The following is a 66,962-nucleotide window of genomic DNA, read 5'->3' on the forward strand; positions in this document are numbered from 1 at the left end:
TGTCTGGAATGTGTGTTTGGAATGTGTATTTGGATTGTGTGTTTGGAATGTGTGTCTGGAATGTGTGTGTCTGGAATGTGTGTTTGGAATGTGTGTGTCTGGAATGTGTGTCTGGAATGTGTGTCTCGAATGTGTGTGTCTGGAATGTGTGTGTCTGGATTGTGTATCTGGAATGTGTGTTTGGAATGTGTGTGTCTGAAATGTGTGTCTGGAATATGTGTGTCTGGAATGTGTGTGTCTGGAATGTGTGTCTGGAATGTGTGTCTGGAATATGTGTCTGGAATGTGTGTCCGGGATGTGTGTCTGCAATGTGTGCCTGCAATGTGTGTCTGGAATGTGTGTTTGGAATGTGTGCCTGGAATGTGTGTCTGGAATGTGTGTCTGGAATTTGTGTTTTGAATGTGTGTTTGGAATGTGTGTCTGGAATGTGTGTGTCTGGAATGTGTGTTTGGAATGTGTGTGTCTGGAATATGTGTGTCTGGATTGTGTATCTGGAATGTGTGTTTGGAATGTGTGTGTCTGGAATGTGTGTCTGGAATGTGTGTTTGGAATGTGTGTCTGCAATGTGTGTCTGGAATGTGTGTTTGGAATGTGTGCCTGGAACGTGTGTCTGGAATGTGTGTCTGGAATGTGCATCTGGGATGTGTGTTTGGAATGTGTGTCTGGAATCTGTGCATCTGGAATGTGTGTTTGGAATGTGTGTGTCTGGAATGTGTGTCTGGAATGTGTGTGTCTGGAATGTGTGTCTGGAATGTGTGTGTCTGGAATGTGTGTTTGGAACGTGTATTTGGATTGTGTGTCTGGATTGTGTGTGTCTAGAATGTGTGTCTGGAATGTGTGTGTCTGGAATGTGTGTCTCGAAAGTGTGTTTGGAATGTGTGTGTCTGGAATGTGTGTGTCTGGAATGTGTGTCTGGAATGTGTGTTTGTAATGTGTATTTGGATTGTGTGTCTGGAATGTGTGTCTGGAATGTGTGTCTGGAATGTGTGTCTGGAATCTGTGCATCTGGAATGTGTGTTTGGAATGTGTGTGTCTGGAATGTGTGTCTGGAATGTGTGTGTCTGGAATCTGTTTCTGGAATGTGTGTTTGGAATGTGTGTTTGGAATGTGTGTTTCTGGAATGTGGGTCTGGAATGTGTGTGTCTGGAATGTGTGTGTCTGCAATGTGTGTTTGGAACGTGTATTTGGATTGTGTGTCTGGAATGTGTTTCTGGAATGTGTGTCTGGAATGTGTGTCTGGAATGTTTGTTTGGAATGTGTGTTGGAATGTGTGTCTGGAATGTGTGTGTCTGGAATGTTTGTTTGGAATGTGTGTGTCTGGAATGTGTGTCTGGAAAATGTGTTTGGAATGTGTGTGTCTGGAATGTGTGTCTGGAATGTCTGTGTCTGGAATGTGTGTCTGGAATGTGTGTTTGGAATGTGTATTTGGATTGTGTGTTTGGAATGTGTGTCTGGAATGTGTGTGTCTGGAATGTGTGTTTGGAATGTGTGTGTCTGGAATGTGTGTCTGGAATGTGTGTCTCGAATGTGTGTGTCTGGAATGTGTGTGTCTGGATTGTGTATCTGGAATGTGTGTTTGGAATGTGTGTGTCTGAAATGTGTGTCTGGAATATGTGTGTCTGGAATGTGTGTGTCTGGAATGTGTGTCTGGAATGTGTGTCTGGAATATGTGTCTGGAATGTGTGTCCGGGATGTGTGTCTGCAATGTGTGCCTGCAATGTGTGTCTGGAATGTGTGTTTGGAATGTGTGCCTGGAATGTGTGTCTGGAATGTGTGTCTGGAATTTGTGTTTTGAATGTGTGTTTGGAATGTGTGTCTGGAATGTGTGTGTCTGGAATGTGTGTTTGGAATGTGTGTGTCTGGAATATGTGTGTCTGGATTGTGTATCTGGAATGTGTGTTTGGAATGTGTGTGTCTGGAATGTGTGTCTGGAATGTGTGTTTGGAATGTGTGTCTGCAATGTGTGTCTGGAATGTGTGTTTGGAATGTGTGCCTGGAACGTGTGTCTGGAATGTGTGTCTGGAATGTGCATCTGGGATGTGTGTTTGGAATGTGTGTCTGGAATCTGTGCATCTGGAATGTGTGTTTGGAATGTGTGTGTCTGGAATGTGTGTCTGGAATGTGTGTGTCTGGAATGTGTGTCTGGAATGTGTGTGTCTGGAATGTGTGTTTGGAACGTGTATTTGGATTGTGTGTCTGGATTGTGTGTGTCTAGAATGTGTGTCTGGAATGTGTGTGTCTGGAATGTGTGTCTCGAAAGTGTGTTTGGAATGTGTGTGTCTGGAATGTGTGTGTCTGGAATGTGTGTCTGGAATGTGTGTTTGTAATGTGTATTTGGATTGTGTGTCTGGAATGTGTGTCTGGAATGTGTGTCTGGAATGTGTGTCTGGAATCTGTGCATCTGGAATGTGTGTTTGGAATGTGTGTGTCTGGAATGTGTGTCTGGAATGTGTGTGTCTGGAATCTGTTTCTGGAATGTGTGTTTGGAATGTGTGTTTGGAATGTGTGTTTCTGGAATGTGGGTCTGGAATGTGTGTGTCTGGAATGTGTGTGTCTGCAATGTGTGTTTGGAACGTGTATTTGGATTGTGTGTCTGGAATGTGTGTCTGGAATGTGTGTGTCTGGAATGTGTGTCTGTAATCTGTGTTTGGAATCTGTGTTTGGAATGTGTGTCTGGAAAGTGTGTCTGGAATGTGTGTGTCTGGAATGTGTGTCTCTGGAATGAGTGTTTGGAATCTGTGTCTGGAATGTGTGTTTGGAATGTGTGCCTGGAATGTGTGTCTGGAATGTGTGTCTGGAATGTTTGTTTGGAATGTGTGTTTGGAATATGTGTCTGGAATGTGTGTGTCTGGAATGTGTGTTTGGAATGTGTGTGTCTGGAATGTGTGTCTGGAATGTGTGTTTGGAATGTGTATTTGGATTGTGTGTGTCTGGAATATGTGTCTAGAATGTGTGTGTTTGGAATGTGTGTGTCTGGAATGTGTGTCTGGAATATGTGTCTGGAATGTGTGTTTGGAATGTGTGCCTGGAATGTGTGTTTAGAATGTGTGTGTGTCTAGAATGTGTGTGTCTGGAATGTGTGTCTGGAATGTGTGTTTGGAATATGTGTCTGGAATGTGTGTCTGGAATGTGTGTTTGGAATGTGTATTTGGAATGTGTGTGTCTGGAATGTGCGATTGGAATGTGTGTGTCTCTGGAATGTGTGTGTCTGGAATGTGTGTGTCTGGAATGTGTGTTTGGAATGTGTGTGTCTGGAATGTGTGTTTGGAATGTGTGTTTGGAATGTGTGTCTGGATTTTGTGTCTGGAATGTGTGTTTGGAATGTGTGTGTGTCTTGAATGTGTGTGTCTGGAATGTGTGTGTCTGGAATATGTGTTTGGAATGTGTGTGTCTGGAATGTGTGTCTGGAATATGTATGTCTGGAATGTGTGTGTCTGGAATGTGTGTGTCTGGAATGTGCGATTGAAATGTATGTCTGGAACGAGTGTCTGGAACGTGTGTCTTGAATGTGTGTATCTGGAATGTGTGTTTGGAATATGTGTTTGGAATGTGTGTGTCTGGAATGTGTGTGTCTGGAATTTGTGTCTGGAACGAGTGTCTGGAACGTGTGTCTGGAACGTGTGTGTCTGGAACGTGTGTGTCTGGAATGTGTGCCTGGAATGTGTGAGTCTGGAACGTGTGAGTCTGGAACATGTGAGTCTGGAACGTGTGTCTGGAATGTGTGTGTCTGGAATGTGCGTCTGGAATGTGTGTCTGGAATGTGTGTCTGGACAATGTGTGTCTGGAATGTGTGTGATTGGAATGTGTGTGTCTGGAATGTGTGTGTCTGGAATGTGCGTCTGGAATGTGTGTCTGGAATGTGTGTCTGGACAGTGTGTGTCTGGAATGTGTGTGATTGGAATGTGTGTGTCTGGAATGTGTGTGATTGGAATTTGTGTGTCTGGAATGTGTGTCTGGAATGTGTGTGTCTGTAATATGTGTGTCTGGAATGTTTGTGATTGTAATGTGTGTGTCTGGAATGTGTGTGTTTGGAATGTGTGTGTCTGGACAGTGTGTGTCTGGAATGTGTGTCTGTAATGTGATGTGTCTGGAATGTGTGTCTGGACAGTGTGGCCTAGAAATTCAGTTGCCTTAGCGCTGCTTTTGAGGCGCTAGAGGGACTAGCGCCAGAGTTATGGCCAGTTTAAAAATTCCCTGGGGCCCTAAATCGGCGTTGCACCGGTAGCGCTGCGCCGGCACCGATGACGTCATCGGTGTGCGCAGCGTCCCGGTTGCCATGCCGATGGACCCTAGCGCCGAAATTCAGTTGCGGCCGCCTCGCCCGTGGCAGCCGCAACTAAGACTCTGGCAACAGAGTGTTGCATGAGTTTGCGCCGGCGCATTAAAGGCCCCGCGGCGGCCGGCCGCTTTCCCGCCGGCCGCCTGCCCGCAGCTCCCTCCCCGGACTTCTCCCCCCCACCCCCCGGAACAGATGCAAGCCCGGCACTTGTCCGAGGTGCCGGGCTCATTTTTAGACAGATTTGCGCGGACCGCGGCCGGGTGCAGGCAGCTCCTCCTTAACGGAAGGAGGAGGCCTGCACTTCCCGAGCCTGCCGCACCGCATCGGGTGCCGCAGCGCCGGAATTGCGGTGCGAAACGGCAGTTAGCGCCGATTTACCGCCGCAAAGACCCTTCAGTAGCGCCGGCAGCCGTTTGGGCGCGGCCCTGCTGAATTTTTGGCGCGCGCAGGGGGACTTAGCGCCGGCACTAACTTCCGGCGCTAAAGCCCTGGCTAAGCCAAAACCCAATTTCTAGGCCTGTGTGTCTGGAATGTGTGTAATTGGAATGTGTGTGTCTGGAATGTGTGTGTGGAATGTGTGTGTCTGGAATGTGTGTCTGGAATGTGTGTCTGGACAGTGTGTGTCTGGAATGTGTGTGTCTGGAATGTGTGTGATTGGAATGTGTGTGTCTGGAATGTGTGTCTGGACAGTGTGTGTCTGGACAGTGTGTGTCTGGAATGTGTGTGTCTGGAATGTGTGTCTGGAAGGTGTGTCTGGAATGTGTGTGTCTGGAATGTGTGTCTGGACAGTGTGTGTCTGGAATGTGTGTGTCTGGAATGTGTGTGTCTGGAATGTGTGTCTGGAATGTGTGTGTCTGGAATGTGTGTCTGGACAGTGTGTGTCTGGATTGTGTGTGTCTGGAATGTGTGTGTTTGGAATGTGTGTCTGGAATGTGTGTCTGGAATGTGTGTCTGGACAGTGTGTGTCTGGATTGTGTGTTTGGAATGTGTGTCTGGAATGTGTGTCTGGACAGTGTGTGTCTGGATTGTGTGTGTCTGGAATGTGTGTGATTGGAATGTGCGTGTCTGGAATGTGTGTGTCTGGAATGTGTGTTTGGAATGTGTGTCTGGACCGTGTGTGTCTGGAATGTGTGTGTCTGGAATGTGTGTCTGGAATCTGTGTGTCTGGAATGTGTGTCTGGAATGTGTGTCTGGAATGTGTGTGTCTGGAATGTGTGTCTGGAATGTGTGTCTGGAATGTGTGTGTCTGGAATGTGTGTCTGGAATGTGTGTGTCTGGAATGTGTGTCTGGAATGTGTATGTTGCGATCGATCTGTCCGGTTACAGAATAGCTGGAAGTCAGAACAGAATGAGACTATTTAACTCTTCTCCCCAAGCTTTCTATTCTAATCCCTTCTTCTGCTCCCTCCCTTTAATGCGGAAGCTAAAAAAAAATAGATTGACTATTTATTAAGAGTAACGCACTCTGACATCATACTAATTGACACAATCCCAGAAATATCAATTCCAAACCCTTACCCGTAACTTGAAGTCCTTTTTTTTATATTTTAAAGAAAATGTGTTTGGAACAAAGCGTAGATTAGTAGTGAAGGAGTTAAGAAAAATTGTCTACACCTGTTTCAAATTTTCTCACATAGGCCAGTGCCCGTGGTGGGGGGAGGGGAGGGCAGGGGGAGGGGAGGGAGCGGGTGGGAGGAGAGTGCGTTATATCATGGAATGCAAACAGAGTGAAAACTGGAATCCCATCAGTCTGTGGAGATTGTATGAATAATACAGCAATTTTTTTTTTAAATAGCTGGCACGTTTGAGTGTCATGTGTGTTGGCTGTTCTACGATTAACCTTTCTTTCTTAAATCCTGCGTAATGCCGGATAATATCATGGTCCTCAAAACAAGTCAGAATAAAAGCAACAAACTGCTTCTCTCCTTATACGAGAGAGAGAGCGAGAGACAGACAGACAGAAATGCAATAAAAATGCACCAGTTTTAAGGTCAAGGCTGGGCCCTCAGGGTCTTTCCTCGCTCACAGACAATCCCCCAGTCAGCAGGCCACAGTCTTCTAATAAAAAGCATGACCTCTGAGGCAACAGAGAGCACATACTTCAACCACGCATCGCTAACTCTCTCCGAAGGGGAAATAAATCCATTTCTCTTGCATTGTTAAAACATAAACACAGATAAATTATCTCTCTCTCTCTCTCTCTCTCTCTATCTATCTATGTATCTATCTATCTATCTGCTTGTCTCTATCTCTCTATTTATCTCTCTATCTCTATCTATCTCTATCTATATCTCTATATATATATCGCTATCTATCTATCTATCTATCCAACTATCTATCTATCTATCTATTTATCTCCAGCTATCTCTCTCTATCTATCTATCTATCTATCTATCTATCTATCTATCTATCTATCTATCTATCTATCTCCAGCTATCTCTCTCTATCTATCTATCTATCTATCTATCTATCTATCTGTCTATCTATCTATCTATCTCCAGCTATCTCTCTCTCTCTATCTATCTATCTATCTATCTATCTATCTATCTATCTATCTATCTATCTGTCTATCTATCTATCTCCAGCTATCTCTATTTATCTATCTACCTATCTATCTATCTACCTATTTATCTATCTATCTCCAGCTATCTCTATCTATCTATCTATCTATCTATCTATCTCCAGCTATCTCTCTCTCTCTCTGTCTATCTCTGTCTATCTCTCGCTCTATCTATCACAATGGTTGGGTTGCACCCAGCACAGAGTCTGCACTGCGGAATTTGAAACATTACTTCCTGATCTGAGCAGCTTCCTTGGAGCAGCACTGCTGCAGATTTCCTCACACGGCGGGCGAGTCTGCCAGACACGGTGTCCTTTGTTTATCTTTTCCCAACAGCTTCTCAATATTGATACTTCAATGTAAAACATTCCCGCCCCCTCGGCAGAAGGAGATACCTTGGGCCGGTGAAATGATTTAAGATCTGATATTATTTCTTCTCAATCATATGGGATTATTTATAATTAATTCTGTACAATCATAAAGCACGTCATGGGGAATAGGTCATGTTTTCTTTGCTGTGTGTATTTATAAATATAAAATGAGTTACAATTTTCCATTTTTCGGTATGCCGGGGGAGGGGTGGGGGGGGTGGGGGGAGAATAACAAAACATCAATCATTTTGTGAAAAGACTTACAGGAAAGATTGTCTGAGGGTTGTGTCCTTTGCACACTCCCTCGTTAGACGGGGGTGCAAGTTGGAGAATCAGGGCTATATGGGGGAAAAATTCAGTATCGCTCCGTTTGGGGCGCCATTATCGGCCGTGCGCAAAGTTTAGCGCCTGGCGCTAATTATCGCCTCTGACAGCAAACTTGGCTTTTATCACCCCTGGAGGTGATTGGAGCGCTAAATCAGGCGCTTCACACCTGTCTTAAGGCGCAAAGGCCGAGCAGCAAGGCGCTACCTCAGAGCGCTGGCGAAGCAAGGCAGGGAAAATCAAAATGAACCTGCAAAGTGCTGCTCAGTACCCAAAACCCCTTCACACAGCGTTGAATCTCTCCAGAAGTCTCTCTCTCTCTCTCTCAGAATGCATGGTGCAAAAATGTCACCGACAAAAAAAGGCAGGAAGCGGCCACCTTTAAATAGCGCTCCCCCAGTCCCTTTCTGACTGCAAAACGCTCCCCTCAACCTGTCGTTGCTAGTGGCAGGCGGTAAGGCAGGGGGCGCCGCTCAATATCCGGTCTGGGGCGCACTCGACTGATGTCACAATCTGCCGGCGCAGGAGATCGTGGCGGTAGTGCTTAGCGCCGCCGCAAAATGTCTAGTTAATTTTGCGAGCGGCGCAAACATCGCTGCGCCCGGGTGCTAGTTGATTTGCGCCCCATTAGCGCCCTCTTAAGGCGCTAACGGGAGGCACAAACAACTGAATTTGTCCCCCTATGTGTTTAAAGCCTTGTCTCCAACTCACACGCAGATCTAGCGAGCCTTCAGTACCGGAGGGGAACCTCGCTGAATTTGGGCGCGCACATTTTTATTTTGTTGCATCTGTTCTCTCCTGGTGAAGATCCCGGCCTTTTCCTCACTGCCTCAGCGCAGAGACAACACCTTTACAAGAGTCAGGGGAGGTGATTACACTTACACAGTGTCGCTGTTAAATTTCCTGTTGGCCTACGGGATTGAATTGGTGACCTGGATCAGGGTCGGGTACAGTAGCGCAGTGGTTATGCTGGCGGTCTAGTAATCCAGAGGCCTGCACTAATAATCCCAATCCAGTACGTGGATTCAAATCCCATCACGGTCAGCTTGCGAAGTTGAATTTGTGGTTTAAAAAGTTCTAGCAATAAATAAAAAGCAGGCATCAGTAAAAGTGACCATGAAGCTGTTGGATTATTGTTCAAAGCACAACTGGTTCACTAACGTCCTTCAGAGAAGGAAATCTGCCGTCCTTACCCGGTCTGGCCTATGACTCCAGTCATGCACCAACATGGCTGACTCTTAACTGCCCTCTGAAATGGCCGAGCATTAAATGATACCTGGGATGGCAGGAATGACGTATGAGGAGAGATTGGGTCGATTGGGCTTATATTCGCTAGAGTTTAGAAGAATGAGAGGGGATCTCATTGAAACTTATAAAATTATAACAGGACTAGAGAGACTAGATACAGGAAGGATGTTCCCGATGGCCGGGGAGTCCAGAACCAGGGGTCACAGTCTAAGGATAAGGGGTAAGCCATTTAAGACAGAGATGAGGAGGAATTTCTTCACCCAGAGAGTGGTGAACCTGTGGAATTCTCTACCACAGAAGACAGTGGAGGACAATTCATTAAATATATTCAAGAAGGAGTTGGATATATTTCTTAAGGCTAAAGGGATCAAGGGATATGGGAAGAAAGCAGGGACAGGGTACTGAATTTGGATGATCAGCCATGATCTCATTGAATGGCGGAGCAGGCTCGAGGGGCTGAATGGCCTACTCCTGCTCCTATCTTCTATGTTTCTATGATGCCCACATCCTTAGAATTAATTTAAGAAAAATACTGATGATCGAACAATCGGAACCGATTCATTACTTGCAGTAGTGAATTCCTTTTTTGAGTGGGAAGGGCGGTGGGGAGAAGGGGGGGGTGGTGGAGTCGGAACAGGTCAGGAGATCTTCAGTCGCTGACCTTCCATTCACAGTTAACGCTGAAAGCAAACCGTTTGGCACTGGAACAATTCATTAATTAATGCGGCATCTCACCAGCCAGTGAAGCTCCACAGCTTTATTGATCTGTGTCTCTTATCGATTCACAAGAGAGTCAGTCAAGGTGATGGACAGTCTGAACCAGGCGTGCAAACTGCATCCGTGCCTTTGTTACCTCTACACTCGACTATTCCTATCCTTTCCTGGCCGGCCTCCCACCTTGCACCCTCCGTAAACTTGAGCTCATCCAGAACTCGGCTGCCCCGTGTCTGAACTCGCACCGACTCCCGTTCACCCATCACCCCCTGTGCTCACTGGCCCTGTGTCCTGACTCGCACCGAGTCCCGTTCACCCATCACCCCCTGTGCTCACTGCCCCGTGTCCTGACTCGCACCGACCCCCGTTCACCCATCACCCCCTGTGCTCACTGGCCCTGTGTCCTGACTCGCACCGACCCCCGTTCACCCATCACCCCCTGTGCTCACTGCCCCGTGTCCTGTCTCGCACCGAGTCCCGCTCACCCATCACCCCTGTGCTCGCTGCCCCGTGTCCTAACTCGCACCGAGTCCCCTTCACCCATCACCCCTGTGCTCGCTGCCCCATGTCCTAACTCGCACCGAGTCCCGTTCACCCATCACCCCTGTGCTCGCTGGCCTACATCGGTCCCCTGTCGAGCAACACCTCGATTTTAAAATTCTCATCCTTCTTTTGAAATCCCTCCGTGGCCTCGCCCCCTCCCTATCTCTAATCTCCTCCAGCCCCACAACCCCCCGAGATCTCTGCGCTCCTCCAATTCTGGCCTCTTGCACTCCCCTGATTTTAATCGCTCCACCATTGGCGGCCGTGCCTTCAGCTGCCTAGGGCCCTAAGCTCTGGAATTTCCTCCCTAAACCTCTCCACCTCTCTACCCCTCTTCCCCTCCTTTAAGACGCTCCTTAAAACCTTTCTCTTAGACCAAGCTTTTGGTCACCTGTCCTAATATCTCCTTATGTGGCTCAGTGTCAAATTTTGTCTGATAATCGTTCCTGGGAAGCGCCTTGGGATGTTTTACTACGTTAAAGGCACTATATAAATGCAAGTTGATGTTCTTTTACACTGATTTCACTGAACACCACTTGCCAACAAGCTCAGGTAGAAACAGATTCTGCCCGAGCAAGACCTCGATCCAATTGTCGAATCGCAGTGCAGCCCGACAATCGAGCAAACTGAACCGCCTTTCCATTCCTGCTCAGTCTGTCAATATTCAAACAAAACTGTAATACAGGGTCCTTTTAAACTCATAATTTGTTCATTGGATCGTTTTTAAAAATACACATCTATATAATTATATATTTCATTGCGGCCCATCGTGAGTTTGCGGTCCTGTAGAGATCTTTCTTTGTTTAAAACCTTTAGGAAAAGTTTCATCGATTAACAGACCGGCAAAAAAAAGATCAATATTCACTAAGATCCTGGAGATTAAATATTGATTGGTTTTTTTCCACAATGAGAATGAACCCCCACATTCTGTAGATGAACATGTCTGAGGTTGCTAATGATTCCATTTAGTCGTTAGCTGTGATTAGATTCAGGACGTTACCTCAGGTGCTGCCACCGCTCATTCCACCTGCATTTAATTTACTTCAGAGCAAGTTTCCTTCTGAGAGCGGTTCAGACAGGGGTCGTCGGGTTAATCATCAGCTGCCATCTTCTAGGAATGATTGAAACCGCAACAGAGTGCCTTTGGTTTGCCTGTTGTTTTTTGATTGCCCTCCAATTTTGATCCACCCCCCACCCCTCCTCTCGTCTCCTGCCTAAAGCTGGCACTTGCTGAGGGTATAGGTCAAAGGACACCAGCTCCTCTTTGATACCTCAGTCAAGTGGCCATTCTTTATAGAGCTTCACAGCTCTGCCAGAGGCCATTCGTGTCTGTGCCAGCTCTTTGCTCGAGCAACCCAGGCAATGACTATCTCCAACAAGCGAGAGTCTAACCACCGCCCCTTGACATTCAACAGCATTACCATTGCCGAATCCCCCACCGTCAACATCCTGGGGGATCACCATTGACCAGAAACTTAACTGGACCAGTTACCTAAATACTGTGGCTACAAGAGCAGGTCAGAGGCTGGGTATTCTGCGGCGAGTGTCTCACCTCCCAACTCCCCAAAGCCTTTCCACCATCTACAAGGCACAAGTAAGGAGTGTGATGGAATACTCTCCACTTGCCTGGATGAGTGCAGCTCCAGCAACACTCAAGAAACTCAACACCATCCAGGACAAAGCAGCCCGCTTGATTGGCACCCCATCCACCACCTTAAACATTCACTCCCTCCACCACCGGTGTACCGTGGCTGTAGTGTGTACCCTCTACAAGATGCACTGCAGCAACTCGCCAAGGCTCCTTCGGCAGCACCTTCCAAACCCGCGATCTCTTCCACCTAGAAGGACAAGGGCAGCAGGCACATGGGAACACCACCACCTCCAAGCTCCCCTCCAAGTCACACACCATCCTGACTTAGAAATATATCGGCCGATCCTTCATCGTCGTTGGGTCAAAATCCAGGAACTCCCTACCTAACAGCAGTGTGGGAGCACCTTCACCACACGGACTGCAGCGGTTCAAGAAGGCGGCTCACCACCACCTTCTCAAGGGCAACTAGGGATGGGCAATAAATGCTGGCCTTGCCAGCGACGCCCACAACCCAGGAACGAATAAAAAAAACAGAATTAATCCCACTGTCCTGCTCTCTCCCTGTAGCTCTGTAACTTCCCCTGCTTCAATCATTTATTCATTTTCCCATTAATCGATGCAATGGTCTCTGCCTCAACCACTCCCCGTATCAAGAAATTTCTCCTTAACCCTTCTCCTCACTCTCTTAGTGAGAAGTTTAAACTGGTGATCCCTCCTCACTGACTTTCCAACCAGAGGAAATAGTCTTTCCCTAATCATTCTACCAAAAAAATCCTCATCGTTTTAAACATCTGTAGAACGAAGGGCCGTAAATACAAGAATTAAATGTGAGAGGTTTTTAACAGAGGGCAGGAGAAACCTCCTCACACAGAGAGTCGTGAGGCTGTGGGATTCACTCCCAGGGTTAGTGGTTGGGGCAGAATGTAGGTCAACAGTCAAGATTAGATTGGAGACGGAGATGAAGAGAAAAGGGGAGAAAGAGATGTGGGAACAGGGCGGGTAAATGTGGTTTGCTCCTGTGGAGGGTCAATGCTGACAGCGTCTGGTTGGGACTAGGTGGATTAGGCTGGAGAGCTCTTTTTCAGCCGGCACAGACACAATGGGCCGAATGGCCTCATTCTGTGCAGTAACTATGATTCTATGAATGGCCTGTTTCCACATAGTTCTACGTATTTCTCATAAAGGTGTCAGCTGTGGCTCAGTGGGTAGCACTCTCTCGCACTCTGAGTCAGAAGCTTTTGGTTCAAGTCCCAGTCAAGGGACTCAACCACAAAGTGACGGGTGAACGGGACTTGGTGCGAGTGAGGACACGGGGCAGCAGAGTTTTGGATGAGCTCAAGTTTACGGAGGACGGAAGATGAGAGAGTTGGAATAGTTGAGTCAGGATAAGGGTTTCAGCAGCAGGCCAATGACTCACCTCGACACCGCAGTGAATCACAGGATGCAGTGAGAGCCGCAACACGCATTTCTGTGGCATTTGTTGGTAGACTTCCATCCATGACAGATCTTTTGCTGATAACAAATAAAATTAAAACCAGATCAAAGTGATTTCGGGCATTCTTTGGCAGTGATTATATAATGAGTTGGCACATCACAGTGAGGGGAACAATGTTTCCAAGCTGAGTTTCGCAAATGTGGAAATATTTCTCTCCTTTATTGCCTTGAGGCAACCGAGACCGGAGCCTTTGTATAATTTTCTTCCCCTCGTCGCCCAAGACTACAGATGTTATAATACCTGAGCAGCAAATGGCGAGAATCTAATTTCGGGCACAGCCGGCCGAGCCCGCCCTGCTGCCGTCCTTTGCTAATGCTGTGCCTCCCAACAATGTCACTTGAGGGGAGCACAAAGCTTGGTTGCGATGCTGCCTGCAGTCGACGAGCCCACCAGTACTCACCAGCTGAAAGAAGAATTGCCACCTGAGGTAATATTCAAGGCAGCGGTCGATAGCTTTTTGGACACTAAGGGAATCGAGGGAGTGCAGCGAAGATTCACCAGGCTGATACCTGGGATGGCAGGAATGGCGTATGAGGAGAGATTGGGTTGATTGGGCTTGTACTCGCTGGAGTTTAGAAGAATGAGAGGGGATCTCATTGAAACTTATAAAATTCTAACAGGACTAGACAGACTAGACGCAGGAAGGATGTTCCCGATGGCGGGGGAGTCCAGAACCAGGGGTCACAGTCTAAGGATAAGGGGTAAGCCATTTAGGACAGAGATGAGAAGAAATTTCTTCACCCAGAGAGTGGTGAACCTGTGGAATTCTCTACCACAAAAGGCAGTTGAGGCCAATTTATTAAATATATTCAAGAAGGAGTTAGATATATTTCTTAAGGCTAAAGGGATCAAGGGATATGGGGAGAAAGCAGGGCCAGAGTACTGAATTTGGATGATCAGCCATGACCTTATTGAATGGCGGAACAGGCTCGAGGGGCCGAATGGCCGACTCCTGCTCCTGATTCTTATGTTCTTATGTACCGGAGGACCAACAGAATCATAGGTCAAGGGAAGAGGGGAGAAAACTCGAAAGGGGATTCTTTTTCATTAAATGTGGTTCCTGACATGGGTGAGTTCATGGGTGCTGAGAAGAGAGGGGAAATATTTCAAATAGGGAGCTGAAGGTAGGGCTCATGCATATATATATATTTCAATGTAGATAAGTGTGAGGTGGTGCATTTTGGTAGGAACAATAAGGAGGCCACATACTTCTTGGAAGAGTCTAAATGGGGTAGAGGAGCAAAGGGATCTAGATACACAAATCACTAAAAGTAGCGACGCTGTTTCATAAGGCCATTAAAAAAACAAGCACTGGGGTTAATTTCGAGAGGGATAGAATTGAAAAGCAAAGAAGTTATGTTAAACTTGTAGAGAACCTTGGTTAGACCACACTTGGAGTACTGGGCACAGTTCTGGACTCCGTGTTATAAAAAGGATAGAGAGGTACTGGAGAAGGTGCAAAACAAGATTTACAAGGATGATTCCAGAACTGAGAGGTTATAACGATAGCATCAGGAAAGACTGAACAGGCTGGGGCTCTTTTGGCTAAGGGGTGACCTGATGGAGGTCTTTCCAATTATGAAGGGGTTCGATAGGGTCGACGGAGCGAAGATGTTTCAATGTTGTGGGGGAGACCAGAACTAGGGGCCATTAATATAAGATAGTCACTGATAAATCCAATAGGGAACTCAGGAGAAACTTCTTTACCCAGAGAGTGGTTAGAATGGGGAACTCGCTACCACAGGGAGTGGTTGAGGTGAATAGCACAGATGCATTTTAAGGGGAAGCTGGATAAGCACATGAGGGCGAAAGGAATCGAAGGATATGCTGATAGGGTGAGATGAAGAGGGGTGGGAGGAGGCTCATGTGGAGCATAAACACCGGCACGGACCAGTTGGGCCGAATGGCCTGTTTCTGTGCTGTAAATGCGATGTAATTCTACGAAATCCAGGACTGGTACAATACCTGATCCAGTGGGAAACTATTTGAGAATTGGAGTGTGAGAGTCCCTGGAAACAGCAGGCATGCTCTCACTGGCAACGAGAGCTGGCTGGACTGACTGTCGACTTCATAATTCAAAGCTAGGGCTTTATTCACCAAAACTGACAGCTTTTAAAAGATTTGCTTCAAATCAAGAACAAGTCCAGACGTATAATGCCTCAGGCCTTGGGCCTGGGATGCTGTTAAGAAAAAACATTCCTCCTGTTGTTAGGTTCCTGTAAATATATGGATTTTACTTAAAAACTGAAATGTCAGCATTTTTTGCATGTCATTATGTTGACTTATATATTTCCTAATTCCTTCATCTATATATAAAAGTTTAGAGATGCATTTGTCACACTTCCCGTATCGTAATAGGGGCTGCAATCTAAGGGGAACCGGTCCCTCTGGGATTGATTAACGTTGGTCCCACGTGTCACTAGGTCTTCAGGGAATATAGGAACAGGAGGAGGCCATTGAGCCCCTCGAGCCTGTTCTGCCATTCAATGAGATCGTGGCTGATCTGTGACCTAACTCCATATACCCGCCTTTGCCCCATATCCCTTAATATCTTTGGTTAACAAAAAGTTATCAATCTCTGATTTAAAACTAACAATTGATGCAGAAGAGAATTCCAAATTTCTACCACCCTTTCTGTGTAGAAGTGTTTCCTAATTTCACTCCTGAAAGGTCTGGCTCTAATTTTTAGACTCTGCCCCCTAGTCCTAGAATCTCCAACCAGCAGGAATAGTTTCTCTCTATCTACTCCTATCAGTTCCTCTTAATAGCTTGAAAATTTCGAGCAGGTCACCCCTTAACTTTCTAAATTCCAGGTAATACATCCCTAGTTTGTGTAATCGCTCCTCGTAACTTAACCCCTTGGAGTCCAGGGAGCTATCGTTCCACTCTCTGCAGGTGTGGAATTCGCAAGGCCCAACAGGGACAAGCTGGGCAGGAATCACAGGGTAGCCCAGGAATGCCCCCACTCACTGCCCCCCCACCCCGACTCATCCTTAAAGAATGCAATGGGGATGGGTTTCAAGAGCCCCACCAGGGTTGCATCGCATTTCCAAACCCTCCCCAGTCCCCGGAATTTCAGACCCTGGCTGTCAGCAGGTGTTTCGACCTGGGTGTCCTTTCCTGGGTGTCAAGTCAGAAGGCTATTTGACCAAGGAAGGCATCACGGCTGAGCTGAGGAGTGGGAGCCCACACAACGTTCCCTGGACTCCCGAGGCGAGGGTGCTACCCACTGAGCCACAGCTGACACCAAAAAAAAGTGAAGGTTGTGAGAACTGAGGGCTTGTGATCTGAACAAAGTTGAAGGAGAGAGAGGTAGCGAGGCGGAGAGGTTTAGGGACGAAATTCCAGAGCTTGGGGCCCAGGCAGCTGAAGGCACGGCCGCCAATGGTGGAGCGATGAAAATCGGGGATGCGCAAGAGGCCAGAATTGGAGATTTAAAACCTGAGTTTAGCGTTACACTGATGATATCCAGTCCCAGAGCCTTTGGCCTAGAAATTCATTGACGCCACTTTTGGGGCGCTAAAGTGGGGCGTCCGCTAAGTTTGTGGCCGCCGCCAAATCGATGCCACTCCTCCGATATTCATTAGCTTCGCCCTAGGAGTTCGGGCGAGCGCTAAAACTGCTGCTGGACGCCTCTCTTTGGGCGCTAAGCCGGAGATGGTGATCGATAGCGCCAAGGCCGGGCGCAGCGCAGGTGCGGCCATCTCGTGATTGACAGCAGACACCCTGGCGCCGGCTAGCTCTTAAGGGGGAAGGGTCGACTGTGTCTGCTGCCACGCCCTGGATAGTGGAGCCCTCCAGCTAGGCCTGAACACTGCTGCTGGACCCAAATAGCGCCTGAAGACATGGAGAAGGCCCGTGAACGTGCGCAGCGCTTCTCAGAGCATGATCTGAGTGTGCTGATTGCTGCTGTGGAGAAGAGGCGCCATGTTTTGTACCCGGACAATGGCAAGAAGGCGACGGTCCGCGTCTACAGGAGAGCCTGGAGGCATGTCGCCAGCAAGCTGTCAGCCAACAGCGACGTCCCCAGGACCGGTGCCCAATGCCGCAAAAAGTTAAATGACCTCACACGCATTGTCAGGGTGAGTACCCTTTCCAGTGACCTCCTCATCCTTGCATGTGCACCTCACATTATGGGCAAAGGGACCTGAAAGCTCTAATGGCCAGCCTTCATCCAGCAGCTATGGGACAGGCATGAGCATCAATTGCACATTCTGCACTTAACACACTGGCCAAGCTATTCCACCATGGGAGGCATTGCACACCAGATCATGGCAACACACTGGCCAGGCTATTCCACCATGGGAGGCAGTGCACACCAGATCATGGCGACACACTGGCCAGGCTATTCCACCATGGGAGGCAGTGCACACAAGATCACGGTGACACACTGTACTTAGAGGCCGTCCTTTCTCTTGCAGGCCAAGCTGGCGAATAATCGCAAGAGCCGGACTGCGACCGGGGGAGGCCGACCCCATATCCAGCCACTCACCGACCTGCAACATCGCGTGGAGCGCCTCATGGGTGGCCGGGTGATTGGGCCCGTTGCATGTGGAGATGCCGACCCTGTTCTGGGCACCAATGGTAAGGACATCACCTTTTGCACCTCTCTCGTCCCACTTGCGCATCAGATCTACATCCTTTGCCACTGTCCGACCAATGCGCTGAATGCCACCACTCATGCATCCCGCACTGACGCCCTCTCCTCACTCTAAAGCTACTCTTGTGCCTTCCTGCTTTCAGATGGTCAAGAGGAGGTCCCTGAACTTGCCAGTGACAGACCCTCCGAAGAGGAGCAGGAGGAGGAGCAAGAGGAAGGCGGCCCATCAGGGGAACCCTCAGCCACGGCCACCCAGGCCAATGTAGGGGACACGTCTTCCCTGGAGGGCAGCATGGCGGAAGTGTCGAAGGGGAGGGGAGCTCCTGGGACCTGCGAGCTGCAGAAAGGCGGGAGGGGGGTGGAAGCTCGGCGGCCTTCTCCCCAGAGGGGGGATGCGTCGGAGGGGAGTCCAATTGCTGGGCCCAGCGGCCTCCAGCAACGCAGGAAGGGTCGGCCAGCTCGGCGGCCTTCTCCCCAGAGGGAGAGTCCGGCCTCCAGTCAGGAGATGCTCTTCGCCGAGGAGATGGAATGCCTCGAAGACTTGTCCGCGGACTCGGAGCGCCGGCACACGGAGCTCATGGCGGCAGTGGCACGGTTGCCTGAGTCCATCGATTCCCTCTCTCGGAGTGTGGCCGAGTTCGGGCCCTCAGAGGCCACCAGTCGGGCGGAATACCGGGCAGATCAGGCAGCGAGTCGGGCGGAATTCGGGGCAGCTCTGTCAGCGACTGGCCAGGTGATCAGTGGTGCCGTCCAGTCACTGGCTGCTCTGATGCGGTCAGTGAACAGGTCAACACGGGCACTCACTGCTGCCACACTCGCTGTGTCAGCCAGGCATCGCCAGGGCACCCGGCGCGCTGCAGCAGCACAGCGGTCTGTCCCTTGGCAGATTGGTGCGCATGCTGCAGTGCTGGCCCGGGCGAGTGCCAGTGTCTCAGGCGACCAGCGAGCGCCTGCCATCCGCCAGCTTGCCGCCATTCCTCCAGCCGCCACTGCCAGTCCCCCCAGTGGAGCTGCCAGGAGCTGCTGCAGTGACTGATGCTGGCCAGCCACAGCTGCAGCAATCAACAGCCGCCCGCTCGACGGCCAGACCTCGACTAGGCCGACCCCCAAGGGCACCTGCCGTCACGACATGTGCCCCTCAGGAGCCTGCCCCCAGCCTTGCAGCAGCCAATGGCCTTACTTTGAGGCGGAGCAGCAGGGCGGGCAGGGGCCACCCAAAGATGGCCAAGGCATCGCCCTAGCGGGCCAAATAGTCGAATGTGTGGCCATTTGTGTTTGTTTCTTGAGGCCGAGAATTGGATGTTTGTTTTTTGAAGGCCGATGATGTGATGTTTGTTTTGGACGAAGGCCGAGAATGACGGCCATTTTAGTTGCCCTATTTTGTTAATCCTCTCCAGGTTGTGGGAGCGAGTAATGTGTTTGAGTGTTTTTTGGGGGTTTCGTCTGTTTTTGGTTTTCATGTGGGAAGGGCCCAGAGTTTGTACAATAAAGCATTTTATTTATTCACATTGTCCATGTTTGATCTTTGAAGTGTTTGTTGCCTTAACCGGCTGAGGGCTTGCGGAGCGGCTGCAATCATGTTCTATCATTGGCACAAGCCATTCCCTGACAGGGGGCCTAGAAGTGACGTTCAATAAGCCGCCGACGGGCGGCCCTTGGACCTTGTGCGTCCCTCCTGGGCTGGTACTCCTCGTCCTCGTCGTCCTCATGCTCCTCCTGCTCCTCCTCCTGAGGTGGTGGTCCAACGTGAGGTGGCAGTGCCTGAGTCCTGCGGATAGCCAGGTTGTGCAGCATGCAGCAAACGACGACGAATTGGGAGACTCGATCCTGCGAATACTGGAGGGCTCCCCCGGAGCGATCGAGACAGCGGAACCGTTGCTTGAGCACGCCGATTGTTTGTTCTATGAGGTTCCTCGTCGCTTGATGGCTCTCGTTGTATGCCTCTTCAGCAGGGGTCGTGGGCGCGCGGAGCGGGGTCATGAGCCAGGTACACAAAGGATAGCCTTTGTCCCTGATAAACCATCCTCTTGGGGGAGGCTGTGCCTGGAACATGTCAGCCACAGTTGTCTGTCGCAGGATAAAGGCATCGTGGCTGCTGCCTGGAAAGCGGGCATTGACAGCTAGGATGCGCTGCTTGTGGTCACACACCAGCTGTACATTGAGGGAATGGTAGCCCTTCCGGTTGCGGTAATCCTCGGCATGCTCAAGAGGTGCCCGCAAAGCCACATGCGTGCAGTCAATGGCGCCCTGCACCATGGGGAAGCCCGCTATTCTTGCAAACCCCACTGCAAGCTGCTGCTGCTTGTCCAGGGTCATGGGGAAGGAGGTGAATTGATGTCTCCTTCTGAAAAGGGCTTCGGTCACCTGGCGGATGCAGCAATGCACGGCGAACTGGGAGATGTTAGCGATGTCCCCAGTAGCGGATTGGAAGGAGCCGGAGGCATAGAAGTTGAGAGTCACCTTCACTGCCACCGACAGAAACGTCCTGCGCATCAGCTGTGGCTGCAGATCTCTCTGAAGCAGCCGGCAGATGTCTGCAACCACCTCCCTTCGGAATCGCAGCCTCCTAACACACATCGCGGCAGACATGGTCAGATAGGAGGTCTGCTGGCGGTATACCCTGCGTGGGTAAGGCCTCAGTTGGCGACGCCTGTTGCCCCCTCTGCGTCTAGCCAGGGCTGCCACTCTCTCACGGCGTCTGTAAGCCCTTCTGGCATAAGGCTGAAATTCAGCGTTGCCACCCAATGCAGCCCCCATTATATGCTGGCAAACACTGAGCTCTGAATGAAGGCAAAGATAATTGGTAAGCTCTGGCCTGAGCCAAAAATACCTGTCCAAGTGTTGGCCCAAACCAGTAAACTCTCCTCCTTGGTCTCTGTCCAAAAAACCGTTGCACAAGAGTGAATGCTGCAAAATGGCTGGCCTTTATACTGCTGGGTAAGTGCCCTTTAATTTGCGCTCCCCGCGGCCCGGCTGGGCTGTGTACCGTTCCACTTCACAGTCGCTCGGGCCGCCCGGCGCACAATGGGCCGGCGCGAGTGAAGTTCCGGTTCGGGGCGCACAAAAGGCGTTGCACTAGCAAATGACGTCATGATGTGCGCGCACAGCAGGGCGCGTGCTAAGACTTTGCGCCGGCGCTAAATGTGTACTGAAGTTGGGGCGAGGCGCAGATCGCGCTGCGCCCGGCCACTAAGCGCCTAGCGCTCGAAATCTACTCCTCCTAAGGCGCTAACGGCTGCCGCGCCCAACTGAATTTCTAGGCCTTTGACCCTTCAACAGTACACAACTGGTTTAGGTAGGTCCTTTCAAACATCATCTGTAGAAATTCATAAGTGGAGCATTTTGCCGCAGAATAATTCATTCATTCAGACAGAAAGCAGTGAGTTTGAGATTAGCTGTGTCAATCAGTACCTGCTTTGTAGCATTGCCCAGGAAATTAAGTTTTATTGAAAGAGTTCAGCCAGTAGCCATGCCCATTCCTTTCTGTAATAAATATATATTTTCTCCTCCAGTTTTCCCCTAACCTTCTGAGTCATGCTAAAGTCTAACTCTGCGATCCATCACAGCCGAGATTGATTTAGTGCCGCACTCCCTCAGGACATCCCAAAGCGCTTTACAACCAATGAAATACTTTTGAAGTGTAGTCACTGTTGTAATGTAAGAAACGTGGCAGCCAATTTGTACACAGCAAGATCCCACAAACTGCAATGTGATAAATGACCTGATAATCTGTTTTTACTAATGTTGGTTGAGGGATAAATATTGGCCCAGGACAACGAGGAGAATGCCCCTGCTCTTCTTCCAATAGAGCCGTGGGATCTTTAACATCCACCTGAGAGAGCAGGCCTGAGTTTAAAGCTTCATCTGAAAGACGGCATCCCCGACAGTGCAGTTCCATGCTCAAGTCCTGGAGTGTTTTCCCAGTATATTTTGGTGTTTTTTCCAGTGCATTTTGGTGTTTTTTCCAGTGTATTTTGGTGTTTTTTCCAGTGTATTCAGGTGTTTTTCCAGTGTATTTTCCAGTGTTTTTTCCAGTGTATTTTTCCAGTGTTTTTCCAGTGTATTTTGGTGATTTTCCCAGTGAATTTTTTCCCCAGTGTGTTTTGGTTTTTTTTCCAGTGTATTTTGATGTTTCTCCCAGTGTATTCAGGTGCTTTTCCAGTGTTCTTTTCCAGTGTTTTTCCAGTGTATTTTTCCAATGTTTTTCCCAGTGTAGTTTAATGTTTTTCCAGTGTATTTCAGTGTTTTTCTAGTGTTCTTTTCTAGTGTATTTTTCCAGTGTTTTTCCCACTGTATTTTGGTGTTTTTTCCAGTGTACTTTGTTTTGCCCCCCAGTGTTTGTCCAGTGTTTTTCCCAGTGTATTTTGGTGCTTTTCCAGTGTATTTTTCCAGTGTTTTTTCCAGTGTGTTTTGGTGGTTTTTTCAGTGTATTTCAGTATATTTTACAGTGTATTTCACTGCTATTCCAGTGTATTTCAGTATTATTTCCAGTGTTTTTTCCAGTGCATTTTGGTGTTTTGTACAGTGTGTTTTGGTGTTTTTCCAGCGTTCTTTTGCAGTGTTTCTGCAGTGTATTTTTCCTGTGTTTTTTCCAGTGTATTTTGGTGTTTTTTCCAGTGCATTTTGGTGTTTTTTCCAGTGTATTTTGGTGTTTTTTCCAGTGTATTTTAGTGTTTTTCCAGTGTTTTTTTCCAGTGTTTTTCCCAGTGCATTTTAGAGTTTCTCCCAGTGTGTTTTGGTGTTTTTTCCAGTGTATTTCAGTGTTATTCCAGTGTATTTCAGTATATTTTCCAGTTTATTTCAGTGTTATTCCAGTGTATTTCAGTATTATTTCCAGTGTTTTTCGAGTGCATTTTGGTGTTTTGTCCAGTGCGTTTTGGTGTCTTTCCAGTGTGTTTTGGTGTTTTTCCAGTGTTCTTTTCCAGTGTTTCTGCAGTGTGTTTTTCCAGTGTTTTTCCAATGCATTTTGGTGGTTTTTCCAGTGTTTCTTCCGGTGAATTTTGGTGATTTTCCTGTGTATTTTGTTATTTTTCCAGTGTTCTTTTCCAGTGTTTTTGCAGTGTATTTTTCCAGTATTTTTTCCAGTGAATTTAAGTGTTTTTTCCAGTGTATTTTGGTGTTTTTCCAGTGTTCTTTTCCAGTGTTCCTGCAGTGTATTTTCCAGTGTTTTCCCAGTATTTTTCCAGTGTTTTTTCCACTGTATTTTAGTATTTTCTCCAGTGTATTTTAGTGTTTTTTCCTGTGTATTTTGGTGTTTCTCCCAGTGTTCTTTTCCAGTGTTTTTTCCAGTGTTTTTTCCTGTGTATTTTTCCAGTATATTTTGGTGTTTTTTCCAGTATATTTTGGTGTTTTTCCAGTGTTTTTAATTTTTTTCCCAGTGTATTTTAGTGTTTTTCCAGTGTATTTTGGTGTTACTCCCAGTGTTCTTTTCCAGTGTTTTTTCCAGTGTTTTTTCCTGTGTTTTTTCCGGTGTATTTTTCCAGTGTTTTTCCAGTGTATTTTGGTGTTTTTTCCGGTGTATTTTTCCAGTGTTTTTCCAGTGTATTTTGGTGTTTTTTCCAGTCTATTTTGGTGTTTTTTCCGGTGTGTTTTTCCAGTGTATTTTGGTGTTTTTTCCAGTCTATTTTGGTGTTTTTTCCAGTGTATTTTGGTGTTTTTGTCCAGTGTATTTTATTGTATTTTGGTATTTCTCCCAGTGTATTTTTCCAGTGTTTTTCCAGTGTATTTTAGTGTTTTTTCAGTGTATTTTATTATTTTTTCCAGTGTATTTTGGTGTTTTTTCCAGTGTATTTTAGTGTTTTTTTTCAGTGTATTTTGGTGTTTTTGTCCAGTGTATTTTATTGTATTTTGGTATTTCTCCCAGTGTTCTTTTCCAATGTTTTTTCCAGTGTATTTTTCCAGTGTTTTTCCAGTGTATTTTGGTGTTTCTCCCAGTGTTCTTTTCCAGTGTTTTTCCGTGTATTTTGGTGGGTTTTTTCCCCAGTGTATTTTAGTGTTGTTTCCAGTGTTTTTTGGCATTTTTTCCAGTGTATTTTGGGGTTTCACTCAATGTATTTTGGTGTTTTTTCCTGTGTCTCCCCAGTGTCCTGGCCAATATTTATCCTTCAACCAACATCACAGATTATCTGGTCATTATCATATTGCTGTTTGTGGGAGCTTGCTGTGCGCAAATTGGCTGCCCCATTTCCTACATTACAACAGCGACTACACTTCAAAAAGTACTTCATTGGCTGTGAAGCGCTTTGGGACGTCCTGAGGTCATGAAAGGCGCTATAGAAATGCAAGTCTTTCTTTGTCTATTCTGTACAGCTTCCTGGTTTATTTAACGGCTGTATGTGGGCTGGCTTGCTGGTGCCGATTGGTGGTTTGTCTGGTGAACTTTGGTGCGTTCACTGGTGTATTTTTCTGGCTTAACAACAGAAAAAGCTGGAAAAACTCAGCAGGCCAGGCAACATCCGTGGAGAGAGAAACAGAGTTAACGTTTCAGGTCGAAACCCTTCATCAGGACTGAAACGTTGACTCTGTTTCTCTCTCCACGGATGTTGCCTGCTGAGTTTTTCCAGCTTTTTCTGTTGTTATTTCAGATTTCCAGCCTCCGCAGTATTTTGCTATCGTATTTTTCTGGCTTTCCTTGCATGTTTTGTTAGGTTTCCTGATATCTTTCTGCAGGTTTGCTGTGATATAATTTAACGAGCACAGTTGTATTTTGATCAGTTTGCTGGTTTATTTTGGTGAACTTCCCTGGGTGCTTTGGTGATTTATTGTATTTGATGGTATAATTCGGTTGGTTTGTTTGTGCATTTTGGTAACTCTTCCCGCTCCTGCATTGTTACCTCTGGTGTCCCCCAAGGATCTATCCTTGGCCCCCTCCTATTTCTCATCTACATGTTGCCCCTTGGTGACATCATCTGAAAACACAGCGTCAGTTTCCACATGTACGCTGACGACACCCAGCACAATCTCTTCTCTCGACCCCTCCACGGTCTCTAATTTGTCACACTGTTTGTCTGACAACCAGTACTGGATCAGCAGAAATTTCCTCCAACTATATATTGGAAAGACCAAAGCCATTGTCTTCAGTCCCCGTCACAAATTCTGTTCCCGAGCCACTGACCACACATCCGCTCCATCACTAAGACCGCCGACTTCAACTTCCGTAACATCGCCCGACTCCGTCCCTGCCTCACCCCTCCCTACCGCTGTAATGTCCTCCAGCCCTACAAGCCTTCAAGATCTCTGCGCTCCTCCAATTCTGGCCTCTTGAACATCCCTGATTTTACTTGCTCCACCATTGGCGGCCGTGCCTTCAGCTGCCTGGGCCCCAAGCTCTGCGATTCCCTCCCTAAACCTCTCTGCCTCTCAACCTCTCTCTCCTTCTTTAAGACGCTCCTTAAGACCTAACTCTTTGACCAAGCTTTTCGTCACACGTCCTAATATTTCCTTATGTGGCTCAACATCAAAAAATGTTTTGATAATCGCTCCTGTGCAGCGCCTTGGGACGTTTTGCTACGTTAATAAAGGCACTGTATAAATGCAAGTTGTTGTTGTATAGTAGGGTTTTGCTGGTGGATTCTGATTGCTTTCGTTTGGTCTGTTCTACTTTGTTGAGTTACCTGGAGTTCATTGATGAATCTGCTGGCGTATTTTGCTTGGCTTATTGGTGTATTTTGATGGGTTATGTCATTAAAATATACTATTAAATAACCTTGAACAAGGTCCCAGGATTGATGCAGGTTATCCACACAGGTGAGTCGAGGACACGGTTTACTCTTTACACAAGAGTGTTTTTAAAGCGATGACACACCGGATGCAGTGGCCAATAAATCGAATAAGTGCAATGCTCGGCCAATGAGTAAGTCACAATGATTTCCACAGCAGGATGAACTCCCGCCAACACTAATCAGCTCCAGATAAATAAGCCCTTGTTTTATTTTTCCTTTTTAAAATAAAACGACGATTTAAAATCCATTGATAAAAAGAATGCGCCTGTGGTGTGATAGTGCGGTTTAAACCAAATTGGGAATGTTGGTTTGTGAAAAATTAACCACTTATGATGTGGTTTGAATAATCCTCAGTATATCCTCCGTGTACCAAGCTCTGGGCGCGCTCAGCGCAGACGAGGGAGAAAGAGTTTGGATTGGACATTCCCTTTAACTTCCTTTATGTGGTTTTTATTAGATCTTCCCCTCTTCCCAATTCATTTCTTTTTTTCTGCTGTGGTGTTGCGTTTGCCAGAGTCTTACTTGCTTGTGGTATTTTCATCATACTTTTCATTTCTTTCGATAAAGGTAAGTAGCTCTCATTTAAGGGAAGGGGAAACTTGAAGAACTCACCACAAATATCTGTGTGCGTTGGCCAAAGCAAGTCCAGTACTGAGAAGGAGAAGAATAAATTTAACCCCTTACACCACAGCAGTCAAAAAAAATAATTCAACTCTTTTTTTTAAATCTTGAATCTTTGGGAAGAGAAGTCTAAGGACCTCTCCTCATACGACCTCTGGAAAAATTCCAATAGTTCATGTTTGAAATTCAAGTCGAATTGTGGAGACGCTGAACTTCCTTCCAATGTTAATCCGGTTTGTATCCCTGCGATGGTTGGAAGCAGCTTCAAACTGCTCACAAAGGATCTGGTTGCATTGCATATTAAATAAACACACTTTTCTTTTTTTAAATGTTTTAAAACTTTGCATACACCAAGTTTTCTTGCCTCCGTTTTTTTTTAGAACCATAGCCGGAGGACGCGCATTCCTCCCGATGTTCCAATGGCTCAGTTGGACATTTAAGATCACTTGGCATCACTTGAAGAAGAGCAGGGAGTTCTCCTGAGCCGTGGCCAACATTCCTCCTTCCACCAATACCACAAAACAAGAACGATTATAGAATCACACAGCACAGGAGGAGGCCATTCAGCCCATCGTGCCAGTACCGGCTCTTTGAAAGAGCTCTCCAATTAGTAATTAATTATATGAAGCGCTTTGCGACGTTTTGATGTGGGGAGAAATTCGGGAGGGTCCAACTTTTGGGTGTCCTTCTCCTGATAGGGTAATTAGCCTCTGCACAAATGGTGAGCCTTGGATATTGGGCCTCGGACCTCATTAGACTGAAGGTGGTGCTGCGGCAGGAGGCCACACGGGCAAGTGTTGGAAGTTCGGGCCGCTGCTGGTGCCTTGGGGCCTTATTACCTTTTGGGGCCTTCGGGGGCCCCTTCGCTCCTGAAAAACCGGAGCCCCCACAGACCCATTTAACCCCAAATGGGTTTTATAAGTGCAGGGATTGTGATTTTATTATGCCAGGTAGGCCCAATGAAAAGTGGCCCAGTTGCAGTCAGGATGGTGCAGTGGTAGTGCCCGTGTTCTTTTACCATCCTGGTCATTCCCCCTGCCACCCCCCACCCCACCCCCCCAGCCTAACTCTTGGTGAAACTATTGTGCCAACAAGTGGGAGAATCTCTTAGAGTTCTGGGAACTCTACCCCGCAGTTTCTTGTAGTGTTGATGAGGTATTAGAGACGAGTGACTCTGGTATAAACTTAGGCTTGCAACAAACAGCAACTTGCATTTATATAGCGCCGTTAATGTGGTTAAAAAACCCCAAGGCGCTTCACAGGAGCGATTATCAAACAATGTTTGACACCGAGCCACAGAAGGAGACATTAGGACAGGTGACCAAAAGCTTGGTCAATGAGGCTGGTTTTAAGGAGCATCTTAAAGGAGGAGAGAGAGGCAGAGAGGTTTAGGGAGGGAATTCCAGAGCTTGGGGCCCAGGCAGCTGAAGGCACGGCCGGCAATGGTGGAGCGATTAATCGGGGATGCGCAAGAGGCCAGAATTGGAGGAACACAGAGGTCTCGGGGGGTTGTAGGTGTAAGGGGTTTTTGATCGCAGAGGCCTCTTTCTCTCTTGCACAGTAATTCACCGAGTGGTTCGACCCACTCACCCCTTAGGTTCTATACACTGGACTTTGAGGCAGGAACTACAATGCAGAGAATCCTCTATAGACCAAGTTTAATGAAACGAAATGAAATTTTATTACATAAAGGAAAAATTAAATGTAAGCCAAAATAAGGTACATGGGAGGGAAAAACAAATCATAATACAGTACTAACCAATATATCTACAGGCATATTACGCTTTACAAGGTTCATCATGAAATAGGGAAGCACACAGAACATCGAGGGACAACAACTCATTGTTAATCATCCCCTAAAATGCCCACCCCCTTAGCCTAGCTAGATTAGATTATGAGGAGCCAGATACATGCTCACCAATCCCAGTTAGAAAACAGAGGTTTTAAAGTCTGCGTTTTGGTCCTCTCAGGCGTCCTGTCTCCACGTGGTCAGCGGAACGCAGCGGGCTGCGACACACTCTTTCCTCCCTCGAGGTAATGGACTCGGACAGGCTGGATGTTAGCAGGCCTGGACATCGGTGTGGAGAGAGGCCATTTGTTTTACCATTATCACATGGGTTTCTTCTCGTCTTGTCAACGTCCCGGGGTTGGTCGATGATCTCCCGACAGTTACCCCGGGGCTGGATGCTGACTTGATCTCCCCTCTCGAACCTCTCTCTCCCTCTCGAGCTTCTCTCCAAACTCGAATCTCGATCCTCCAAACCCGATCCTCTCCTCAGTCGTCTCCACTCGAACTCTGCACCAATGAAGCTGATGCTCCTCAATGGCTACCTGATGAAGCTGTCTCCCAACTCCGCCGCTTAAAGATGACTCCCCAGGTCTCCAGTTATACTTTTCCATGGAGGCCCTTATCTCCCGCCAAATCAAGGTTAGTCTTTGTTTAATTTTTGGCGGGTTTGTAGCACAGCGGGGTTGTCTTTGTTTTTAAAGTATCTTCGGGATGGCCGGTAACTGCCATCTCTGGCCTGGAATGACCTTGTATTGTCTTTAATGTCCCCCTTTGAACTTGAATCTGTTCCCCTTTGTCTGGGTAAACATTTAGATGGCCTTTATCTACAGGCCGATCTGATCGGATCTGCATCCAATCTATATGTATGGGGCTCTGTCTGGTTTCGTTTACTCCAAAACTGCCTTCCAGAACTTACTGTGGGCTGAATCCACAAAAGCTGCCTGGGGACTGCAGGAACCATTTTAAAATGTCCCAAAAAGCTGGTCACGGGGTCTGGCGGCCATTTTGTGTGCCCCTTTTTCTGGGCTTCTTTTAAAACAGTCTTTTAAAATTAAGGCCTTTTCTGCCAATAGACCCTTATAGGACAATGTTCAATTTTGCGAATTCTACATCGGGCTGGAGGAGATTACAAAGTGTTATGATATAAAAATATTGCCACGGCAATAAAGCCATGCTTAATACTGCATTTGATTCACATCGGCATTCTAAACCCATTAAGATGCAGCGACAGAATAGCTCTCAGCATCCTTCACTGTATCCAAGCAACACTGGCATCTCTCCCATTGTCTCTAGGTTACTGGTGTCATTGTGACCCCCACGCATGTGACTAATGTTGCGAATTGCCGTCCCTCCCTTGGCACACACTGATCACATCCTTGTCCAGCAGGGTGGCTCAGAGTTAGGTTCCAGTCCTAAGCCCCGAATATGAAGGGATACAAACTCAATGTTATTGTGAAGTTCATTTACTCCCTTTTTCTTAATGGTGTGCTCTAGTAATGATATTATATAAAATAAAGACTTGCATATAGTGCCTCAAGATGTCCCAAAGCACTTTGCAGCCAATGAAGTGTAGTCACTGTTGTAATGTAGAGGAACGCAGCAGCCAATTTGCACACAAACAGCAATATGGTAATGACCAGTTGTTTGCGAGCTAAGCATTGGCCAGAACACTAGGGAACTCTCCTGCTCTTCTTCGAAATAGGGCCTTGGGATCTTTTTACACCCACCTGAGTGGGCAGACGGGGCCTCGGTTTGATGGTCTCCTCTGAAAGTCGGCGGCTCCGACAGTGCGGGGCTCCCTCAGTACTGCCCCCTCCGACAGTGCGGGGCTCCCTCAGTACTGCCCCTCCGACAGTGCGGGGCTCCCTCAGTACTGCCCCTCCGACAGTGCAGGGCTCCCTCAGTACTGCCCCTCTGACAGTGCGGGGCTCCCTTAGCACTGCCCCTCCGACAGTGCGGGGCTCCCTCAGTACTGCCCCTCCGACAGTGCGGGGCTCCCTCAGTACTGCCCCTCTGACAGTGCGGGGCTCCCTTAGCACTGCCCCTCCGACAGTGCGGGGCTCCCTCAGTACTGCCCCTCCAACAGTGCAGCTCTCCCTCAGTACTGCCCCCTGACAGTGCGGGGCTCCCTCAGTACTGCCCCTCCGACAGTGTGGCGCTCCCTCAGTGCTGCCCCTCCGACAGTGCGGCGCTCCCTCAGTACTGCCCCTCTGACAGTGCGGGGCTCCCTCAGCACTGCCCCTCTGACAGTGCGGGGCTCCCTCAGTAGTGCCCCTCCGACAGTGCGGCTCTCCCTCAGTACTGCCCCCTGACAGTGCGGGGCTCCCTCAGCACTGTCCCTCCGACAGTGCGGAGCTCCCTCAGTACTGCCCCTCTGACAGTGCGGCACTCCCTCAGTACCGCCCCTCCGACAGTGCGGTGCTCCCTCAGTACTGCCCCTCCGACAGTGCGGCGCTCCCTCAGTACCGCTCCTCCGACAGTGCGGCGCTCCCTCAGTACTGCCCCTCCGACAGTGCAGCGCTCCCTCAGTACTGCACCGGGAATGTCAGCCTGGATTTTTGTGCTCAAGTCTCTGGAGTGGGACTATGAACCCACCAACCTTCTGACTCAGAGGTGACGAGTGCTGCCCACTGAGCCACGGCTGATATTATGGGCTGACTCCTTCCCATTCTCCTCATACTTTCAACCTAGGAGCTCTGTGGTGGAAAATGCTAAATGAAAAGAGGGGCTGCCATAGTTTTGGCAAAAACATTTAATGGGCAGTGTCAGGAAGTTTGACATCAGGTTTTAAAGAGGCACTGTCTGCATGAAAAAAAAATGCTTGCTGAACTTTTCTGGGGGAGGCAGGCAGAAGAGCCCTCAATGCAAGTCCTGGTTCTCATCATTGCATTTCTCACAAAGACACTGTCCCTTTAAGAAACGAGTCAGGAATGATAGAGTCATAAGGCGTACATATGAGCCTAGAAATGACTGCCCGTGATATTTGCAGAGAAAGTGTTTGTGCGATATTCCCTAGTCTGTATTTTAGTGGAAACATTAACCCATTAAATATATATTCATCTGTTACTGTCACGACAGTAATTGCTGGACAATGCCAGTGAAATATTCAGCAGGCACTTCATCTACGCTTTCTATTTACATAGCAATGATTTTTTTTCCATTGCGGGCTGGCCTGATGATGTCAGGGAAATATGAAGGGTACAGGAAAAACCTGGAGCATGCTTAATGCTGAGGGCATCGCTGACCCCAACTGAAGGGGCTATCACAGGGTCAGGAAGTGAAGGGATGTGACGTCCCACCCCATCCCCTCCATTCAGTTTAAATTAAAAAGGGAAAAGGAAAACGCTGGAATCTGAAATTAAAGCAGAAAATACAAGAAATGCACAGCGGGTTCCAACAGTAACTGAAGAGAGAACAGACAGACTTTAACGAAAGGTATAGATTCGAAACATTAATGGACATTCAATGGCTAACATTCAAGGAAATAATGCATAATTTGCAACAAACATATATTCCTCTAGGGCATAAAAACCCAAAAGAAAAAGTGATCCAACCATGGCTAACAAAAGAAATTAAAGCTAGTATTAAGTCAAAGGAGGAAGCTTATAAAGTTGCCAGAAAAAGCGGTCAGCCTGAGGATTGGGATCTTTTTAGAAATCAGCAAAGGGGGACCAAGAAATTGATAAAGAAAGGGAAAATGGATTATGAGCACAAACTAGCGAAAAATATAAAAACGGATTGTAAAAGCTTCTATAGGTATGTGAAAAGGAAAAGACTGGCGAAGGTAAATGTAGGTCCTTTACAGTCAGAGATGGGAGAATTTATAATGGGGAATGAGGAAATGGCAGTAAAATGAAATAAATACTTTGTTTCTGTCTTCACAGAGGAAGACACAAAAAACCTCCCAAAAATACGAGAAAACCAAGGGTGTGGCGAGAATGAGGAACTTAAAGAAATTATTTTTAGTAAAAAAAAAGTACTAGCAAAATTTATGGGACTAAAAGTCGATAAATCCCAAGGACAAGATGACCTACATCCTAAGGTTTTGAAAGAGGTGGCCATTGGGATAGTGGACGCATTGGTTGTCATCTTCCAAAATTCTATAGATTCTGGAACGGTTCCTGCAGATTGGAGGAAAGCAAATGTAACCCCGCTATTTAAGAAAGGAGGGAGAGAGAAAACGGGGAACTACAGACTTGTTAGCCTCACATCAGTAGTTGGGAAAATGCAGGAATCTATTATAAAGGATGCAATAACTGGGCACTTAGAAACTAATAGTAAGATTGGGCAGAGTCAACATGGATTTATGAAAGGGAAATCCTGTTTGACAAACCTATTGGAGTTCTTTGAGGATGTAACTAGTGGAGTAGACAAAGAGGAACTGGTAGATGTGGTGTATCTGGATTTTCAGAAGGCCTTTAATAAGGTCCCACACAAGAGGTTGGTGAACAAAATTAGGGCACATGGAATTGGGGGTAATATACTAGCATGGATTGAAAATTGGTTAACAGACAGAAAACAAAGAGTAGGGATAAATGGGTCTTTTTCAGGATGGCAGGCTGTAACTAGTAGGGAACATAAAAACTGACTGTAAAAGCTTTTATAGATATGTGAAGAGAAAAAGATTGGTGAAGTCAAGCGTAGGTCCCTTGCAGTCAGAATCAGGGGAATTTATAATGGGGAACAAAGAAATGGCAGACCAACTAAATACATATTTTGGTTCTGTCTTCACAAAGGAGGACACAAATAACCTCCCAGAGATGCCGGCGAACATAGGGAGGAACTGAAAGAAATCAGTATTTGTAGGGAAATGGTGTTAGGGAAATTGATGGGATTGAAGGCCGATAAATCCCCAGGGCCTGATAATCTACATCCTAGGGTACTTAAGGAAGTACTTGGGAGGACTCGTAAAAATCAACATTTCATTGTGCAGTACACATGTCTGCTGCATATATGACAAATAAAATTGAATTGAATTGAATCGAATTGAATTGAATTGAATTGAATTGAAGTGGCCCTAGAAATAGTAGATGCATTGCTGATCATCTTCCAACATTCGATGGAATCTGGAACAGTACTCATGGATAGGAGGGTAGCTAATGTTACCCCACTATTCAAAAAAGGTGGTAGAGAGAAAACGGGGAATTACAGACAGGTAAGCCTGACATCGGTAGTGGGGAAAATGTTAGAGTCCATTATAAAAGAAGTAATAGCAGAGCACTTGGAAAACAGTGACAGGATTGGACAAAGCCAACATGGATTCACAAAAGGTAAATCGTGCTTGACTAATCTACTGGAATTTTTTGAGGCTGTAACTGGTAAGATAGATAAGGGAGAACCAGTGGATGTGGTGTATCTGGATTTTCAGAAGGCCTTCGATAAGGTCCCGCATAAGAGATTAGCGTGTAAAGTTAAGGCACATGGGATTGGGGGCAAGGTATTGACTTGGATAGAGAACTGGTTGGCAGACAGAAAGCAAAGAGTTGGAATAAACGGGTCTTTTTCCGAGTGGCAGGCAGTGACTAGTGGGGTACCGCAGGGATCGGTCCTTGGACCCCAGCTATTCACAATATATATAAATGATCTAGACAAGGAAACTAGATGTCATATTGCCAAATTTGCAGACGACACAAAGCTGGGTGGGCGTGTGTGCTGTGAGGAGGATGTCGAGAAACTCCAGGATGATTTGGACATGTTGGGTGATTGGGCAGAAACATGGCAGATGCAATATAACGTGGATAAATGTGAGGTTATCCACTTTGGTGGCAAAAACAGGAAGGCAGATTATTATCTAAATGGCAATAGATTGGGAGAAGGGGAAGTGCAAAGAGACCTGGGTGTCCTTGTGCACCAGTCGCTGAAGGTAAGCATGCAGGTGCAGCAGGCGGTTAAGAAGGCAAATGGTATGTTGGTCTTTGTAGCGAGAGGGTTTGAGTACAGGAACAAGGATGTCTTGCTGCAGTTGTACAGGGCCTTGGTGAGACCACATCTTGAGTATTGTGTGCAGTTTTGGTCGCCTTATCTGAGGAAGGATGTTCTTACCATGGAAGGAGTTCAGTGAAGATTCACCAGGCTGATACCTGGGATGGCAGGAATGACGTATGAGGAGAGATTGGGTCGATTGGGCTTGTACTCGCTGGAGTTTAGAAGAGGTGATCTCATTGAATCTTATAAAATTCTGACAGGACTGGGCAGGCTAGATGCAGGAAGGATGTTCCCAATGGTCGGGGAGTCCACAACCAGGGGACACAGTCTAAGGATAAAGGGTAGGCCATTTAGGACAGAAATTAGGAGGAATTTCTTCACCCAGAGAGTGGTGAACCTGTGGAACTCTCTACCACAGAAGGCGGTGGAGGCCAGTTCATTAAATATATTCAAGAAGGAGTTGGATATATTTCTTAAGGCTAAAGGGATCAAGGGGTATGGGGAGAAAGCAGGGACCGGGTACTGAATTTGGATGATCAGCCATGATCGCATTGAATGGTGGAGCAGGCTCGAGGGGCCGAATGGCCTACTCCTGCTCCTATCTTCTATGTTTCTATGTTTATCACAAGGATCGGTGCTTGGGCCCCAGCTATTCACAATCTACATCAATGATATGGATGAGGGGACTAAATGTAACATTTCCAAATTTGCTGATGATACAAAGCTAGGTGGTAGTGTCAGTTGTGAAGAGGATGTGAAGAGGCTTCAAGGGGATCTCAACAGGCTCAGTGAGTGGGCGAGAACATGGCAGATGGAATATAATGCGGATAAATGTGAAGTTATCCACTTTGAAAGAAAAAACAGAAAGGCAGAGTATTTCCTAAATGGTGAAAGATTGGGGAATGCAGATGCTCAAAGGGACCTGGGTGTCACACACACAGAATCACACAGAAACCCCACAGTGCAGATAGAGGCCATTTCGGCCCATCGAGCCTGCACCGACACATATCCCACCCGATCCCCGTAACCCCTACATATCCCACCCTATCCCCGTAACCCCACGTATTTAATCCCCCTAACACTAAGGGTCAATTTATCATAGCCAATCAACCTAACCCGCACATCTTTGGACTGTGGGAGGAAACCGGAGCACCCGGAGGAAACCCACGCAAACACGGGGAGAATGTGCAAACTCCACACAGACAGTCACCCGAGGCCGGATTCGAACCCGGGTCCCTGGCGCTGTGAGGCAACAGTGCTAACCACTATGCCACCGTGCTGCCCATGCCCTTCACACAGAGGGTGGTGAATCTTTGGAATTGTCCTTGTACGTGAGTCACTGAAAGTGAATGTGCAGGTGCAGCAAGCCATTAGGAAGGCAAATGTTATGCTGGCCTTCATTACAAGAGGATTTGAGTACAGGAGTAAAGAAGTCTTACTCCAATTATATAGGGCCTTGGTGAGACCACACCTGGAGTACTGTGTACAATTTTGGTCTCCTTACCTAAGGAAGGATATGCTTGCCATAGAGGGAGTGCAACGAAGGTTCACGAGATTGATTTCTGGGATGGCGGGACTGTCGTATGAGAAGAGATTGAGTAAACTAGGCCTGTATTCTCTTGAATTCAGAAGAGTGAGAGGGGATCTCATCGAAGCATACAAAATTATTACAGGGCTTGATAGGGTGGATGCTGGGAGAATGTTTCCCTTGGCTGGGGAGTCTAGAACCAGGGGCCACAGCCTCAGGATAAAGTGTTGGCCATTCAGGACTGAGATGAGAAGAAATTTCCTCACACAGAGGGTGGTGAATCTTTGGAATTCTCTACCCCAGAGGGCTGTGGAGGCTCAGTCATTGGGTATATTCAAAACAGGTCGATAGATTTCTGACTAGTAAAGGCATCAAGGGATATGGCGATAGGGCCGGTGAATGGAGTTGAGGCAGAAGATCAGCCATGATCTCATTGAATGGCGGAGCAGGCTCGAAGGGCCGAATGGCCGACTCCTGCTCCTATTTCTTATGTCCTTATGTTCTTAAAACATCCCAAGACACTTCACAGGAGCGTTACAAAACAAAATTTGATACCGAGCCACTTAACGAGATATTAGGGCATGTGACTGCAGGGGGGATCGAGTATAAAAGTGGGGACGTTTTGCTACAACTGTACAGGGTGTTGGTGAGACCGCACCTGGAGTACTGCGTACAGTTCTGGTCTCCATATTTAAGGAAGGATATACTTGTATTGGAGGCAGTGCAGAGAAGGTTTACAAGGTTGATTCCTGGGATGAAGGGGTTGTCTTATGAGGAAAGGTTGAGCAGGTCGGGTCTATACTCATTGGAGTTTAGAAGAATGAGAGGTGATCTTATTGAAACATATAAGATTCTGAAGGGGTTGACAGGGTGGATGCTGAGAGGATGTTTCCCCTCGTGGGGGGATCTAGAACTCAGGGGTATAGTTTCAGAATAAGGGGGCACCCATTTAAGACGGAGATGAGGAGGAATTTCTTCTCTCAGAGGGTCGTGAATCTTTGGAATTCTCTGCCCCAGAGAGCTGTGGAGGTGGAGTCAGTGAATATATTCAAGGCTGAGATAGACAGATTTTTGAACTACAGGGGAGTCGAGGGTTATGGGGAGAGAGCGGGAAAGTGGAGTTGAGGCCAAGATTGGATCAGCCATGATCTCATTGAATGGTGGAGCAGGCTCGAGGGGCCGATTGGCCGACTCCTGCTCCTGTTTCTTATGTTTCTTATGTGACCAAAAGCTTGGTCAATGAGTTAGGTTTTAAGGAGCATCTTATAGGAAGAGAGAGGTTTAGGGAGGGAATTCCAGAGCTTAGGGCCTCGGCAGCTGAAGACATGGCCGCCAATGGTGGGGCAATGAAAATGGAAGTAGGCAGTCTTACTGACAGACTTGCTGTGTTTTTTGCAGCATTTTATGTTTTATTTCCGTCATCCATGTTTTTACAAACTCCTTCAGTTCACAATGGCTATGTGCTCTCTCGCTCTCTCTTTCTTCCACTCACTCTTGTATTTCTTTCTTTTTGACTTCTTATTTGTCACCCTTCTATCTCTCCATTCCTTTCCACTTGTTTCTTGCTCTTCCTGTCTTTTGTGCTGTCTCGTGCTCGTTTCCTCTTCCTCTCCCTCTGTCTCGTGCTTGCTGTCTTTTTCGCTCATTCTCACTCTCTCTTCTCTCTTGCTCTTTCTCTATCTCGTCCTTGCTTTCTCTTCCTCTCTCTCACACTCTCTCTTCCCAACTGTGCCAGTGTTCTTTTATTGTCCAATGACGGCAGTACATGACACACATTCTCGGATGTATATATTTATTGCTCTATTTGATATTTTTTAAATTATAAATGTTTTAATTGAAATTCATACAACACTAGATGGTTGAGCTTGAGTGTAACCTCAGAGTGATTACTACAACGTGGGGACTATTATATGGAGAGTGAATGATCCAATTCAGTGTCACTGCTAAAACTATTACTTGGCGGTTTAAATTGATTTCAAACATCTGCCTTGGATTAATGTTCATTTATATTTTTAATATAATTATATATATATAAAATCATTGCTTTATTGAATTACATAGATTTCTTTTTTAAAGCGTATCATGTTAGTTCAGATCTCCGTATTTCAGTGATACCAGCGATGTATTTTGCTGCGAGGGGGCTTCCTCCGACAGCGTTAACTTACAAAATATATATTTTATGTCCTTCTTTTGTGCTCCCTGAGGTGAGGGATGTCGGAGCTGGGGAACTCTCTGGATTAGGTGATTTTGTGGCAATGAGGGTGAGGCAGGGTTGGTAGAGGTTGTGGAGGTGGAAATAGGTGATCTTGGTGCTGGCTAGAATTTGGTGAAAGGGAAGCATTTTTTGTCATTGAGAGGAGATTCTGGGCTTGTTTCTATCGTCCAAGAATAGCCTTGGAATAGCAGGAGGGTTTTGACTTTGAAGAGGGAAAATTCATCAATTTTGCAGTAATAAACACGGCTCTTTATAAAGCTTCGTTCTCAGGATGTCTGCGTCGCTGACAAAAAGTTGTCATTAATTGTCCATCCCACGTTGCCCTGAGGCGGTGCTGGTGTGCCTTCGTCTTCAATCCAGCCTGATCTCTGTGTCTTGTTTGACTCTGAGCTGATCTTTGAACTCCACACCAAAACCTCCTGTTTCCGTCTCAGCACCATCACCACCTTCACCCCTATATTTGACAGAGAATTTACAGCATAGAAACAGGCCATTCAGCCCAGATAGTCTGTGCTGCTGTTTATCGTCCACACAAGACCTTTCTTTGCCTTTGTCACCTCCAGGCTCCACTCCAACTTTTTCCTCGCCTTGCCTTTCCTGAGTTCCATCCACGAACTCCAACTCATTAGAAGCAACTCTTGCACTAAGCCCTGCTCCCCTATTGCCCCTGTCCTCGCCCACCTCTATTGGCACTCTCAGCTGTGCTGCACCCATGGTTGATCAGTCTGATGACATTATCTAGGCTGGCACGTGAAGAATGGCCACTTGGAGAGTGGCTGATGCCAGTTGATCTGTTCTGAGCAAAAGTCAGTGTTCCAGAAGATGGGGGGGGTGGGTGGGGTGCGGGGGTGGGGGGTGGAATTGGAGACGGGGGATGCATAACTGTAATGCTTAGAAATCAACAGCAATAAGTTGCATTTATATAGCACCTTTAAGAACATAAGAACATAAGAAATAGGAGCAGGAGTCGGCCATACGGCCCCTCGAGCCTGCCCTACCATTCAATAAGATCATGGCTGATCTTCGACCTCAACTCCACATTCCAGCCCTATCCCCATATCCCTCGATTCCCCTAAAGTCCAAAAATATAAGAGTGCAGAAAAATATCCCAAGGTGCTTCATAGAAAGAAAGACTTGCATTTATGTAGCATCTTCCATGACCACAGAACATCCCAACGCGTTTCACAGCCAATGGAGTACTTTTTGAAGTGTGTTCATTGTTGTAAAGTAGGAAACATGTAGGGATGAGGAGAGAGATGGACACTGAGCGTGGAGCTGGGAGAAGAGTTAGTGGAGAGGATCATGGCCAAAGAGTTGGGTTTGAGGGAGGGTTTGAAGAGATTCAGCAAGATAGCGGGGTCTAAGGGAGGAAGTCCATAGTGCAGGGGTGAGATGACTGAAAGCAGTGGAGTGGGGAAAGGCAGCAGGGAGCTACACACAATATCCTAGCATCAAAGGGGTGGAACGTGTGAGCTTGGGGTGGTGGAGGGTGGAGTGAGGTCTTGACGAGGAGGCTTTCAAAATCATTTGAGAGGTCGCGCCTGGTAAAGAGACGAATGGCCTCCTTCTGTGCTGTATGATTCTATGAAGTCACAGCCAAGGAACCCATATACTTTTTAGTAGCTTTATCAACTCATTCTGCCATGGATTTACACAGACAGACAGTGTTATTTGGGATCACATTCCCCAATTCCAACCATTTATTATCCCTCAATCGACATCACTAAAAACAGATTATCCGGTCATTGTCACATTGCTGTTTGTGGGAGCTTGCTGTGCGCAAATTGGCTGCCGCGTTTCCTACATTACAACAGTGGCTCCACTTCAAAAAAAGTACTTCATTGGCTGTAAAGCGCTTTGGGTCATCCTGAGGCTGTGAAAGGCGCTATAGAAATGCAAATCTTTCTTTTTTCTTTCATTTATAATTAAAGCCGTTGATTCACGGTGACTGAAAACTTCAATTCCGATTTTATTACATGGGATTTTCCGGGAGTTTTTGCTGGTGTTTTGGGGGGTTGTATTCAACAATCCCGTTCACTTCTCCATGGAAACCACAAATAATTGACCTTACAAAAAGCCGCACACCAAGGCATGACTTGTTCCCATGTCATCCCCATAACACTGTAAAACTACCATAAAACACGATGTATATGTTGCACCTTCAGGAGAATGATTTATATCCAGGTGCAATTTATAATCAAGATCTTATGGGGCTAAGAAATGCAATCAGAAACAAAATCAGCATCAACAAACTCCAACCGTAAACAGATTCACTGATCGTGATTGTAGGAATCTGTTGGCACAGAATAGTTGCCTATATAAGTACACTCACTGTCCTTCAAAGTAACTCAGTGTCTAAATAAATACTTTGAGAGGTCCTGATATGAAAGCCACAATAAAAATTATAAAGGATAAAGAGACACTGGAGAAGGTGCAGAAAAAGATTTACAAGAATGATACCAGAACTGAGAGGTTATAACTATCAGGAAAGATTGAACAGGTTGGGACTCTTTTCACTAGAAAAGAGATGGCTGAGGGGTGACCTGATGGAGGTCTTTTAAATTATGAAGGGGTTCGATAGGGTCGACGTAGAGAAGATGTTTCCACTTGTGGGGAGACCAGAACTAGGGGCCATCAGTATAAGAGAGTCACTAATAAATCCAATCGGTAATTCAGGAGAAACTTCTTTACCCAGAGAGTGGTGAGAATGTGGAACTCGCTACCACAGGGAGTGGTTGAGGCGAATAGCAGAGATGCATTTAAGGGGAAGCTAGATAAACACATGAGGGAGAAAGGAATAGAAGGATATGCTGATAGGGTGAGATGAAGAGGGGTGGGAGGAGGCTCGTGTGGAGCATTAAGACCAACACGGACCAGTTGGGCCGAATGGCCTGTTTCTGTGCTGTAAATACTTTGTAAAACTTTGTAAAAACTCAAGATTGTCGTCAACTAAGCACCTTATCTTCTCTCCAATTCTTTGTCAACGTTAGTGGTGTCCTGCACTCTGGCCGGTCCCCTCTGTTTCTCAGGAGAGGCAGGAAAGGTTAAGATGGAGAGTGAGAGGTTGATTGGTGGGGTAGGGTGGGGCGGGGGCGGGGCACTGTATGTTTAAAAACAGACTGTAAAAGCTTCTACGATAGCAAAATACTGTGGATGCTGGAAATCCGAGATAACAACAGAAAACGCTGGAAAAACTCAACAGGCCAGGGCAGCATCCATGAAGAGAGAAACAGAGTCAACGGGGTCGATTTTCCCGAACCTGTCGGGAAGAAGGCGGGACTTCCCCTTTCGGGTTTTTGACCCGTCTACATCGACGTCCGGCCAACCTGCGCGATTTTCCCTTGATTGACCTTGTTGAGCCCGCCCAGCGGGCTCAGCAGGCCAATTAAGAGCCACCTGGCAACATGTGATGTCACAGACTGCAATTTCATCTGTCAAGAGTTTTTGACAGATGAAATATTAGTGTTTCACAGCTGTTTGAAGCTGTGAAACACTGGCAATCTGAGTTCTACCATGAGCCATTCTGCACAGACTCAGTTAGAACTCTTACCGGCACTCAAAGCTGAAGGCTGTCACTTTTCACAGATCGCAGCCATTCAGCTTTAAGTTCCGGCTGAGTGATGGGCTCCCGACGGCTACAGGAGGAAAGGCTGTTAAGGTAAGTACAGGTAAGTAAAAGTTCTTTACACACTTTAGACACATCAAACACACTTACCTTTGCACTCATGCACCCATCACTCACCTGAACACCGACATCACGACCCCCCCAACTCCTTCAACCCGACGGCCCACCTGCTCTAACCTGGCATGGTTTGGAGCCGTCGGGAATCCCACACGAAACCCCTCAAAATAGGGATTAGGCTAAAAACTGCCTGTTAACTACCTGTTAATTGGCACTAATCTCTTCCCGCCTGGTTTCGGCGGGTCCCAGTGCGGGGCAGGTACCCGCCGCCCCTCAAACTTACGTGGGGCGGGGTTTTGGGCGGGATGGTGCCAGGACCCCCAAATTCGGGATTTCCCCCCCCCCCACACGCCTGAAACCCCGCCTGACGGTTTCAGGAAAATCTAGCCCAACGTTTCAGGTCAAAGACCCTTCATCAGAACTGCCAGTAAAAGCTTCTATATGTATGTAAAAAGGAAAAGATTAGCAAAAGTAAATGTGGGTCCCTTGCAGGCTGAGACAGGAGAAATTATAATGGGGAATAAGGAAATAGCAGAGAAATTAAATAAATACTTTTTATCTGTCTTCATGGAGGAAGAAGCAAAAAACCTCGCGGAAATAGTGGAGAACCAAGGGTCTAGTGAGAATGAGGAACTGAAAGAAATTAGTATTAGTAAAAAAGTAGTACTGGAGAAATTAATGGGACTGAAAGCCGATAAATCCCCTGGACCTGATGGCCTACATCCCAGGGTTTTGAAAGAGGTGGCTATAGAGATAGTGGATGCATTGGTTGTCATTTTCCAAAATTCCATAGATTCTAGAACGGTTCCTACGGGTTGGAAGTTAGCAAATGTAATCCCACTATTTAAGAAAGGAGGGAGAGAGAAAACGGGGAATTATAGACCAGTTAGCCTGCTCTGATCCTGTAGGGAAAATGCTAGAATCTATTATTAAGGACGTGGTAACAGGGCACTTAGAAAATAATAATAGGATTGGGCAGAGTCAACACGGATTTATGAAAGGGAAATCGTGTTTGACGAATCTGTTAGAGTTTCTTGAGGTTGTAACTAGCAAAATAAATAATGAAGAACCAGTGGATGTGGTGTATTTAGATTTTCAGAAGGCATTCAATAAGGTGCCACACAAGAGGTTATTAAACAAAATTAGGACTCATGGGATTAGGGGTACTGTAATATACTAGCATGGACTGAGGACAGAAAACAGAGAGTAGGAATAAACAGGTAATTTTTGGGTTGGCAGGCTGTAACTAGTGGGGTACCGCAAGGATCAGTGCTTGGGCCTCAGCTATTCACAATCTAGATCGATGATTTGGATGAGGGGACCAAATGTAATATATCCGAGTTTGCTGATGATATAAAGCTGGGTGGGAATGTAAGTTGTGAGGAGGATGCAAAGAGGCTTCAAAGGGATATAGACAGGCTAAGTGAGTGGGCAAGAACATGGTAAATGGAATATAATGTGGAGAAATGTGAAGTTATCCACTTTGGTAGGAAAAATAGAAAAGTAGAGTATTTTTTAAATGGAGAGAGATTGGGAAATGTTGGTGTTCAGAGGGACCTGGGTGTCCTTGTACACAAATCACTGAAAGTTAACATACAGGTACAGCAATCAATTAGGAAAGCAAATCGTATGTTGGCCTTTATTACAAGAGGATTTGAGTATAAGAATAAAGACATCTTACTGCAATTATATAGGGTCCTGGTGAGACCACACCTGGAGTATTGTGGACAGTTTTGGTCTCCTTACCTAAGGAAGGATATACTTGCCATAGAGGGAGTGCAACGAAGGTTCACCAGACTGATTCCTGGGATGGGGGGATTGTCCTATGAGGAGAGATTGAGTAGACTAGGCCTATATTCTCTAGAGTTTAGAAGAATGAGAGGTGATCTCATTGAAACATACAGAATTCTTACAGGTTTTGACAAGGTAGATGCAGGGAGGATGTTTCCCCTGGCTGGGGAGTCCAGAACCAGGCGTCACAGTCTCAGAATAAAGGGTCGGCCATTTAGGACTGAGATGAGGAGAAATTTCTTCACTCAGAGGGTGGTGAATCTTTGGAATTCTCTACCCCAGAGGGCTGTGGAGGCTCAGTCGTTGAGTATGTTCAAGACAGAGATCGATAGATTTTTAGATAGTAAGGGAATCAAGGGATATGAGGATAGTGCAGGAAAGTGGAGTTGAGGTAGAAGATCAGCCATGATCTTATTGAATGGCGGAGCAGGCTCGAGGGGCCAAATGGCCGACTCCTGCTCCTGTTTCTTATGTTCTTAGCAAGAAACCATTGTATACCTGCACCTTATACTTACAGTGATCCTGGGACGGTGTTAGAGTGTCAAATTCATCAAGGTGCGGCTGAAAGGTCAGATTAAACTTCACCTGGTTTCTCTCAGACTATTAATAGAATCTCCAAGTACGGATTGCCAGCTTAAATTTAAATGGACAGTTGAAGACTTCGCAAACGCTAAGGCGTTCAAGGTAAATATTGAGGTTGTTTCTAATTATATAGAAATCTTTATTCTACTTCCCTCATTGAGAATTAAATGGTTCTGGAAAACAAAGGGACCAAGTCAAGTGCACAGAACAGTCCTGGTCCTTATAGATTACAAAGCCAGGGCAATGACACTCACACAGATACTAGTCCCTTAGAATCGTAGAATCTTAGTGCACAGAAGGAGGCCATTCGGCCCATCGTGCCTGTACTGGCTCTTTGAAAGAGCTCTCCAATTAGTCCCACTCCCCTGCTCTTTCCCCATAGCCCTGTGAATTTTTCCTTTTCAAGTATTTATCCAATTCCCTTTTGAAAGTTACTATTGAATCTACTTCCACCAGATCACAACGACTCACTGAGAAAAACAAATTCTCATCTCCCCTCTGGTTCTTTTGCCAATCACCTTAAACCTGTGTCCTCTGGTTACCGACCCTCCTGCCACTGGAAACAGTTTCTCCTTATTTACTCTATCAAAACCCTTCATGATTTTGAACACATTTATTAGATCTCCCCTTAACCTTCTCTGCTCTAAGGAGAACAACCCCAGTTTCTCCAGTCTCTCCACATAACTGAAGTCCTTCATCCCTGAAACCATTCTAATAAAGCTCCTCTGAACTCTCTCCACGGCCTTGACATCCTTCCTAAAGTGTGGTGTCCAGAATTGGACACAATACTCCAGCTGGGGCCTAACCAATGATTTATAAAGGTTTTAGCATAACTTCCTTGCTTTTGTACTCTTCTTCTTAGACAGTCCCTCGGAACCGAGGATGACCTGCTTCCACATTAAAAATGAGTTCTCAGGTGACTGATGAGTCCAATGCGGGACCTACAGTCTCTGTCACAGGTGGGGCAGATGGTGGTTGAAGGGGCGGGTGGGTGGGGCGCTTGGGTTGACGTGCGCTCCTTGCGCTGCCTGCGCTTGGCTTCCGCTTGCTCCCGGCGAAGAGACTCGAGGTGTTCGGCGACTCTATGCCTCTATTAATAAAACCTGTATGTTGTTTTAACAGCCTTGTCAACTTGTCCTGCCACCTTCAAAGATTTGTGTGTCATCAGGGTTTTTTTTTGTCTTCTTCTCCCCTCCTCCCCTGAAGGTGCTGATCTCACGACGGGGCATTGAGAGAGGCTGAGCAGCAGTTTGGCCAGCTGTCTCAGTGACGGATTGTGTGTGGGTTGAGGAAAGCCAATTGGTGAAGAACACAAGACTTAGAAAGGCGGATCTGACCCCAGTTTCGGAGGCATCAGTATCAATAAATTATGGAGGGGGAGGGAGGGGAAATTTCCTGAGGGATTCCTGCTCCCAGACCCTATCCAGTGATCTCTGCTGGGAAGGCATGCGTGGCGAGCAGGATCAGACCTGGTGATCACGTAACCTGCTGAGGCACAAGGATTCATCACTGACCCCGGATGGTCCATAGCGCAACACAATTCAGCACCTTCAAGAGAGATGGGGAGAAAGCCGGTGAGGGGTTGGGCAAAGAAAAATAAGAAAGACGGAATCTTGCTGTCCCCCCAAAAATAATGTTTCTGAGATTTGGTGTTGTTGAGGAACAGTAGACAGCTGGTCTCCTGGCAATGTCACCCTGTGCCAACATGTGGGCAGAAGTGAGAGAGTTAATAGTGCCTCTCTCACACACGCTGTCTGCATTCTGCTGGAATAAGAGCTGTCTTCTCAGGTGGACGTAAAAGATCCCACGGCACAATTTTGAAGAAGAGCAGGGGAGTTCTCCCCGATGTCCCGGGGCCAATATTTATCCCTCCATCAACATCACTAAAAACAGATTATCTGGTCATTGTCACATTGCTGTTTGTGGGAGCTTGCTGTGCACAAAATTGGCTGCCGCGTTTCCCACATTACAACAGTGACTACACTTGAAAAGTACTTCATTGGCTGTAAAGCGCTTTGGGACGTCCTGAAGTTGTGAAAGGCGCTATAGAAATGCAAGTCTTTCTTTCTTTTCTTTCACCATTGATCCTGTGATAAACACAAAGCTTTGAGTTCATGGCTGGCGAGGAAGGGAGTGGAGCCTTGAGCATAGCTGATGTTTCAGTGCTCTAGCAAAAGAAGCAACTGTTTAAGTGGTAACAGAAAAAGTGCACATTTAAACCAAAAACTAGAGAAACTTGAGTGGGGCGGAGATGGGGAGGGGGGAGGGTTAATAGGAAGCTGAACAAAAGCTGTCTCATTCACATTGCGTTGCCAAGACAACACAAGTCTGTCGTCCGGCTTATAAAATAAAGATTGAAACCACATTTTAGCTCTTGCATGGGCAGCCCTCTCCTGTACACAACGGATCACCCTGGCTGTGAGCAACTGACGCAGCACGGATTGGGGCGTTTCCTGCTCTGCGGAGCTCAGTACTACAATGGTCAGTGCATGTCATCACTGAGCCACTGGGGCACCCTTGGATGGAGCCTTGATTATCCAGTGCAGGCAACATTTTGATTGCCCCCCTCCTTTTTCATTTCGACAAAAGCGTTCCCTTCTTTGCTTGTTGGCCACTTCCTTGCAGGTTTTGTTGGCAGTGGAGGGAGGAAGAGGAAGGTGAGGAAGGGGGCATATGGTATCACCTACAAACAGCTTTGGGTGCAATGTAACAGGAGGAGAACTGGACCCCAAATCTCATCTGTACTCGTAGCTTGCTCTATAAAGACCTACATCATTCCCATTCATTCAGACTGAACATCACATACAATTCTTGGCTAATCCAGCTGTTATAATTGATATGCTGAGGAAAAGATCAGGGAAAATGCCCCCTGTAAAACGCTTTGGGATGTCCAGAGGCCATGAAAGGCACTCTATAAACACAAGTCTTTCTTTAGAATGACAAAAAAAGATTTGCATTTCGATAGCACCTTTCACAGCCACCGAATGTCTCAAAGTGCTTTACAGCCAATGAAGTACTTTTTGAAGTGTAGTCACTGTTGTAATGTAGGAAATGCAGCAGCCAATATGCGCACAGCAAGCTCCCACAAACAGCAATGTGATAATGACCAGATAATCTGTTTTAGTGAAGTTGATTGAGGGATAAATATTGGCCCCAGGACACCGGGGAGAACTCCCCTGCTCTTCTTCAAAATAGTGCCGTGGGATCTTTTACGTCCACCTGAGAGAGCAGACGGGGCCTCGGTTTAACATCTCACCTGAAACACAGCACCTCCGACAGTGTGGCGCTCCCTCAGTACTGCCCCTCCGACAGTGCGGCACTCCCTCAGCACTGCCCCTCCGACAGTGCGGCGCTCCCTCAGTACTGCCCCACCGACAGTGCGGCGCTCCCTCAGCACTGCCCCTCCGACAGTGCAGCGCTCCCTCAGCACTGCCCCTCCGACAGTGCAGCGCTCCCTCAGCACTGCCCCTCCGACAGTGCGGCGCTCCCTCAGTACTGCCCCTCCGACAGTGCGGCGCTCCCTCAGCACTGCCCCTCCGACAGTGCGGCACTCCCTCAGCACTGCCCCTCCGACAGTGCGGCGCTCCCTCAGCACTGCCCCTCCGACAGTGCGGCGCTCCCTCAGCACTGCCCCTTCGACAGTGCAGCGCTCCCTCAGCACTGCCCTGGAGTGTCAGCCTAGAGTTTTGTGCTCAAGTCTCTGGATTGGGATTTGAACCCACAACCTTCTTAGGACTTCTCTCATTCTTGGAGTAACTGTATTGGGACTCGATTCCTGTTTTGTTGTTCACTTGCTACTGCCAGTACCCAGCAACGTAAAGGAGCTGAACCTTGCCTTTAATGGCATGTAGGACCTGAATTTTCATAAACCCTGTTAAAACCATAGGCCTTAAACTCTATTTGCTTCTCCAGTGGGCCCAGTGACAGACTTCGAGCAAAGTCAGACAGACCAGCACTCGGAGATCATGCGGGTCTCCCAGCACGCTCGCCTTCGATATAAAAGCCAGTATCAAAGCAATGGTTCGTTAATACACACAGAGTGACCTTGCAGCAAGCACAGGCTTGATTTGGCCTGATCTTAGGATCCAATGTTGGTGTAATTCTCTTGAGCTGTAATTAAATCTTAATCTCCCAGCGTTACTTGATGATCTGGAAGCTCATTGTCTTCTTATCCGGCAGACGGGACATCCACCAGGTATAAAAGCAGATGCTCTTCCACCCTCCAGGAACAAAACACTGCAGCCTCGGACGGCTATTGTTTTGACTGGCAGGCCACTTCCTGTTTCAATAAAACAAGTGTACACACACACAGACACACACACTCACTCATAGACACAGACACACACTCACAGACACAGATACACCGACACACTCAGACACGCACACTCACAGACACACAGACACACACACTCACTCATAGACACAGACACAGACATAGACACATACACACACACAAAGATACAGACACACACTCAAAGATAGACACACACAAACACACACATTCACCGACACACTCACAGACACATTCTCTCACACACACACAGGCGAGGGAAAGCGCATAATGGCTTCTTTTATTCAGAAAAAAAAAGAAAAATCATTTCACACTTAATACTTCTGAAGCACCAGCACATTTGAATGGGAAGAGAGGGCATGTGATCAAAGAGCAGGGAGACTGCCACACACGGAGAGAGGGGCTTCAGAGAATAGCCACTTTCACTGCGTTCCACACACAATACCCTAGATAAATAAGCTTGTCACAGAAGCTGTCTTTCATTACATACAACACTTCCTTTTGTGATTAAAGAGATTTTCTGTCAATTCCCGCAGGAGACAGCGACACACACTCAACTTTGAACCATATGACTGCAGACTTTAAATCAGAATTTTCTTTTAAGTATTTAAGAGAAATATGTAAAAAAAATTAATTGTTGCAGGAAAGGAAGAATTATTGGTTTGAAGTCCAATGTTTTCAATACCTGTCTCATTTCAATAAAACTTTGAGCCTGAGAGGGGAGAAAACTATCAGAAGTGAAAGGTGATTGCTGTATAGCTTCACTATGGCCCCACTCAAACTGCTTTCTCCCATTTACAACCCCCGGAAACATTGTCCTTTTCCTAAAAATTGTGGAGTTTAATTTTTGCAATTTGCTGCCTTCTGCTCTCCTGAAGGTTCTGAGACTGGGGCACCGTTTAGGAACACAGGAACAGGAGGAGGCCATTCAGCCCCTCGAGCCTGTTACACAGGAACAGGAGGAGGCCATTCAGCCCCTCGAGCCTGTTACACAGGAACAGGAGGAGGCCATTCGGCCCCTTGAGCCTGTTACACAGGAACAGGAGGAGGTCATTCGGCCCCTCGAGCCTGTTACACAGGAACAGGAGGAGGCCATTTGGCCCCTCGAGCCTGTTACACAAGAACAGGAGGAGGCCATTCAGCCCCTCAAGCCTGTTACACAGGAACAGCAGGAGGCCATTCAGCCTCTCGAGCCTGTTACACAGGAACAGAAGGAGGCCCATTCAGCCCCTCGAGCCTGTTTCACAGGAACAGGAGGAGGCCATTCAGCCCCTCGAGCCTGTTTCACAGGAACAGGAGGAGGCCATTCGGCCCCTCGAGCCTTTTACACTGGAACAGGAGGAGGCCATTCAGCCCCTTGAGCCTGTTTCACAGGAACAGGAGGAGGCCATTCAGCCCCTCGAGCCTGTTTCACAGGAACAGGAGGAGGCCATTCAGCCCCTCAAGCCTGTTACACAGGAACAGGAGGAGGCCATTCAGCCCCCCGAGCCTGTTACACAGGAACAGGAGGAGGCCATTCGGCCCCTTGAGCCTGTTTCAAAAGGAACAGGAGGAGGCCCATTCGGCCCCTTGAGCCTGTTACACAGGAACAGGAGGAGGCCATTCAGCCCCTCGAGCCTGTTACACAGGAACAGGAGGAGGCCATTCAGCCCCATGAGCCTGTTACACAGGAACAGGAGGAGGCCATTGAGCCCCACAAGCCTGTTACACAGGAACAGGAGAAGGCCCATTCAGCCCCACAAGCCTGTTACACAGGAACAGGAGGAGGCCCGTTCAGCCCCTCGAGCCTGTTACACAGGAACAGGAGGAGGCCATTCAGCCCCTCGAGCCTGTTTCACAGGAACAGGAGGAGGCCATTCAGCCCCTCGAGCCTTTTACACTGGAACAGGAGGCCATTCAGCCCCTTAAGCCTGTTACACAGGAACAGGAGGAGGCCATTCAGCCCCATGAGCCTGTTACACAGGAACAGGAGGAGGCCCATTCAGCCCCACAAGCCTGTTACACAGGAACAGGAGGAGGCCCATTCAGCCCCTCGAGCCTGTTACACAGGAACAGGAGGAGGCCCGTTCAGCTCCTCGAGCCTGTTACACAGGAACAGGAGTAGGCCATTCAGCTCCTCGAGCCTGTTTCAGAGGAACAGGAGGAGGCCATTCAGCCCCTCGAGCCTGTTACACAGGAACATGAGGCCATTCGGCCCCTTGAGCCTGTTACGCAGGAACAGGAGGAGGCCCATTCAGCCCCTCAAACCTGTTACATAAGAACAGGAGGAGGCCCATTCAGCCCCTCAAACCTGTTACATAGGAACAGGAGGAGGCCATTCAGCCCCTCGAGCCTGTTCCTTCATTCAATTAGATCATGGTTGATCTGTATCTCAACTCCATTTACCCGCCTTGGTTCCGTAACCCTTAATAACCTTGCTCAACAAAAATCTATCAATCTCTGTTTTGAAATTACCAATTGACCCCAGCATCAACAGCTTTTTATGTTCTTATGAGAGTGTTCCAGATTTCCGCTCCCCTTTGTGTGAAGAAGTGCTTCCTGACATCACCCCTGAACGGCCTGGCTCTAATTTGAAGGTTCTGCCCCCTTGTTCTGGACTCTGCCAGTTTGCAAGAGCAATGCCTGTCCTCTGGGATATCACTCCAATGGAACCTTCTTTCATGACTGGTCTCAGATGGTGAGTGTTTGTGTTATTCCACCATGGTGTGAATATTGCAGTGGAGACCAGAATTTTTTTTAAATGTAAATTTTATTCCTTTACTATATTTTTTTTTAATGAAAAGCTGAAATGAATTAACTAGAATCTTTCTCAAGCAAATATTTCACCTTATCTCCAATCCTCCTCTGTCTATAGAAAGGGTTATTGAGAGTTTTTTTTTTAAGAAAATGCAACGCAACTTTGAGAAATTGTTTGCGGATATTAAAGTGGGCTTTGGATGGGCAGACTATCCCATGGAGATCGATGGACGGGCGAGGGGTTGGAGGGAGTTGGCATAATCCACTGGCACTTAAATCTTAGGAGCAAGCGTCGACCCTGAGTGAGGGCAGCAGGAATAAAGGAGGACTTGAAAAGGCGTGCATTGGTATAGCGCCTTTCATCACCTCAGAACGCTTCACGGCCAATGAAGTACTTTTTGAAGTCACTGTTGGAATGTAGGAAAGGAAAGAAGATTAAGAGGGAGGGGGAGAGTTTGCACCATTCTGCCATACTCCGAGCCGTAATGTCGGTAAAATTACAATGAGTGGGAGCTGGGCGGGCAGGTAGAAGAGAATTGTTTAAAAAATCTCTTCCCTCACACGCTTGTGTGTTCCTCGCTGTTAAATTGCCTACTCCTAACGATCTCTCGTTTCCCAGTGACTTTGATAAGCAGATACACAAGTCTTAAACCCAGTATAATTGCATGCAGCATAAATTGCCTAGTCTGCAGAGAGAGAGAAATGTGCTATCAATAAATAAAGGTGTCTGGTGTCTGGACTGAACAAATTCTTTCACCCGTGAAGCCCGTTTTCTGCACACAAAAAACATTAAATAGGAGGAGCCTTGTGCAGGGAGTTCATACCACTTATAAATATATTTTTAATCTACATACAATGGAGCCGAGTGATTCTAAGGGCCTTTCTTCCACCGGGTATGTGTTTCTCTCTCTCTCTCTCTCTCTGCACTCTGTCAAGTGCAGTTCCTTGGTGATGAATGACAAGGGTGCGATAATAACCCCGCTGGTTTCCACGACAACCAGACAGTATTGCACCGTGCTCTGCATTTTTAAAATGAAAGCAGAGGCATAAAGGGGGGGGGGGGGAAAGAGAGCTGAAGACACTTCCTTCAGCGGGTCGAGATGAGACGGGGAGGGAAAGGGTCGGTGCCTGGTATTTGGGAAAGAAAAAATATTAGCAAATTGACAGAAAGCTGCTTCTCTCTCTGTTCTTTAAATTGTAACATCCCTTTAAAATAAAGGATTAGAGAAATACAACATAGATCTCTTTCTTAAATCCTTTCACAAAGCTTTTACTAATGATTGAATACACCCATTGCAGATATTCTGTGAGCAAGGTGCTGCACACGTTTTATTATAGGGGATTGCCACTCAGGGTAGAAAATATTTATTCGGGTATTTAAATTTTAAAAATATTCAGGAGGGGCTTGTTCACAAAGATTACACAATCTGCTGAGGTTTTACGGTGATTTTTGTTGCCATGTAGCCCCCCATGTAGGATTCTATCAGGGAGACACAGCCAGATCTCTTCCCTGAAATAGGTGATGTTTCTCTCTGTCTGCCAGTGATTAATCTGACTATATTCAACAGGCGATTAACCTATTATTGAGGAAAAACCCCAGCCCCATTTCATCCGGTTTTTAATGATTCACTTGCTTAATGAGGGGGGAGGGGAGAGGAGAGTCGGGACGTCTTAACATCAATCAGAAATTAAACATCATTAAGCTCATTATGTCCATCATATATTAATCTGGGGGTTAATAGGCTAATTGGTGACACCCCCCTCCCCTCTTACCCAACAATAAATACCCATGATCACCGTTTAAAACCTCGTTAAGAGTCAGACTGGGTAGAGGGCTGCCTGCTGCAATAAGACACTCGGGAGATTGTCATACTAACAATCCCTGCAGTACAGGAAGCGCAGGTACAGGTACAGTCCCCTGCCGCCCCTCTCTCTCCCCCTTGGCCCATGTGTCTTTTGTCTGCACCGGCCTGTCAAATCCCGCAAGGCACGTTTGAACCATACCTGTCTGGTGTCCCAAAGGAATAAATAGGGCGCAGAGGAGGAAGGGGAGAGAGAGAGAGAGGCAAGACTCCCTCTTCCGCCAGCACTCGGAGAATGGATGGCAATTTTCATTACAACATGAAATGAAAAAAAAAAAGCGGTCTACTCTCTAAGCATTCGAGGAGAAAGAGAACTAAAATAATTATCACAAAGTGACTCTTCAAACTTGAATCATAGATTGTTGCAGTAAATCACAGGCTTGGTGAAGGATTATAAAGACAGCAGCAGATTTGTGAATTTTCCCCTGGTTAGTCCCTGTAGCCCATAGAGGGGGGAAACAGCCCTGGAGTGGCGAATAGTCAAGTTCATGCCCCCTCCCCTTAGTGTTTGAATGAATCGAGGGGGGGGGGGCATTACATTTCATTTGTTATCCTTTCTGTGCTTTTGCAGATTTCCTGGGATCACCCATGTGTCTAAATGTTGGTGTAGGCTTGATGGCTCCAAGCTGGATTTTATGCTGCAGAGATCAGTATCAATAAGGCACCGCTTGTTTCTGCTAAGCTCTCCCCTTTAAAGACAGCACTAATTGATGTGTCTGGACCAGTCTAGACTCTCGATGATTGACCCAACCAGCAATTATGCTATTCATTTCAGTGCACTTTACCGCTGGGGTAACCTGCTTGTGATACAAACTAAGAATGCTACCTTTCCCATTGATTAAAAACCTCCCCTGGCCAACACGGAGACATCCTTCTTTCTACCATATTCGCTGAACTCCGTGCCCCTGCTCACATTAACCACTGGCTCCTCTCTCACATTCTTTTCCTTTTCAATTCTCTCTGCCCCTCACCTCGTTATTTCAACAGTAAAGCTGGACTGTGTCACTGTTTATCTGCAGAACGGCATTTTCCCCTCTCCTTGCCTCCCTCTTCATCGTGTACTTTGAAAGCTGGTGTTCTGAGCTCCGATGGTTTTTTTTATATATATGTTCTCATTTTTTAAAGTCGCTTCCTCCCTCTCTTTGTTCCAATCCTCCCTGGCCTCACCCCTCCCTATCTCTATAACCTCCAGCTCTACAACCCTCCACCAATTCAGCATTCCTTCAATTCTGGTCTCTTGAGCATCCCCAGTTCCTTCTCCTCTCCATTGGCGGCCGTACCTTCAGCTGCCGAGGCCCCAAGCTCTGGAATTCCCTCCCTAAACTGCTCCGCCTCTCTCTCTTCCTTTAAGACACTTCTTAAAACCTCCCTCTTTGACCAAGCTTTTGGTCACCTGTCCTAATATCTCCTTATGCAGCTCAGTGCCAAATTGTATCTCCGATTTACGCTCCGGTGAAGCATCTTTGGGATGTTTTACTACGTTAAAGGCGCTGCATAAATGCAAGTTGTTGTTGTGGTCTTCCCAAACTTGCCCCCACCCAACCCCTCAGTGGCAGGTACCTTCCCCCTGGGTGATGGGGTCTGTGACTGGCCACAAGGAGATTGCTTGGAGGGTGTAGAAGGAGGGGTGGGCACATGGAGCGGTTTCATCACCTTACCTTGTGGGGGGGGAATCCCTGTTCTCTGATGGGCAAAGTCACAAGCACAATGCCCATGTGCTGCCACTCCCCTGGCGCAGTGGGCCACCTCAGCAGCAGGCAACCTTTCAATACCGTACAACATTTAAACACTGAATTGCAGGCGTGCTCTTTAACCAAGACGCGAGAATAATATCAAATCCCACACACTGAATCATTTCAAACTGTGAATCATTTTATTTTATTTTATTGTTTTTAAACCCTTGGAGCTGTTACACAAGAGGTCAGCTGAGAGGAAAGCAAGAACAATTCTCACCATCTTATCGAACGCTTCACGGCATATATATATATATATATATATTTTAAAAATGAACAAATATCATGTCTTGGGTTTTATCTTCCTTTCAAATCTCGACAGGCGTTTGTTTCATTTTAAATAAAATTTTCAAAATCAGCTGAGGCCTGTAAGGATGTCACCTGACATTGTTCTTTATCCCACCCCCATCAACACACACACACCTCATCACCAAACTTTCTTTTTCCAAATGTCCTATTTTAAGATGCCAACGCACGGCACACAGCTCCCAAGAGCCTAACCCGTGGATTAAGGAGATACACATCACAAGTTAGGGTCTCAGGGACTGAGAGGAGTGCAACTTGTTATATAACAAAATATATATATATAGAAAAAAATTCAAAACAGTCAGAATAAGACGCAAGGAATCTATTCTGCCGAAAGATTTCTTCTTCCTCTTCGCTTTATACCGACATCACCTCCTCACCTGCCCCCAAGCCTGCCAATCACACCATCTCCCACCTTGCTCGCATCTTCAACCAGGGCTAATCAGCAGGAATAAATGAGACTTAAACCAGTTCACACAATCAAAGAGAGTTGTTCGAGAGGAAAAAAATGAGGATGGTTAGAAAATAGGACATTATTCGCTCTCGCCGGGGCTTTTTTCATTTTAATAAACCTGGTATATATGGAAGATATTTTTGAAACATCTCTCTTGAGAGAGAGAGAGAGGCGAGAGAGAAGCATCTCCTCCTATTCTCTCAGCATGTTCAGGGCTGTCTGTTCATCCTGTTACACTGAAATAAGGGAGGAAATGAATGAAAAGGGGAGAGAGAAAAAAACCGAGGAGGCAGAACCTGGAATATAACTCACAGACGGGAAAAAAAACACCCCGAACCCATAAATATCAGGTTTAAGAAGGAAAATGACAGGCAGAGGAGGACAGTGGTGGGAGGGAAGAATGTGTTAGCATCACTTCAGAACTCACCCTTTCACACTGAGCACCTCACACTGCAACCAGCCCCATGGAGAAGAGAGAAGGGGGAAAATCTCAGAACTTGACTCTTGAGACAGACAGCCCGTTTAAAAAAAACCCACAAGGTGCAATCAAGGATAAATAATAACGAGAAGAGAAATCCGGAGTGCCGGTGAGCCCCAAGTCGCTAGCTTGTCGACACAGAGCCAGCCGAGAGACAGACAGACAGACAGACAGACAGCACCAGCCGTGCCCCGGGCTCGCCGAGGTGATACAGACATTTGCTATTTCTTTTCCTCTTTCCCCACCCTTCTATAGAAAAAAAATTGCTCGGCCGCCACTTTCTCTTCTGCTTCCTCCGCTATGTATTTTCTAAGCCCCTGTCACTGGGGTCTCGATGCATCGGCTGCCTGTGCCAAGGCCAAATTAACAACTGCAGTTGTGATGTGTCACTCAGTATACACAGGGGGGCTGTGGCAGACATGCTCGCCCCCTCTCCTCCCTGGACAGATCCCACTCTGTTATTGTCTCACTCTCACCCAACACAACAGGCACTTTCCATCAACTCTTTGCCGAGGGGGAAACATTTTTAACACAAAAAATAATTTTTTTTGAAGAAGTTTTTTAAAAAAAGTTTGGGTTTTTATTTTGCATTCCCTCAGTTCTCATTTCCCTTCTCCACTCTCTTAATTAAAAACATAAAAAGGAACATGATGATAAACCGGGACCGACCTTCGAAGGAGCGGGTAGAGAGGGAGGGAGAACCAGCACAGGGCCTTCTCAGAGAGATGTGAGCTGGCCATTCAAACACAGCTCCTTCAGGGGGAAAAAACATTCACAGCCTGCACTCTCACGGCAAATGGAAGAGACCTTAGAGAGAAAAAAACGTTAAACTGCATGCATGAATATCCTGCTTATTTTCTCACCTCCTGAGATCACACACACAACCCCAGAAAATAATCCGCCTCTCCCTTCAGCCTCTCCCGGCATCGCCAGACCGTCATCATAAGGATTGTCTTTAAACTTAATCATGTAGACACAGCACCATCGATGTGGCTGACTTTTTTTTAAACCAGCGCATAGAGTCTGGAGCTTGCTCTCCCTTAGGCTTGCAAAGGAGTTTGCTGATGGACGACAGACACTAGGCGCTAATCAGTGACATGCAGAAATTTATTTTTGCAGGACTACACTGCCCCCTCTCTATCTCAGAAAGCTCTACCGTAGTTCGTCTTTGTCAGTCTCTCTCTCTGCCTCTGCACAGATTTAGTTGAATGCACACAGCAGCACTGGCAGGAACAGAAATCAATAGCACTCTGATCAGACTCTGCTCCCTGTTGCAAAAGGGAAAGAGAGAAGGATATATATATTATATATATTTTATATATTATATAACAGGCTCCACTCGCCAAGCCCCAGCCCAGACTGTGCCATTAGTTCAGCATGGTACAGTACCCTAATATTAGATTCATTCTGTCGCCCAGTGCCTTACTGCATGCGAATCATCTCTAACAGACCACATAAGAACCAATGTTATTCAGCAGGGGCCCTGAAAGCTCAGGAGACAGCATAAATGCAAATAATGACCAAGTCAGGTACTGAGACCAACAAGAGTCTGATTCCAAATCAATTATTTCCATAAACAAAACCTAAAAAAATAATAACAGCAATAATTGGTTAAATGGAACCTCAGCTCGGGAAAGTCTCTCAGTCTCTAATCTGCAGGGTCTAGGAGGCGGGGGAAAGATTGGCTTTCACATGACTGGGATGGTTAAAGAAGGTATCGGCTCATGTCTGCTCCTAAGGCTCCGGCTGCCATTCGCTCACCGTCCAATGCTACAGTCCAAGTCAGGGCTAATTTGTCATTAATGCAGCTTTCCATTAAAACAAAATGTAATGCCTCACCTGTCGGAGCAGAAGAGGGGAGGGGTTAACCTTAGCAGCAGCAACAACAACAACATGCAGGGAGACATAAATGGCTGGGCACAGACAGATTTTAAGATTCCAGCTGCATTTCTTGGGAGTTGATCTGTCAGGTAGGGATGACAGAATCATGCCTTGCAATAATGTTATCCTTTGTACAGGGCTGAAACAAAGAAGATGAGAAAACTCCCCAACATCATTAAAAAAAAATACCCCGCTTCAACATCAGCAGCCAGTCAAAAGTGTTCAACTTAACCCTTTCACTGATGGTTCCCCACAGGGCTTGGAATGATCTCAATTCCTGCACCGTTTCTATAAGTTTGTGTGGCAAGCCTTTTTTAATAAGAACATAAGAATATAAGAACATAAGAAATAGGAGCAGGACTCGGCCATACGGCCCCTCGAGCCTGCTCCGCCATTCAATAAGATCATGGCTGATCTTCGACCTCAACTCCATTTTCCTGCCCGATCCCCATATCCGCTGATTCCTTTAATATCCAAAAATCTATCGATCTCAGCCTTGAATATACTCAACGATTCAGCATCCACAGCTCTCTGGGGAAGAGAATTCCAAAGATTCACAACCCTCTGAGTGAAGAAATTCCTCCTCATCTCGGTCTTAAATGGCCGACCCCTTATCATGAGACTATGACCCCTGGTTCTAGACTCTCCAGCCAGGGGAAACAACCTCTCAGCATCTACCCTGTCAATCCCCCTCAGAATCTTGTATGTTTCAATGAGATCACCTCTCATTCTTCTAAACTCCTGAGAGTATCGGCCCAATCTACTCAATCTCTCCTCATAAGACAATATTAATTACTAATTTAAATAAAAATTAAGATGGTATAAATTTTGCCTGTGTGTAGATTTCTTAGCTGAATTCCCCAATCCAATCCCTTCTAAAAGCAGAGGTGTTAAGGTATCATCTCACAGATGTTCACAGCCCTCTCCAGTTCCTCACCCAATGGTCCAATTTTCCTATCCTGTGTTGCTGACCGGCTATTTGTACTTGTTGGGCATCTAGTCTAGTCTTTGGAGAAGGTCCAATAACCGTTCACCAGGCTGACCCCTGGGACAAAGGGACTGAGTTATGATGAGACATTACTGGATGAATAATCCAAAGAACGCAAGTTCAAATCCCACCACGGCAGTTGGAGAATTTTTGAATTCAGTTAAAGAAAGAAAATCTGGAAATAGAAAGCTGGAATCAGTAAAAGTGACCACGAAACTGTCGGATTGTCATAAAAACACAACTGGTTCACAGATGTCCTCTAGGGAAGGAAACCTGCTGTCCTTACCCGGTCTGACCTTTTTTACATTACTACAGTGACTACACTTCAAAATTGGCTGTAAAACGCTTTGGGACGTCCTGAGATCGTGAAAGGCGCTATAGAAATGCAAGTTCTTTCTTTCTCTTATTTAAAAACTTAAGAGGAACCTGTGAGTACAATTAGCCTCTTTCTAGGCGCTGTTTACGTACAAGTCTTTCTTTCTTTCTCCAGTCCCACACCAACGTGGTTGACCCTTGGAGCAGAGAGGGCTGAGGGGGGACCTGATTGAGGTGTACAAAATAATGAGGGGCATAGATAGGGTAGATAAAGAGGAACTTTTCCCCTTAGTGGGGGGGTCAATAACAAGGGGGCATAGATTCAGGGTAAGGGGCAGGAGATTTAGAGGGGATTTGAGGAGGAACTTTTTCACCCGGAGGGTGGTTGGAATGTGGAACTCAATGCCTGAAAGGGTGGTGGAGGCAGGAACCCTCACAACATTCAAGAAGCATTTGGATGAGCACTTGAAATGCCATTGCATACAAGGCTATGGACCAAATGCTGGAAAATGGGATTAGACTGGACAGGGATGGATGGGCGGCGCAGACACGATGGGCCGAAGGGCCTCTTTCTGTGCTGTAAAACTCTATGACTCTATGACCCTAAACTGCCCTCAGTTGCTTCAAACCACTTCAAGGAGAAGGCCCACCACCACCTTCTCAGGGCAACGAGGGAGGGGCAATAAAGGCCAGCCTTGCCAGCGACACCCACATCCCCGAGAATGAATAAAAAAGTAAGACTAGGCAAACCTGGGCTGTGTTTGCTGGAGATGAGCTTAAGGAGTGGTCTGACTGAGGCATTTAAAATAACAGAGGGAAATGAAAGGGTAGACAAGGAATGACTCTCCCCTCTAATAGGGGAATCTATAACATGGGGGAACAAACGTAGAACTAAGCCAGTTAAAAGCAAATCTAGAAAACATTTCTCTGCACAAAGGGTTGTGAGAATATGGAACACAATGATGCAGAATCAAGTGAGGAGCTTAAAGGGAGAATAATACTTGCTTGTAGGGGGAAGGTATTAAAGGGATATTGATAAAGAATGAGGAATTGGGATTAAAAAAATGTAACAGCTGCCATGGCTAACAAAGTGGTCAGTTCAATAGCTGACTCCTTGGTTTCCAATTCCGACAGGATTCACTGGACCCTGGCTGATTTCTCCCATCTTCCTTAGCACCTCTCTCCAGCCCGCACCAAGCTCCACCGTCAAGCTTCATGCTATATTTATCTGTGGAGATTGACCTCACACAGTTTAACGAGCCTGGATGAAATGTTCTCAACAATTTCTGGTGTTGGAACAAGATGCAGAGAATCCAGCGAAGAAACGACCAAAATCAACAAGAATTAAAAACAAGAAACACACAGGACCGTTTAGCTGTGCTTAGGTTATCAAATCTGTTGTAGAAATCTTATAGCATTAATGTGTAAACCCGGGGGGTGACAGAGAGAGTGTTATAACTGAGAGCCCTATACTAAGGGTGGGGTGTGTAGGAGAGTTAGTTTTATAAGAACGCTGAACTATATTGTCAGCAGTAGGCAAGTCAGAGGAAGTCAGACTCAAACAAAAGAAAGACTTGCATTTCTATAGCGCCTTTCACATCCTCAGGACGTCCCAAAGCACTTTACAGCCAATGAAGTTCTTTTGAAGTGTAATCGCTGTTGTAATGTAGGAAACGCGGCAGCCAATTTGCGCACAGATATCAGGAGGTTTTTCTTGCAAAGAGTGATCCACGCCTGGAATGGACACCCATATAAAGCAGTGGAGGTGAAAACCCTGATGAAAGGTCACCAACCTGAAACGTTAACTCTGGTTCTCTCTCCACAGATGCTGCCTGACCTGCTGAGTGTTTCCAGAATTTTCTGTTTATATTCCAGATCTCCAGCATCCGCAGTATTTTGCCTTTGTATTAGTGAAAACCCTGCAATGGCCTTGCCCCTTCCTATCTCTGTAACCTCCTCCAGCCCCAGAACCCTCCGAGATCTCTGCACTCACAGAATCACAGAAACCCCACAGTGCAGATAGAGGCCATTTCGGCCCATCGAGCCTGCACCGACACATATCCCACCCGATCCCCGTAACCCCTATACCAACACATATCCCACCCTATCCCCGTAACCCCACGTATTTAATCCCCCTAACACTAAGGGTCAATTTATCATAGCCAATCAACCTAACCCGCACATCTTTGGACTGTGGGAGGAAACCGGAGCACCCGGAGGAAACCCACGCTTACGCCTCCAATTCTGGCCTCTTGAGCATCCCCGATTTTAATCGCTCCACCATTGGTGGCCGTGCCTTCAGCTGCCTGGGCCCTGAGCTCTGGAATTCCCTTCCTAAACCTGTCCGCCTCTCTACCTCTCTTTCGTTCTTTAAGACGCTCCTTAACACCAACCTCTTTGACCAAGCTTCTTCCCTAATATCTCATGTGGCTCGGTGTCAAATTTTGTTTGATAATACTCCTGTGAAGCACCTTGGGATGTTTTACTACATAAAAGGGGCTATATAAATACAAGTTGTAGTTGTTGCATTCATTTAAGTAACAATTAGATGCTGTAAAGGGAGTGAGGAGGAGGAAGGGATCTGTAGGGTCTTTTTAGATGGATGCGCTAAGATGGACCAAATGGCTTTTCTCATCTTTATGTATCCTGTGAGAACCTTATGATGAGGGGCAGGGGTAACAGAAAGAAGGCAATACAAGCGACAGACAGATAACGAAGGAGGATTATAACAGAGGGCTGTATTGCAAATATTTTTCCTTTACTAATAATTTGTGTTCATCGAGATCAGGACTGAGGAACTGAGCACTTTCCATTTTGGGCATCCAGTATCAGCATCAGGCAGTCCCAGGTCAAGTATTGGACGTTCCGTTATAGGTTCTCCTGCAATCTTTCTTCAAGAATGTATCTGAAGCCTGATCTCAGGAGAACACCTCTGACAGCACGAGTGGGACATCTTTTCATTCTCTATCCTGAGGCTTCTCTGAGTGAGATTGCCAGGTGAGTGATGGAGTGGGATCAGTCTTTCCGCTATGGGGCCCATGCCCACTTCAGGCTTCAGATCGCCCATACTCATTTAACATAGTCACTTCAGTAGGAAAAATAGAAACATCACCTGCACCTTAGAAAATAAGAAACTGAATGGTGTAGAAGAGCAAAGGGATCTAGGGACACAAATGAACAAATCATTAAAAGCACCATCGCAGGTCAGCAAAGCAATTAAAAATGCTAACAAAGCACCAGGATTTATTTCTAGGGGTATAGAATTCAAAAGTGGTGAAGTTATGTTAAATTTGGGTAGGACCCTGGTCAGGCCGCACTGTGCACAGTTCTGGTCTCCATACTATGAAAAGGACAAAGAACTGGCGAAAGTGCAAAAAAGATTGACAAGGATGGTACCAGAACTGAGAGATTCCAGCTATCGGGAAAGATTGAACAGGTTGGGGCTTTTTTCTTTAGAAATGAGAAGACTTAGAGGAGACCAGATTGGGATCTTTAAAATTAGGAATGGGTTGGGCAGAATAGATGTGGAGACAATGTTTCCACTTATGGAAGAATATAAACCGAGGGACCATCAATACAAGATGGTTACTAATAAATCCAATAGGGAAATAAGGAGAAATCCCTTTACTCAGAGAGTGGTTAGAATGTGGAACTTGCTACCACAGGAAGTGGTTGAGGCGAATAGCTTCAATGCTTTCAAAAGGAAACTAGACGAGTACATGAGAGAAAATGGAACAGAAAGATATGCTGAAAGGCTGAGCTGAGGTAGATGGAATGGGAGGAGACTCATGTGGAGCATAACCACCAGCACAGACTAGATGGGCTGAATGGCCTGTTTCTGTGCCGTATATTCTAAGGTAATATAAGACGCTCGCAGACAACAGGGAGGGAAGACTTCTATCCCAATTGTCTGGGTTGGATTTAAACCCCAAGCCCCAGAGTTAAGATGGTCCGACTTCTAAACCGGTCCCAGAACCTCCTGATGGTCCGTCTTCTAAACCGGTCCCAGTGGCTTGCTGAACTGTTCACTTCGAATTGAGGAAACTGAGCTAAGTATGATGTCTCATTCGAGACTCCAGTCTGGGTCCTTTCGATTAGCTGCTATCCTCCGCCTCCCAGTGCAGCCAGACTCCATGTTGCCCATTACAGTCTCTGCTCCAGTTTTGAGTCACAGGCCCGGCTCCTCTGTAGTGTCTCCGATCGCTGATCCCGTGGCTGACAGGGTAGTGCAGAACACTCCACTGCTGCTGATAAGCTGAGGGCAGTGATTGGTGACACTCATCACATGTCCAGCATCATCAATCAACTGCAATCGAGTTGGAAGGGACATAAGAATCAGGAGCAGAAGTCGGCCATTCGGCCCCTGGAGCCTGCTCCGCCACACGGCCCCTGGAGCCTGCTCCGCCACACGGCCCCTGGAGCCTGCTCCGCCACACGGCCCCTGGAGCCTGCTCCGCCACACGGCCCCTGGAGCCTGCTCCGCCACACGGCCCCTGGAGCCTGCTCCGCCACACGGCCCCTGGAGCCTGCTCCGCCACACGGCCCCTGGAGCCTGCTCCGCCACACGGCCCCTCGAGCCTGCTCCGCCATTCAATAAGATCATGGCTGATCTTCCACCTCAACTCCACTTTCCTGCCCGATCCCCATATCCCTCGATTCCTCTAGAGTCCAAAAATCTATCCTAGAAACATAGAAAAACATAGAAAAATAGGTGCAGGAGTCGGCCATTCGGCCCTTCGAGCCTGCTCCGCCATTCAATATGATCATGGCTGATCCTCTATCTCAATACCATATTCCCGCTCTCTCCCCAATCCCCTTGATGCCTTTTGTGTCTAGAAATCTATCTATCTCCTTCTTCAATATATTCAGTGACTTGGCCTCCACAGCCTTCTGTGGTGGTAGAGAATTTCACAGGCTCACCACCCTCTGAGTGAAGAAATTTCTCCTCATCTCAGTCCTAAATGTCCTACGCCGTATCCTGAGACTGTGACCCCTGGTTCTAGACCCCCCAGCCAGGGGAAACATCCTCCCTACATCCAGTCTGTCTAGCCCTGTCAGAATTTTATATGTTTCAATGTGATCCCCTCTCATTCTTCTAAACGCTAGTGAATACAGGCCTAGTCGACCCAATCTCTCCTCATACGACAGTCCTGCCATCCCAGGAATCAGTCTGGTGAACCTTCGCTGTACTCCCTCTATGGTAAGTATATCCTTTCTTAGGTAAGGAGACCAAAACTGCACACAGTACTCCAGGTGTGGTCTCACCAAGGCGCTGTATATCTGTAGTAAGACATCCTTGCTCCTGTACTCAAATCCCCTTACAATGAAGGCCAATCTATCGATCTCAGCCTTGAATATACTCAACGACTGAGCATCCACAGCCCTTTTGGGCAGGGAAAGCCAAAGATTAAAACCCTCTGAGTGAAGAAATGCCTCCTCATCTCAGTCTTAAACGGTTGAACCCTTATCCTGAGACTTAAGCATGGCCTAGTGGGTAAATTGCATTGCCCAGTGCAATGGAGGATGTGAAGGTTCCAGATTTGATGCAGAGTTAGCTGGTCTCAGTTAGAGCAAGAATAAGAGGGAAAGGAGATTAATCAGCCAGGATTCCCACTCCTGGTCACAGTGCAGTGAGTCCTGCTGGATCGTGTGTGCACAGACATTGGGTCAGAACAGGATTGAACTTGACCATGATGGCCCCCGTGGTCAAATAGCCCTTGGTTATTAACTGACCAGGACTTACATGTGAAGAATGGCTACTTGAAGGTGGGGTACAGTTCCACAGGTGCCAACAAGAGTCAGAAGAGGAGGGACATTTGAAATGGGCATGTTTGAATGGGCAATGCTCAGCCAATCATAATGCCGTATCTTCAAACCCCTAGGTTTGAAGGTGTAGGTCATGACTCAGTGAGTAGCATTCGAAGAGCAGGGGAGTTCTCCCCGGTGTCCTGGCCAATATTTATCCCTCAACCAACATCACTAAAAAACAGATTATCTGGTTATTCTTTCACTGCTGTTTGTGGGAGCTTGCTGTGCGCATATTGGCTGTCGCATTTCCTACATTACAACAGTGACTACACTTCAAAAGTACTTCATTGGCTGTAAAGCGCTTTGGGATGTCCTGAGGTCGTGAAAGGTGCTATAGAAATGCAAGTCTTTCTTTTCGTTCTATGCCTGTGTACAGAGACCATCTGAGGGTCTGTAGAAAGATCTGTATATAAAGGATCAGTGGGAATTGCTAACATTTATTACACCCCCCAAAAAACTTAACATGGCATGCCTTTACATATCCAGAATCCGCTCCTCACTCCTCATTATGTTCTGATTAATTTAAAGTCAAGTTAAAGGAGACACAGTACTGAGTGCCAATCAACCAATTGGCTTGTGGGAAGGAAATGGGATTTCTGTCAATTTGAAGCAAACCATTTGATGCAATGCTACAAAATTTACAAAAATTCCTTGGAAAATACAAAAATAAAGAAATGTAATCTCCAATCTTCAAATGATTGTTAATCCATTCCGTTCAAATGGAGCAGAACCTCCATTTCTTAAAAACAAATTTAATTAACTGGCGTAAAATTACCATAGAAACAGATAAGATCTGGCTAAGATTTATCGATGTGCATGGAGATTTTCTCCCCTCTTTTCAATGTTATTTTCTTCCTCTCCTTTAGCCCCTTCGTCAGAGTAGTCATCCTGTGCCAATAAAACCTATCAGGGAGCTGGATAGGGGCGGTGTAGACGATGAGAGTCCGACTGAAAGTTTGGACATTGCCTGGGCCACGTTCATGGTACTTACAGCACAGAAACAGGCCGCTCGGCTCAACTGGTCTGTGCCGGTGTTTATGCTCCACACGAGCCTCCTCCCACCCTCCTTCATCTCACCCTATCAGCATATCCTTCTATTCCTTTCTCCCTCGTGTGTTTATCCAGTTTCCCCTTAAATACATCTCTGCTATTCACCTCAACCACTCCCTGTGGTAGTGAGTTCCACATTCTTACCACTCTGTCCATCCCACCTGATGTCCATCCCAATGTAGAGCTGAAATGATGACAATCTTCAACTGGAATTGGATGAAAATCTAATTTCTTGAATAAAGCTGCAGGAGTACAAATTGTTCAGTGGCTGACTCATGACCACAAGATTGAGTTCAAGTCCCGCAGCTGCCTGGTACCTGAACATATTTGCCTCCCATTGGGCTTGTTTCATCAATTTTCAAAGCCAGCTGCTGCACTTAAACACCCCTAACACCGGGACATCACAGATCAATTATCCAATGTACTCTTCTTCTGTAACCCTGGCAACAGAATTTCCCTTATTCGCCCCCAGGCTAAACACCTATATCTCGGAAGGGCCCAGGAGGATTCTCAGGTCCTCGCCAATGGTAGTCTGAGCCCGATGCAGGCTGGGATCCACCCACAGTGGGAGGGACATTGTCACCATCCAAGGCCTCCCACGAAAGTGTGGGTTCGGGTTGCCAACTCTAGTTGGCCATATCCCTGGAGGTTTCATCACATGACCTCCCGCCCCGCCCCCACACTCCCGACATCATGGCGAACAATCCCTCCATTACCCGAATTGGATTTTTTTCCCCATCTCCAATATTTTCATGACTAATAAACAAAAACATTCATATTCTGAACACACCATTTTTTTTAATGCCCCTATGATTTTTCTCCCGGGTTGTTCACAGCAGGAGATTAATCTTTCACGTCTGGAGGGTTGGCAACACTGGTCTTGGTGACAACACACTAGTGTGGGGGATCTGTGCTCCTAACTGCCACCTACTGGTTTACAACAGCTCGTATTTATACAGCATAATTAACGTAGTAAAATGTCCCAAGGCGCTTCACAGGAGCGTAATCAGACAAAATGTGACACCGAGCCACATAAGGAGATATTAGGGCAGGTGACCAAAAGCTTGGTCAAAGAGGTCGGTTTTAAGGAGCGTCTGAAAGGAGGAGAGAGAGGCAGAGAGGTTTAGGGAGGGAATTCCAGAGCTCGGGGCCCAGGCAGCCGAAGGCACGGCCGCCAATGGTGGAGCGATTAATCGGGGGATGCTCAAGAGGCCAGAATTGGAGGAGCGCAGAGATCTCGGGGGGTTGTGGGGGCTGAAGGAGATTACAGAGATAGGGAGGGGGTGAGGCCATGGAGGGATTTCAAAACAAGGATGTGTGGAGTTTGCACATTCTCCCCGTGTTTGCGTGGGTTTCCTCCGGGTGCTCCGGTTTCCTCCCACAGTCCAAAGATGTGCGGGTTAGGTTGATTGGCCATGATAAAAAAATTGGCCCTTAGTGTTAGGGGGGATTAAATACGTGGGGTTACGGGAATAGGGCTT

General features: G+C 46.8%; 1 long non-coding RNA gene across 2 annotated transcripts; it reads right to left on the reverse strand.

Moving 5' to 3' along the window:
* Nucleotides 1-27,724: 27,724 nt before the first annotated feature.
* On the reverse strand, nt 27,725-60,728 carry LOC147100232 (uncharacterized). 2 transcript variants are annotated; one of them, XR_015073697.1, is made up of 2 exons: nt 56,303-60,728; nt 27,725-28,972 (listed from the first exon to the last, which is right to left on the reverse strand). It is a non-coding gene; the product is annotated as an uncharacterized LOC147100232 (long non-coding RNA). The 2 variants fall into 2 exon arrangements; XR_015073696.1 differs by lacking the exon at nt 27,725-28,972 and adding an exon at nt 54,320-54,945.
* Between the last annotated feature and the right edge of the window lie 6,234 nt (nt 60,729-66,962).

This window comes from Somniosus microcephalus, chromosome 26 (genome assembly GCF_052327205.1).
Source record: "Somniosus microcephalus isolate GS21.2 chromosome 26, FLI_Smic_1.0, whole genome shotgun sequence".
NCBI classification, from domain to species: domain Eukaryota; kingdom Metazoa; phylum Chordata; class Chondrichthyes; order Squaliformes; family Somniosidae; genus Somniosus; species Somniosus microcephalus.